The following is a 72089-nucleotide window of genomic DNA, read 5'->3' on the forward strand; positions in this document are numbered from 1 at the left end:
TCCGTCATAGGTTCTCAATACCGGAAAAAAACGCTTCCGTTTTGTCCCCATTCATTGTCAATGGGGACAAAACGTAACTGAACAGAACGGTGCGCTCCAAAATACATTCCGTTTCGTTCTCATACCAGAGAGAAAACCGCAGCATGCTGCAGTTTGCTTTCCGTCCTGGGATGCGGAGCAAAATGGATCCGTCATGACCCACAATGCAAGTCAATGGGAACGGATCCGTTTTCTCTGACACAATAGAAAACTGATCCGTCCCCCATTGACTTTCAATGGAGTTCATGACGGATGCAGACGGTTGTATTATCAGTAACGGAAGCGTTTTTTCTGAACCCTGCCAGATCCGGCAAAAACTCTACTATGAAAGTAGCCTAAGGCCTCATGCACATGACCCTTGTTCTGGTCCGCATCCGAGCCGCATTCACTTCCGTGTGCTGTACGGCATCTGTTGCTCCATTCCGTGGCCCCGCAAAAAAAATATAACATGTCCTATTCTTGTCCGTTTTGCGGACAAGAATAGGCATTTGTACAATGGGTCGTCCGTTCCGTTCCACAAATTGCGGAAGGCACACGGGCGGCTTCCGTGTTTTGAGGACCGCAAAAAATGGAACGGTCGTGTGCATGAGGCCTAAATCCATCAGCAAAATGCTATGGCTGACTGTGGTGGTAAGTGGTTAATGTTATGCATATGTGTACTGTGTTATTACTGAGTTCAGTATATAAATAGTATACAATAATCTCCCTCTAGTGGTGGCTGCTGGCAGCAAGAAGTTTACCATTTTATTCATGGTCTGTACAGAGGATTTGGAACTCTGTTTCATTACAATGGAGCTCCAACTGCTCAACAAATAATCAGTGTAGAATTTTGGGATATTTTGTGACCAGGTATCTTTTTTGTATGGAGGAGTCTGGAAGAATAGCTGTCAGGTGAACACTTATTTGGCCAACAGCTTGTCAAAGGCATATGGGCACCTTTCACAGCTTTTGATGCCTATATACACAAAAAAACAAAAAAAACAACTACATAAAGCTAAGGAGGTGTAGCTGGCTTATTCTATGTGTCATAAGTCAATGAGGTTGGTGACCTTCGGAAGCTGGTGATAGTAACTTATTCGATGGTCAGTGTATGCCTAGTGGTGGTATACAACTGTAGTACCCTAGACCTGGGGTAGGGTGTTTCATTTTGTAATAAAAAAAATTAAATCAAATATTTTTGCAGACTTTGCTAACGCCCTAACTCTCCGTGATGTAAAAGATATATATGCCACATTTCAAGAAGATTGGATAATATTTAGAGGTTGCACACTTTGATCAGTTTTGTAAAAGTAGGCAAAACATACGATTTTTCAATATTAATTACTTTTATTGGGAAAACTAGAAATCACAAACTTAAAATAATATTAAAACTAGACACTAAGATTAATAGGTAGTGTGATAGGCAAAACATGTGTTATATTAATCAACTTTGAACAATGCAATCCCTTTTTTTGTTCGCTTGGTGACGACTTTTCTGTGATGCTCGACTACCCTCAACAAGAATCGTTTTTGTTGTTTGTCCCTGACCGATTCGTTAAACTTTTTTATCAGAGCAATTCCTCTTTCTGCGGTATCATTGACCACCTTAAGAGCGGTCACATGGCTTCTTAGAGAATCACTGCAGTATTCTGTCACGTGGTGGATCCCAAACAATTCAAAGAACGTCTTTGTTTTATTAGTAACGAAATGGCTCAGGTCTTTTCATTTTTCTTTGCAGGTTTGGTTTCTAAATTTTTAGTCCTATTTTCCTTAACAGTCTGAGTGATACACTCGTCCAAAAACGCCATTCCTACGTTTGTTTCTGACAGATACCAAAGGTGTCTCTTAGCAACTGTGAGAGCACATTTTTTTACGTCTGCATCTGGGTAAGTGCTCAGAAGCTGTAGCATATCCAAATAATTCTTTGGAGCCCATCGACTTACAATTGCCTCGTGCAAAAAGCGAACATATATGAGGCTGACAAAATGTGCAACCCGTTTCATTCCTTTCAATTCTCGTTGAGGAATATTCAACTGTCTAGTGAAGAGGACAATTTTAAGTGCATATATTGCCTTTGCCATCCACCTTGCTTGATGCAGAGCCCCTGGGATCCTGAAACTGAAGTTGTTTTTGACCAACCTCCTAGGTACAGGAGTGAGAGTAGTAATAAAAGTGATCAATGCGTGCAACCCCTAAATATTATCCAATCTTCTTGAAATTTGGCATATATATCTTTTACATCACTGAGACTCTGGGAGTAGGCAAAGGCATATGAAAATCACATCTTTGGAAAAATGAAACTCTCCAACCTGGGGGCACTACAATTTGTGCATTGTAATATAATGTATTTAATTGTTTCCTTTGTTCTGTAGTTCCCTGCAAGGAATGGTTGGCAGGAATAGGGTTAACCACCATGTTTCTCCACTCTTGGTAGGAGTGAGCTGGTCCTGCTCCCTGCCAAGAGGGGGAATTCCTGTCCAGAGACAGAGACGATAGGAAGCTGACTTCAGAGATCCGGCTCCTGTTACAGATTATCCAGAGAGAACTACACCAATTTTCCTTGAGACTTCAGAATTAAAGACACTACTGTAAGGTGAGGGATTACAGCCAAGCCACCCATCACCAAACAACCACTAGGCCAGCATCACCTAAGTGCTGAATTGCCACCAACCAACCAACCTACCTCCAGATTCCTTGCTGGTGCAGGAGAAGATTCGCACTTAGTCTTCTGCTACTGAATGTATTTGAAGTTCTACGCTGCACTTAGCAAAAAAGACTTTATTACATTGAACTCTGGCCTCATTCTTCAGTTCTATATTTCCACTGCACCGATCCCCGCGGGGCAATGGCCTGAGGAATCCACCATGACACAACACTTCATCAGGGACACTACTACTCCTATCCTCTACTCCGGCTCCTCAGGGGGTCGCTGCAACACTAATTGGTGAATTTATCATTGATAATTTCATATTATAAAATCAATGTTTTTATCCCTGGCCAGTTCACTGACAGGTGGAGGAAGCACAAAGACATTTGGCACCTTATGGTCCTGTGAGCATCACCATACACTACATATGGAGGGGACTGTGCAAACAGTATTTAAGATTAATTCCGAGGGAAGTCTTGTACTAAAATACCCAGATTGAAAGATGGCATCATACCCAATAGATATTTATACTTCACTGATGAACCATTCAGGACATTATGTCCTCTTTGTGTTTCTACACCCAAAACGCTTGACCATCAAACTGAGGCACGTCAACAGCTGCAATGGGTGCACGCATCTGTGGTAATTTCCTTTGGCTTTTTCAAAGTGGTGACACAATTATTTTTTTATGCAAAGACATGTCGCAATAATTTGTTGAAAACCCTAGAAGCAATGTTTTCAGAACAGTACATACATACATATGACCATTATCCGACTGGGCCAAAAAGATACCAGAAGAAAAATATGGCCAGATTTACACAGCTGGAGCCTATAGCCGTACATCTAGGAGCATCAATCAGAATATGTCACCATGATAGACAGCCAGGAACTTGTCACCAAGGCATGTGAGCATAAAGTAAGACATATTTCAGAATACCTCAAAGAACAGAAATTGTTAGAACTAAATCAACCCACAAATGGCCCTCCATCCATCATCCAAATAAGAGCTGGGGCCTACAGCCCTAAGAGCCTCAGTGGGAAGATGTCACTAGGACAGGCGGCCATAAACTAAGATGTATTTCAGAAGACCACTAAAGGCAAGAGGAACTTAAACTAACCTGTTTCTGATAAATGTACATGGCCAGAGAGTATGTTCTACCATATTGTCAGTCTTGGAGACCAGGAAATCCTATACCCTGCAATATTTAGTTAATTCCCCTCAAAGATGGAGAAAATCGAGAAGAAAAAATAACTTTTTGTAAAAGGGTTATCTCATCAAATGTTCTCAAATGTTAGGCATTTTCGAGACCCTTGAGAACTTTATGTCATTACTCCATGTACATTTTTGTATTGAAATTGATGTTTTCCCTCAAAAAATACTAAAGCTTCAGGATGCCAAAGTCCTAAAATACTAAGAAAAATAATCATACGGTAAACATACACCAGTCCAGAACCGTCTCTTTTAAGCAATTTGATACATTTTATTAAAAATTCCCACATTCTGGGTTTCTCAGTTGAAAATTTGGATATGATAATACTTTTTGTTATTATAGTGAAATTTGGACCCGTTCTCTCACTCCTTATTCTATGGTATAGTAGCATGTTGCTTGTCGCTAAATCACAAGCCAGCCAAATAAAAAAATAATTACTATAATATTAATATTTACAATTGAATGTTATCTTCTCCTAAGAGAGTTTTGGAGTCTTTCGTACCAAAAGATTGGGTAAGAGCACATCCATGGAGTGGATGGGTTAGATGTATGAATCTCAATGATGGAAGTGCTTCCTCCCATTGTACATTTTGTGCAGAACCTCTCCACTGAACTGATATGTCAACTTCTTCTTGACCTTCTTCACTTCTCCAGTCTTGCCGTAGTTACGCAACGCCCTGGCCATCTTCTGATAGGTCATCTTCTTGCGGTTGCCTTTTTGAATGCCCCAGCGGTGAGCAAGGGCTTCTTTGTGTTTGGAGGAGAACTGGAAGGTTCCTTTGTCTTTATCTACCCACCAAATGCTCTCTTTCATGTCTCCACTATGCAGTAGCTCTAGAAGGAATTGGTAAAGTCGAATCTTCTTCTTACTTCCTGTGAAAGAGAGGATGAAAGGTTTTGAGAAAATGCCTTAGGGAGATTTATAGTTGGACATTTGCAAATTACTTAAAACATTGATGTCTAGATATTTTTTAGGAGAGACAGCTTTCTGACCTGATTCTGCAAGAAGCATCCCATAATCAGGGTCTCGTGGATCCGTCTCTCCATCTGACACTTCCAAAGGGGGGCTGCGCCTTTCGTGGTCACCTTCCTCAGAGCTGAGTGGTGCAGGAGATGGGTATGACACACAGACGCGAGGGAGATATGAAACCTTAGAAAAGAATACCAGTGATATATAATTGATCATACGTCAAAAAAATGCGTTAACAAACACATCATACAGGTCAGATCGGTGGGTTTTTCTGTTGAGGAATGACCAAAACTAGCTTGATATCTGTTTAAGGAGGTGTCCCCCACACTGTTGTCCTACCTCAGTCTATTTGGCACTGAAATTTCGCACATGAGACATCAATCAACACCAATAATTTTTTGAATATTTGCTAAAAATAAGGTTTCTCAGCAATAACACTTTTCCGATGACCAACCAGCTGTTTGAAGAGGTCATGGCATTCCGGTGACTGCAGTGGTCTCTTCCTAGGACAGTGATGTCACGTGGCTTAGGTGCAGCTCAGTCCCACTCGAGTGAATTGGGCTGAGCTGCAATACCAAGCACAGCCACTACAAAAAGTATGGTGCTAGGCTTAGTAAGTTGCGAGGAAGCCGCAGCACTCACCTGAGCGCCGCAGCCTCTTCAAACGTTGATCATTGAGAAGCTGGACCTCCTATGTTTAGATATTGATGACCTATCCCTAGGATAGGCCATCTATAATGTACTCAATACTGTACACTTTAAATTGCGGCTGGGAGGTCCCCCACTCAGATCGTCCTGGTCATAGCGTCTCACCATTCCTATTTAAAATCCTATTAAAGCCTATTTTCTAAATTGTGAACACATAATGTAACGATGATGACTTTGACATTAGGCTCCAGCATCCATTATAGATTCAGTCATACGGATTGCAGTTTTGCTTTAGTCAGAACCAATTGTTTTTGGTACCATAGGCGCATTATTGATGGCGATAAATAAAAAAATAAAACATAGTTGCCTTTTTCTAAAAACAGTGCCACACATGTCCCCAGGTTGAATGTGGTATTGCAACTTAGACCTAATCGCTTTAAAAAAAAACTGAGCTAAAATATCAGACACAACACGTGAACCGGTGTGGCACTGCTTCTGGAAGAAAGTAGCTATGTTTCTCTAAATCTGTACAACCCCTAATTAAAGGCCTCATGCACACAACCGTAGCAGGTCCGTGCCCGTATTGCGGCCCGCAAACAGCTCTTGAATAGATCGGCAATCCGGAAGATACTGTGGGGTGCGGAACGGAAGCACGCATTGGAAACCCACAGAAGCACCACGGAGTGCTTCTATTAGTTTTCTGTCCGTACCTCTGGATCACAAAAAAGTACTGCATGCACTACTTTTTCGGACTGTCGGATGCGGATCGCATCAGTGCCCATGCATTGTGGACCACAATTTGCGGTCCACAGCAAGACAGCAAGACAGCACACAGTTGTCCTCTCACACGCTGTAAATCCATGTGTATGGAGCCTGTGGTTGTGCGCATGAGGTCTAAGACTCTTCCGAAGCCTGAATGTTATCGGGTGCAGTATAATTGAATCAATGTGGAGGCAGCCGATCCATATACAGTAATTAAAGTTGGAAGCAATTTAGTAGAATCCTAGGACTTGCGTACCTGGTGGGTGAGTGGTAGGTGCGGATGCGACGCGGTCATTCCAGAATCTATGACATGCATTTGCTCTAGCTCCATGTGTCTGTACAATTGTTGCAGCTGTGGGGGCTGTACACTTTGCAGTTCTGTAAGCTGAGAATCGGGGAACCCATCAAGATCTCCATGTAGGTGTGGGGTATATTCCCAGTAATGTTCTAGGAGGGAAGCTACGGCAGGATTAGCAACCGGTCATTTATTGTGCTCTTTCTTTAGACTTTCTACCAAATTTATATTAAAAAGTCCAGGACAGCGCCACACCTGGTTGTGTTTGATATACCAGCTGAGCTCCATTGAAGTGAATGGGACTGGGCTGCAATACCACACACAACCTGTGGACTGGCGTGATGTTATTTTTTGTGCAATCCCTTTCAATATATCAAAAGCTACAATTACAATATAATGATAAATTCAACCCTAAATACTGCATTCCTCTATGACATCATTGATCCTTGCTATACTTGACAGGTCAGGATCCATACCTAAATTTTACCACCATTCTTCTTCAAGCTTAGATGCATATGGCCCAACCAAAGGTGTGCCATAATGGTATGTCCACAAAATGGAAATTTCACATGGATTTCAGAACGTAGCCTGTGCCAACATCCATGTGAACCCCGCAAACAAATGCCCTTCCATTGATTTTGATGGAAAATCCACGTCACTAGTGTTGGGCAAGCATGCTCGGGCGAACACCGCATGTGCTCGAGCGAGATGCTTGAGTCTCCTCCCCGCACGTTTGTTGGCTGCTACGCAGCCAATAAACGTGCTGAGAAGTAGTGGCACTCCATGTAATGCCGTAGCCATGTTGGTTACTGGCATTACAGTCATTGGCTGGCCGGAACGCTATATAGCACCTGATGACACGTGGTTCGGCTCAGTCTTAGTCAGAGGGACAGATATTGTAGGGACAGGATTTTTTTTTTTTTCAGGCAGGGTTTACTGTTGAAAGGTGTTAGAGACCCAAAGGACTATTGTTTTATCTGGCTGCAATATATATTATTAGCGCAAACTGCGCTAAATTGCGGGCAATTGTTTGGCCACTGCTGACAGTGACACAACCTCTGCTACATCTGTTGTGTTACATTTGCGCATCCTAAATATCTGGGACATTCAGTGTAATTTTTTCTTAGCCGCTGGTAACAGCGACATTACCTGCGCTACATCTCCTGTATAACGTTTGCGCATCCTAAATATCTGTGACATTCAGTGTACAGTAATTTATTTGCACATACACTTACAAAACCTGCGCTACTGTACATGTGACATACTTGCAAGCATATATACCATTTTATATGCTCAAGGTGAGCAGTAAGGGACGGGAAAATGGCCGTGCTGCTGATGGTGCCCTCTGAGGCCGTGGCAAAACTGTGCCTGCTGCCAGAGCACAAGAAACACACTCATCCACGATACCTAGCTTCAATTCCCAGTTTGCAGCGCAGAGCAGGACACCACTCTCGACGTAACACCGGTGCGACCAGGTGGTCGGTTGGATTGCAGCAGATAATGCTTCCAGTCGTTTAAGCCCCACCCTGTCTTCCACAAAGTCCAGTCTCAGTAGTCAAGAGTCTGGTCAACAGAATCCTCACCCTGATCCTCCTTCCTCCCACCATGGAAAGTCTTCGCAAACAAGTGATCCCACACTCGGATATTCCGAGGAGCTCTTTTCAGCGACATTCCTTGATTTGGGCCTCTCGCCAAGCCTGCTTGAAGACGGACATGAGGAGATCTTGTGCACTGATCCACAGTCAGAAGAAGATGATGGTGGGAAACGGCAAGTAGTGTTTCACAAGGTGGATGATGATTATGAGACACAGTTGCCAATAAGTCAACGGCAATTAGTGTCTCAAGAGGTTGAGGATGAGACACAGTTGTCAATAAGTGAGGTTCTTGTTAGGTCAATAAGTCAGGAGGATGACCAGAATGAGGAGGTGGTGGACGATGAAACCACTGACCCAACCTGGGAAGGTGGCAAGCCGAGCGAGGACAGCAGTACAGAGGGGGAGGGATCCGCAGCACTGCAACAGTCTGGAAGAGGCAGTGGGGTGGCAAAAGGGAGAAGGCAGGCCACATCAAACAGGCCCGCAACTGTTCCCCGGAGTACCCCCCTGTGGCAATCTCCCTTGCCAAGGGGTATGTGTTCCACAGTCTGACGCTTTTTTGAAGAAAGTGCAGATGATAAAAGAATTGTCATTTGCAACCTGTGCCATACAAAAATGAGTAGGGGTGTAAACACTAGAAACCTCACCACCACCAGCATAATCCACCACATGGCATCAAAGCACCCTAATAGGTGGGCTGAACGCCTGGGTCCACAATCAGTGTCTGCGGGTCACCCCACTGCCTCCTCTTCCCCTGTGTTACGTGCTGGCTTATCCCCTGTCCAAGACGCAGGCCCGGATGCCTCCCGCCCTGCACCTGGACCTTCACAAGCACCATCAGCTAGCACATCCACTTCTGTGTCCCAGCGCAACGTACAGACGTCCATACCCCAGGCTTTTGAACAAAAGCGCAAATACCCAGCCACCCACCCACAGGCCATAGCACTAAATGCGCACCTTTCCAAAATGCTGGCCCTGGAAATGTTGCTATTTAGACTTGTGGACACTGAGGCTTTTCACAGCCTGATCGCAGCGGCGGCCGTCCCTCGTTACTCAGTCCCCAGCCGCCAATATTTTTCCCGGTGTGCCATCCCCGCCTTACACCAGCATGTGTCCCATAACAACACCCGTGCCCTGACCAATGCAGTTTTTGAGAAGATCCACTTAATGACTGACACATGGACAAGTGCTTTTGTGGAGGCCGGGAGCGAGTCGTACCCTGGGGTGGCACAGGTGCTACCGACGCCAAGTATTGCGGCCCCTACTTCCATCAGGATTTCTGCCACCACCTACATTAGTGGCTGCAAACCCCCCCCCCCCTTCTCCGCCTCCTCCTCCACTTCCACCTCTGAATTCTCATCTTGCAGCTCCAGTCAGCCATCAGTCAGCAGCTGGAAGCAGTGTAGCACTGCAGTGGGGAAGCGGCAACAGGCCGTGCTGAAACTAATTTGCTTAGGTGACAAACAGCACACCGCCGCAGAGCTGTGGCAGGGGATAAGGGACCAGACTAAGTTGTGGCTCTCGCCACTCAACCTAGAACCAGGCATGGTTGTGTCTGATAATGGCAGTAACTTGGTGGCGGCTTTGGAGCTCGGCAAGCTCACACACATACCATGCCTAGCCCACGTGTTCAACTTAGTGGTTCAGCGGTTTCTCAAAACCTGCCCCAATTTGCCTGAGCTACTGGTGAAGGTGCGCCACGTGTGTTCCCATTTCCGAAAGTCATCTATAGCTGCCGCCGGTCTGGCAACGCTGCAGCAGCGCTTGTAATTGCCAGCTCACCGATTGTTGTGTGACGTGAGCACACGCTGGAACTCGACGTTCCACATGTTGGCCAGGCTTTGTGAGCAGCAGAGGGCAGTAATGGAATACCAGCTGCAACATGGTCGTCGCCTTTCCAGTCAGCTTCCGCTCTTCACAAGCGACGAATGGGCATTAATGTCTGACCTCTGTGAGGTTTTACGCAACTTTGAGGAATCAACACAGATGGTGAGCAGCGATGCCGCTATTATCAGCGTAACCATCCCACTTCTGTTTCTACTCAAATGCTCGCTCCTCACAATTTAGGCGGACGCTTTGCATGTGGAAGAGGTGGAAATGGGGGGAAGACAGTACACAGGGTGATAGCCAGACTACCCTCAGTTTGTCTTCTCAACACGAATTGGATGATGAGGAGGAGAAACAGGAGACGGTTGCCTCCGCTACAGAGGGTAGTACCCATAGCAGGTTTATTCCATCTGTTCAGCGTAGATGGGCCGAAGAGAAGGAAGAGGATGAGGAGATTTAGAGTCATCCTCCTGATGAGGACAGCGAAGTCTTGTCTGTTGGGACTCTGGCACACATGGCTGACTTTATGTTATGCTGCCTTTTCCGTTACCCTCGCGTTATACGCATTTTGGCCAACACTGATTACTGTTTGTTCACCCTTCCAGACCCCCACTACAAAGAGTACTTCTAATTTCTCATTCCTTTGGTGGAGAAGACGAGCAAAATGGTGCAATACCAGAAGGTCCTTGTGGAAACATTGCTCCAAAAATTTCCAGCTGACAACGCTTGCTGCAGAGTACGTAGTTCCTTGGGCAACCAAGGAGGGGAGACGAGGGGGAACACACAGCAGTTCCAACAGAGGCAGGGCAACACTCTCCAAGGCCTGGGACAGTTTCATGACACCCCGCCAGCACCCTCACCCTGATGCGCGGCCTAGAGTCACAAGGAGGGAAAAGTTTTGGAAGATGGTGAAGGAGTACATAGCAGACCGTGTCAGCATCCTCAATGATCGCTCTGTGCCTTACAACTATTGGGTGTCCAAGCTGGACACGTGGCACGAACTGGCGCTCTACGCCTTGGAGGTGCTGGCCTGCCCCTCCACCAACATTTTGTCAGAGCAGGTATTTAGTGCTGCTGGGGGCATAATAACTGATAAGCGCATCTGCCTGTCAACTGAAAATGCTGACAGGTTGACTCTTATAAAAATGAATAAGGCCTGGATTGCCCCTGACTTCTCTACTCCACCAGAGAAAAGCGGCTGAACATAAAGGCACTTTAAATGTGGCTTTTATGGTGTATTGAATACACTGTATTCCCATGCACCCCTTCCACCACAAAAAAGGGTGTATGGTTCAATCTTCCTTTTCTCGTCCTCCTCCTCCATCATATCAACATGCTTATTAGGCTGCCCTCGCTCCTAATGTTTTAGAGGGTCAGCTCAGCAGCAGACCCTCACCCCTAATGTTTTAGAGGGTCACCAGCAGGCCCTCGCCCATAATGTTTAAAATGTCATATCAGCAGCAGGCCCTCGCCCCTAATGTTTTAGATGGTCAGATCAGCAGCAGGCCCTCGCCCCTAATGTTTTAGAGGGTCAGCTCAGCAGCAGACCCTCACCCCTAATGTTTTAGATGGTCAGATCAGCAGCAGGCTCTCGCCCCTAATGTTTTAGATAGTCAGATCAGCAGCAAGCCTTTCACTTAGTGCAATCTCTTGCAACTTTGCATCAGATTTTTCCAATTCAAATTCCAGTATGTGAAAACAACCTAAATATGTGGAGGTCCCACCTATCGAGAGAACAACTCTCCAAGATGAGTGGGACAGATCCAAATGGTGAATGAATGGAGAGATAGGAAGCTTGCATGGCTGCTTTATTATCTCTCATAGGCTTCAATAGAGAGAGCCACGTACATATACGTGACCACCTCTCTGTTCAGTCCTTGTGGTTACACTTACCGCCAGCCACATTGCCTTGTAGAACATGTCCCTACATGAAGGAATGACATTGGTGGGACACCAACTATTCCACAGTATTATGCTATTAGGCTCCATGTTAAGCGTTATGATTGGCATACTTTACCATATTGAAGAATTTAACTAGCAGATTACACAGTCGAGTCACATTATTATGACCATTTCCTACTTTCAACATTGGCAGCAGGTAGCTCATGAAGGAAGTCATGTGTCAGGAGAGGAACATCAGAGAATAAACCCCTTGTAAGTAACCATTGCTTAAAGAACACAAGCTGGTGGTGGCAGCGTTATGGTCTGGGGAATGTCTTTGTGGCTTTCTCTGGGTCCACTCCTCCTTGAGGAAGGCACCCTCAACTGATTTGGGTATGAATCCATCCTTGCAGATCATGTACACCCATACATGCTTATTGCCTTCTCTGGGATCGATGGGATCTTCCCTTAAGACAATGTGACATGTCACATGGCTAGAAATGTCTGACATTGGTTGGAAGTGCATGATGAAGACTTCCAAGTACAACCCTGGCCCCCCATTCCCCAGACTTGATCCCAATTGAGCATCTGTGGGACCATCTTGATCGTTGTGTTTGCTCTATGGATCCTCCCCCACACCCCCTCCAGCATCTGTAGGATGCACTGCAGTCGGCATGGCTTTAGATACATGAGATAACCTACCACGACCTTAGAGAGTCACTCCCAGCCCATCTAGCTGCTGTCTGTGCTGCACACAAGGTTACTCTGAATATTAGCTGGTGGTCAGAATAATGTGACTCGACTGTATATCTGCATCACCATTACTATTGTTGTACTAAAGGAAATACATAGTACATTATAATTTTGCATAGTAACCATGATAATTCCCATTGCAGTACTGATAAAGTACTATTAATACTAGTTATTAGATATGAGCGAATCAATTCTAAAAGAATTGAACGCGACCCACATTTTGTAAAAATTTGAGTTGCATCCAAATCCAAATTTTGGGTTATTCGATTTGGGTGAATTATGAGAGAAAGAGAGAGAATCAGATAGAGAGTTGGAGAGTCCTATGAGACCTCAGAGAGTCATAAACAAATTTCCAGGCCAATTGGAGCACATTCTATTTGGGCAGAATCGATTCGGACCCAAATTAAATTTACTGACCGATTTGTTACAGTCAGACCTGAAATGAATTTTTATTAAATTTTCTGAAGTCTACTGTTAAGGTTAGTAATTACAAATAAGCAAATCAATTGTAAACAAATTAAATTTGATGCCAATTTTGCAACAATTTGAGTTGCACCCGAATCCAATTATTTTGCGATTTGATTCAGGCACATTTTGGAGAGAGAGAATGAGAGAGAGGTCAGAAAATCCTAGGAGACCTCAGAGTGTCCTGCACAAATGTTCAGGCCAATCGGAGAACATTTAATTTGGATAAAATCAATTCGGACTAGAATCAAATTTTTTGACCGATTCATTACAATCGGAAATTAATTTCAAGAGATTTGCTCATCTATACTATTAATGTTAGTATTTACAAATTAGCGAATCAACTCTAAATTAATCAAATTCCACCCAAATGTAAAAAAAAATTAATTGCATGCAAATCCCGATTTTTAGTGATATGATTCAGGCACATTCTGAAGAGAGAGAGAATGAGAGAGAGTCAGATAATTCTAGAAGACCTCAGAGTGTCATACACAAATTTTCAGGACAACTGGAGCACTTTCGATTTGGATAGAATCGATTTGGACCCGAAGTGAATCCGTTGACCGACTCAGCAGAATCGAATCTGAATGGAATTTTGTCCATGTCATATCTAGTGAACTCAACTACTGGCGTCCATAGACAGCGTGAGGATTTTTTATTTTTTTTAAATCCAACAAAGGGACCTATAGTCAAGTCACATAATGGGGGGGATACTTCTGCATGAGATTCAAGTTAGTGAAACATATGTAATAATTACCATGGCTTTCACTGTCACTGAGATACTGATAATATTCAGGAGGTGCTCGGTAGACCTCCGGCTCATAGGGAGCCAGCTCTTCTGGATGTGTCTGAAAGAGAACGATAAAATAACAAGAATCAGTCAAGGTCACCTATAGATGACAATAAATACAAAATCAGAAAATGCCGTTATCTTGGTCTTGAAATGTGGAACTTTTCAGCAAAGTTTCATACTTCTCTGTTGGAAGAAGATTGTTACCCAGTTGGGGTCAGTGATGCTAAAGGGTCTGAACCCCCATGTGTAAATTGATTTGAAGTTAACAATTGCTGATCTGGTAGAAAATCTGGATGGTTATGATTGCTGGTATAAATTTTTAAGTTCCCATAATGATTCAATATTTAATACTCACCAGTGTAGGCATCCAATGACACGACACTAATACTACATCAAATAATGCTAATATTTAAGGACAGCTACACTCTATTGGAGGAAAGACTGGATTGGTTGGATCTTACACATATACTGTATATTGTGGCTGATGTGTGCAAAGAGGAAAATTGTCTGCTTAATTTGGCTCATCATGCCATACATGTCTTTTCCACCATGGCAGATCACATTTTCAGCAGACCAAACAATTGTCCTCTAAAATGGCAAAACGCAAAACGCAACTTTTATGTGAATAGGCAGGAATATGGTTTTTGCCACCCTCTGGCAGATACATAACTCTACGATCTCTATATGCACATTAGGCTGAAGCTAACATGTATGTTTAGAAGGGTTTCCTCTACCCTAAGAGCCAATAAAAAAATGATGTACAGTGGTGGGACTAGGCAGGATCATAGGCAACCAACCATAAGAGCTAAATCCATGAACACAGTGGATGAGCATTGAGACAGCGTTCAGATAGCTTCTCTCCTGTACATGATAACCTTCAGATATGAGTTAAGGATACTCTGGAAGGCGGACAAAAATAGCCTAGTGGTTAAGGTCACATAGCTGGGTGATCAGGGGGCTGCAAAGACACTTTGGAGTCTAGATTTTGATGGTTCAAATAGGACATTTTATAAGTTTCAGTTGCAGAACATACAAAGACGTGAGGGGGTCTACACAGTAAGAATCAAAATGAAGACCATCTCCACCAGCCTCCATGGAGATGAATCTAGTAGTAATGACTCCCTCTTCCCATCTTTTATTGGACAGAAGGGCAGCATGAACTTTCACCTGACAACACCTGCCAAGTTTGTTAAGTTTTGGACTATAGAGAGCTTTAGCCCTGAACAGGTTAACAACACTAATAAGGAAAGGACTGGGACCAATCTGACCTTGGGTCACCTATCCACGGGCCCCACAGAGCCACATGAGCCCCCTCTGCTTACACATCCTTATCTATTTGGAATTATGTATGTACACAAGAGTAAGGGCTCATACACAGGAACGTATGTATTTTGAGGTGTGCAAAACACAGATCCGCAAAAAATACGGATGACAGCCATGTGAAATCCGTATTGCATCAGGTTTTTTTGTGGATCAATTGTAAAAATCGGACAAGACATAGGACATGTTCTATCTTTTTTGTGGAACGGCCATGTGGACATTTAGAAACGGAATGCACATGGAGTCATTTCCATTTTTTTGGGCGGACCCAGTGAAGTGAATGGTTCCGCATAAATACCGCAAAAAAAAAGAAAAAAGGAATGGACACGAAGAAAAAATAAGTTAGTGTGCATGAGCCCTTAACTAATACAATATTGCTAAGTGATAAAATACTTTTTATAATGTATCCTGTAACACATGAATTCAGGATATATTAATATATATTACCGCAAGATATACAGTATTATTACCATATATTACTACAAAATATAACATCATAACTATTTATTACTACAAGAAATATTAGAATTACTATCTATATTACAAGATATATTATACTATGTATTACTACGAGAATTATTATTATTATTATTATTATTATTATTAGCTTTAGGCGATACCCCCCTTTTATCCGACATGTGAAGATTAAATGGATTGCTCCCTTTGTTCCCTTGAAGAGCAAATCACAAAGGGACACATTTATTAAGACTGGCGATTTAGACTTTGGTCTTAATAAGCGCCTGCGTAAAGGAACCGGCCTCTCCATAACTTTGGTGCATCCAGCGCCAGTTCTAAATGTAAGACGGCTTTCTTGCTGTCTTACATTTAGACCATTTTCTACGCCTAAAACAGGCGTAGAAAATGATGAATGAGACGAGCCTGCCGGCCCGTCCCCTTCCACGCCTACTTTTTTAGACCTGGCGTCAGCAGGGAGGAGTCGCAGATTGTTATTCCTACAAGAGAATTTTGAATGAATTCCTAGCAGTCTGCAATAAAGGTCCAGATGGGTGTTACCAGTTAAGGGTATGTCCCTGCCCAGTCTGACACTGGCAGCACCGATTAGATTGTGTCAGACTGTGCATGGACACACCCTCAATTGGTAACAACCATCTGGACCTTCATTGCAGACTGCTAGCAATTCATTCATAACTTCTAGCAGGAATAATAAAGGAACGGCACAACATAGAGCCATAAGAATAGAGGCTCCAGAATTGTTATGACATGGGGAATGCAAGTAGTTACTAGAACAGATCTGCAAGGAGAGGGGAGAGGTCCTATTTACGGCTCGGGCTTAACTTTGTATTTGCTCTTGAAACAGCAATAAAGTTTGCTTATAAAATCGTACGTCTGAAAGCAAAATGTACTACGTTTATTGCATGTAAATTGCAATTTAATGTAAAAAAAAACACATTTTGTGATTCTACAGCCGGCTTGTATGTGGCTGACAGGTAATACTATATTGGTCCCTGCTGGGAAATGTATGGCCAGCTGCAGCCTACACCGCTGATAACAGCCGATCGAACCTAGTGCTGCATTTGCCCATAACAAGGAATCGGATTCCTAAAATAAAGGCTGCTTCCCGATCGATTGCTCTGGTCAGCTGCTCCACTTTGCCTTTGCACAAGGTTTGACAAATCTACAATGTTTGTCTTCACTGTCTAGGGTTAAAAAATATATATATTAAAAACAATGGTTTTCACGTCATCAGTTGAGTGGTTTTGCAAAATTTACGATATTCTAAAAAAAAAAACGTATCATTATGTTCAGTTACACATTTCCTCCGGCTGTAGCCTAATTTGGTCTTCTACAGTTTATGTGAATGATTTTCCAAACTTAAAGGGGTTTTCCGAGTGTTTACTATTGATGACCTGTCCTCAGGGTAGGTAGTCGGTATGTGATCAGTAAGGAGGGGTCTGACTCCCAGCACCCCTGCCGATCAGCAGTTTGAAGAGGCCGCCTCCTTGCAGCTTCCCAACAACAGCGCAATCCATTGTTTAGCGGCTGCGCTTGGTTTTGCAGCCCGCTTGAATGGGACTGAGCTGCAGATAGACCATGTGACCAATGGACTAGCAAGAGCCCACAGCTCTCCCCGGAGTACCGCAGCCTTTTCAAACAGCTGATTGGCGGGGGTGCTGTGGGAGTCAGAGCCCCCCCCCCCCGGATCAGATACTGATGACCGATCCTGAGGATAGTCCATTAGTAGCAAACACTCGGACAGCACTCAGTACTTTGGGTAGAAAAGCAGCAATCTTTGCAGCAAGTGCCGCTTTGTGACAAAATGTGCAACTTTCTAGCTTTTCCAAAAAGTTGGCAAGATGTGAGCAGGAGGAGGAGGGCTGCGAGCAGGATATCCATGGTCCGACTCATTTAACAGAAAAATAGCGCACATTACACCAGAAATCTACTGCCAGCTCCAAGAATAGATTTCAGTCCTGGTGCAAGGACAGCAGAAGATGCGACTAATTTATTAAGAGGCGTGCGCCTCGTAAATGTATTTGTCGGATCTTTTGCTAACGGCCTTTTTTTTAACTAAGTCCAGTGTGCAAAACGCCAGTCTTTAGTAAATGACCCAAAAAGGGTTTGTCAACTCGATCAATCCCTTTTTTTTAAGGGTCCTATAAAATAAGTTGATCACAGGGTGTTCTGCTGCAGGACCCCCTGTGATCTGTGGCACAACTAGGTAGCAGGTGTCCTACAGCGCCACCACACGCTATCGCACAGTGCCAACTAAATTCACTGGACTGTCAGTGTAATGAATGGATACGCCAGGTCCTCCAGTTAGACAATTTCTCTTTGTAAGGCTCTATGCACACGACCGTGTCTGTAATTTGCGGATGCGTTTCGTTGTGCTTCTGCATCCATTCCACATGTCTGCAAAAAAAGGCCATATTTTTTATGTATGCCATCTTTTTCTGTATTCTACAAAAAACGGAAAGAGGAAACTGTCACAATTTAGCCCCAACCCCTTGGTTACACCCCTAGGAAGGTCACATGATAGCACCAGCGCCATTTTCTACTGCTGTTACAGCTTAGAGAGCTCTGGCATTTTCTTCATGATCTCTGCTCTAGGTCTCATAGACGGACACTATGGTCTATGTCAAGATTCGGGAAGGTATAGAGAAAGCCGGACGAATCCTGGCCAAGCACAAGGGGAACACGCAAAGAGTTTTATCCCCATGCATTCTGAATGGAGAGAAATCCGTTCAGGATGCATCAGGATGTCATCAGTTCAGTCACTGAACAGCGTTTTGGAAGGAGGAAATACCGTAGCATGCTGCGGTATTCTCTCCGTGCAAAATTCCGGATCAGTTGCTGGAATGCCGGATCCAGCATTAATTTACATGGAAATGTATTAGTGCCGGATCCGGCATTAAAAATACCTCAATGCCGGATCCGTAAAAATTTGGAGAAAAAAATAGAAACGGATGCGTTTTGCAATGCATTTGTGAGACCGATCCGCATCCGGATCCATCTACAAATGCTGTCCGTTTGCATGCAGATTGCCTGGTGACGGAACTGCTTGCCAGATCACTGAAAGTAGCCTTAAATGATATATCAGACTGGCATAGAATCACCCAGCAAAAAAATAAAAATAACGTACTAACTATAATTCAATTATCTACCTTACTGGGGTTGTTTTTTTTAAATAAAAAGCAAGGGGTTATCCCACAAATTAAAAACTCTTTTTTTGACTCAAATATTTACTTTCGTCCCTTTTTGTAGATGGGCAGCAGCTCCCAGGATGCATCGTAATAGCCTCTTACTAATCCCTTGCCCCCCTGCATAGAACATAGTCCCTCACATACAGCCCCAGCTATACCTATGGTAGGTAACGCCCCCACAATTTCCTTCTCCACTGTATAGAGATAGATATAGCTATATACTTCTATAAATTTAGAAGTAGTGATTAATTTATTTATTTTATGCACTTATATAGCGCTACTATATTCCGCAGCGCTTTACAGACATTAGCATCACACTGTCCCCAATGGGCCTCACAATCTAAGGTCCCTATCTGTATGTCTTTGGAACGTGGGAGGAAACCAGAGAACCCGGAGGAAACCCACACAAACACAGGGAGAACATACAAACTCCATGCAGATGTTGTCCTTTCAAGTAAGAGTCAAACCCAGGACCCCAGCGCTGCAAGGCACTGGTGCTAACCACTGAGCCACCGTGCTGACTGAATGATAGAAGGCTGAGCGCCTTCACTATGAAAGGAGGGGAAGGGAGAAGGTGTCTACTGGGCATGTTAGTTCACCTCTGGACGCAGGAGAAAGTGGTCCAGAAGGAGATACAGCAGGGGGCGCTACCAGAGAGGAAAATGTAATGTGCAGAAAAAACAACCATTATATTTTTTTTGGTATGTATAATGCCCTATTGAAAGACTTTTCGTGGGATAACCCAAGACAGAAAAATATTATTTTTCTACATACAGAGAAGATCTCTCATCGTGAAAACCCTGGGACACTAAGGCTTGTGAGCGGAATATGTACTGAGGTCACAGGATCTTGTGACCGGTTTCCAGATGTATTGTTTGACTCACATTCGTGGTAAAGATACTTGCTTTAAATCATCATGAATTATCCAAATGATATCTTCTGCACCCATATTAATGATCACAGTGGGGGAGATTTTTCAAACTGGTGTAAAGTAGAACTGGCTGAGTTGCCCATAGCAACCAATCAGATTCCACCTGGAGCTATAAAAAATGGAGCTATAAAAAGGAGCTATAAAAAATGAAAGGTGGAATCTGATTGGTTGCCATGGGCAACTCAGCCAGTTCTACTTTACACCATTCTTAAAAATCTTCATTATAGAGTTTAGTGAACCGCTGGTTATATTGTGAGTTCCATTCACAAAATTTCATCTATCATGTCCATGGAAAGCAGTGACCTCTCAAGCACCAGGGCCTGGGTGCCGCTACTACATCTGCCCCTGCCCCCCATAGTTGCACCCTTAAGAGCCCTGTTCTCCTGTTGATGCCTTCACAACATCTCTCCCCTTTTAGCTGACATCATTCCTTTTGGAAATTAAACAATTCAGGAAATAAACAAATAAATGACATTCCCTTATGTTTAAGCAAGGTTGAATTGTAGTGTCCCATAACACCACACAGGAGAGATGACAGATCCTCTATACTACACCACACAGGAGAGCTGACAGATCCTCTATACTACACCACACAGGAGAGCTGACAGATCCTCTATACTACACCGCACAGGAGAGCTGACAGATCCTCTATACTACACCACACAGGAGAGCTGACAGATCCTCTATACTACACCACACAGGAGAGCTGACAGATCCTCTATACTACACCACACAGGAGAGCTGACAGATCCTCTATACTACACTACACAGGAGAGCCGACAGATCCTCTATACTACACCACACAGGAGAGCCGACAGATCCTCTATACTACACCACACAGGAGAGCCGACAGATCCTCTATACTACACCACACAGGAGAGCTGACAGATCCTCTATACTACACCACACAGGAGAGCCGACAGATCCTCTATACTACACCACACAGGAGAGCTGACAGATCCTCTATACTACACTACACAGGAGAGCCGACAGATCCTCTATACTACACCACACAGGAGAGCTGACAGATCCTCTATACTACACTACACAGGAGAGCCGACAGATCCTCTATACTACACCACACAGGAGAGCTGACAGATCCTCTACACTACACCACACAGGAGAGCCGACAGATCCTCTATACTACACCACACAGGAGAGCTGACAGATCCTCTATACTACACCACACAGGAGAGCCGACAGATCCTCTATACTACACCACACAGGAGAGCTGACAGATCCTCTACACTACACCACACAGGAGAGCTGACAGATCCTCTATACTACACTACACAGGAGAGCCGACAGATCCTCTATACTACACCACACAGGAGAGCTGACAGATCCTCTATACTACACCGCACAGGAGAGCCGACAGATCCTCTATACTACACCACACAGGAGAGCTGACAGATCCTCTATACTACACCGCACAGGAGAGCTGACAGATCCTCTATACTACACCACACGGGAGAGCTGACAGATCCTCTATACTACACCACACAGGAGAGCCGACAGATCCTCTATACTACACCACACAGGAGAGCCGACAGATCCTCTATACTACACCACACAGGGGAGCTGACAGATCCTCTATACTACACCACACAGGGGAGCTGACAGATCCTCTATACTACACCACACAGGAGAGCTGACAGATCCTCTATACTACACCACACAGGAGAGCTGACAGATCCTCTATACTACACCACACGGGAGAGCTGACAGATCCTCTATACTACACCACACGGGAGAGCCGACAGATCCTCTATACTACACCACACAGGAGAGCCGACAGATCCTCTATACTACACCACACAGGAGAGCTGACAGATCCTCTATACTACACCACACGGGAGAGCTGACAGATCCTCTATACTACACCACACAGGAGAGCTGACAGATCCTCTATACTACACCACACAGGAGAGCTGACAGATACTCTATACTACACCACACAGGAGAGCTGACAGATCCTCTATACTACACCACACAGGAGAGCTGACAGATCCTCTATACTACACCACACAGGAGAGCCGACAGATCCTCTATACTACACCACACAGGAGAGCCGACAGATCCTCTATACTACACCACACAGGAGAGCCGACAGATCCTCTATACTACACCACACAGGAGAGCTGACAGATCCTCTATACTACACCGCACAGGAGAGCTGACAGATCCTCTATACTACACCACACGGGAGAGCTGACAGATCCTCTATACTACACCACACAGGAGAGCCGACAGATCCTCTATACTACACCACACAGGAGAGCCGACAGATCCTCTATACTACACCACACAGGAGAGCCGACAGATCCTCTATACTACACCACACAGGAGAGCCGACAGATCCTCTATACTACACCACACAGGAGAGCTGACAGATCCTCTATACTACACCACACAGGAGAGCTGACAGATCCTCTATACTACACCACACAGAAGAGCTGACAGATCCTCTATACTACACCACACAGAAGAGCTGACAGATCCTCTATACTACACCACACAGCAGAGCTGACAGATCCTCTATACTACACCACACAGGAGAGCTGACAGATCCTCTATACTACATCACACAGGAGAGCTGACAGATCCTCTATACTACACCACACAGAAGAGCTGACAGATCCTCTATACTACACCACACAGAAGAGCTGACAGATCCTCTATACTACACCACACAGCAGAGCTGACAGATCCTCTATACTACACCACACAGGAGAGCTGACAGATCCTCTATACTACACCACACGGGAGAGCTGACAGATCCACTATACTATACCACACGGGAGAGCCGACAGATCCTCTATACTACACCACACAGGAGAGCTGACAGATCCACTATACTACACCACACAGGAGAGCCGACAGATCCTCTATACTACACCACACAGGAGAGGTGACAGATCCACTATACTACACCACACAGGAGAGGTGACAGATCCACTATACTACACCACACAAGAGAGCCGACAGATCCTCTATACTACACCACACAGGAGAGCCGACAGATCCTCTATACTACACCACACAGGAGCGCTGACAGATCCTCTATACTACACCACACAGGAGAACGGACAGATCCTCTATACTACACCACACAGGAGAGCCGACAGATCCTCTATACTACACCACACAGGAAAGCCGACAGATCCTCTATTCTACACCACACAGGAGAGCAAACAGATCTTCTATACTACACCACACAGGAGAGCTGACAGATCCTCTATGCTACACCACACAGGAGAGCTGACAGATCCTCTATACTACACCGCACAGGAGAGCTGATAGATCCTCTATACTACACCACACAGGAGAGATGACAGATCCTCTATACTACACCGCACAGAGCTGACAGATCCTCTATATTACACCACACAGGAGAGCGGACAGATCCTCTATGCTACACCACACAGGAGAGCTGACAGATCCTTTATACTATACCACACAGGAGAGCTGACAGATCCTGTATACTACACCACACAGGAGCGCTGACAGATCCTCTATATTACACCACACAGGAGAGCGGACAGATCCTCTATGCTACACCACACAGGAGAGCTGACAGATCCTCTATACTACACCACACAGGAGAGCTGACAGATCCTGTATACAACACCACACAGTAGAGCCAACAGAACACCACACAGGAGAGCTGACAGATCCTCTATACTACACCACACAGAAGAGCTGACAGGTCCTCTATACTACACCACATAGGACAGCCGACAGATCCTCTATACTACACCACACAGGAGAGCTGACAGATCCTCTATACTACACCACACAGGAGAGCCGACAGATCCTCTATATTACACCACACAGGAGAGCTGACAGATCCTCTATACTACACCACACAGAAGAGCTGACAGGTCCTCTATACTACACCACATAGGAGAGCCGACAGATCCTCTATACTACACCACACAGGAGAGCTGACAGATCCTCTATACTACACCACACAGGAGAGCCGACAGATCCTCTATATTACACCACACAGGAGAGCTGACAGATCCTCTATACTACACCACACAGGAGAGGTGACAGATCCACTATACTACACCACACAGGAGCGCTGACAGATCCTCTATACTACACCACACAGGAGAACGGACAGATCCTCTATACTACACCACACAGGAGCGCTGACAGATCCTCTATACTACACCACACAGGAGAACGGACAGATCCTCTATACTACACCACACAGGAGAGCCGACAGATCCTCTATACTACACCACACAGGAAAGCCAACAGATCCTCTATTCTACACCACACAGGAGAGCAAACAGATCTTCTATACTACACCACACAGGAGAGCTGACAGATCCTCTATGCTACACCACACAGGAGAGCTAACAGATCTTCTATACTACACCACACAGGAGAGCAAACAGATCTTCTATACTACACCACACAGGAGAGCTGACAGATCCTCTATGCTACACCACACAGGAGAGCTGACAGATCCTCTATACTACACCACACAGGAGAGCTGACAGATCCTCTATATTACAACACACAGGAGAGCGGACAGATCCTCTATATTACACCACACAGGAGAGCTGACAGATCCTTTATACTATACCACACAGGAGAGCTGACAGATCCTGTATACTACACCACACAGGAGCGCTGACAGATCCTCTATATTACAACACACAGGAGAGCGGACAGATCCTCTATACTACACCACACAGGAGAGCTGACAAATCCTCTATTCTGCAGCACACAGAAGAGCTGACAGGTCCTCTATACTACACCACATAGGAGAGCCGACAGATCCTCTATACTACACCACACAGGAGAGCTGACAGATCCTCTATACTACACCACACAGGAGAGCCGACAGATCCTCTATACTTTACTGCAAAAAAGTGTCACACATGTGGTATCGCCTTACTCAGAAGAAGTAGGGCAATGTGTTTTGGGGTGTATTTTTACATATACCCATGCTGGGTGAGAGAAATATCTCTGTAAATTGACAACTTTGTATAAAAAAAATTAAAAAGTTGTCATTTACAGAGATATTTCTCACACACAGTATGGGTATATGTAAAAATACACCCCAAAACACATTGCCCTACTTCTTCTGAGTACGGCGATACCCCATGTGTGACACTTTTTTGCAGCCTAGATGCGCAAAGGAGCCCAAATTCCAATAAGTACCTTTAGGATTTCACAGGGCATTTTTACGCATTTGGATTCCAAACTACTTCTCACGCTTTAGGGCCCCTAAAATGCCAGGGCAGTATAAATACCCCACAAGTGACCCCATTTTGGAAAGAAGACACCCCAAGGTATTCCGTGAGGGGTATGGTGAGTTCATGTAAGATTTTATTTTTTGTCAAAAGTTTGTGGAATATGAGACTTTGTAAGAAAAAACAAAAAAACTAATCAATTTCCGCTAACTTGTGCCAAAAAAAAAATCTTCTATGAAACTCGCCATGCCCCTCACGAAATACCTTGGGGTGTCTTCTTTCCAAAATGGGGTCACTTGTGGGGTATTTATACTGCCCTGGCATTTTAGGGGCCCTAAAGCGTGAGAAGTAGTTTGGAATTCAAATGCGTAAAAATGCCCTGTGAAATCCTAAAGGTACTCATTGGAATTTGGGCTCCTTTGCGCACCTAGGCTGCAAAAAAGTGTCACACATGTGGTATCGCCGTACTCAGAAGAAGTAGGGCAATGTGTTTTGGGGTGTATTTTTACATATACCCATACTGTGTGTGAGAAATAGCTCTGTAAATGACAACTTTTTCCATTTTTTTATACAAAGTTGTCAATTTACAGAGATATTTCTCTCACCCAGCATGGGTATATGTAAAAATACACCCCAAAACACATTGTCCTACTTCTCCTGAGTATGGGGATACTACATGAGTGACACTTTTTTGCAGCCAAGATGCGCAATGGGGCCCAAATTCCAATGAGTACCTTTAGGATTTCGCCAGAATCCTGTAGGCCTCTTCAGTGGAATACCCCTTTTTTGACATTTTGGGCTAACTAAATTTAGGGGGTATTCCTCTGAGACTACCCAGGAAAAAGAGCACACCTGCCTAGTAAAAAGGAGTGCTTGCGAAGTAAAGCTGCAAACGCTAATAAAGATCCAAAAAGCTCAAAAGTGATCTTTATAGCGCCGCAGCGATTTTACGGTATTTTTGCAGTGATCAGAAAAAAAAAATTCTGTCACTGCAGTGGGGCGGACTGAACGCAAGTGTGGGCACAAGATCAGGCCTGATCGGGCGAACACTGCGTTTTTTTGTAGAGCCTAACGTGACCCTAATGTACTGATATAGATCTGATTGCGATCAGTCTTGATCACTTACAGATACTATATAGTACTAGTGCTGATTAGCGACAGTGATGATGCTAATCAGCGACTAATCAGTGACTGCGGTGCAGTGGGCTGGGCGCTAACTACCTAACAAGTAGCTAACTAACTGGCGTGATAAGGGACCCTTACAGGGGGGTGATCGGTGACAGGGGGGTGATCAGGGAGTCTATATGGGGTGATCAGGGGTTAATAAGGGGTTAATAAGTGACAGGGGGGGTGTAATGTGTGTGTGGTGCTTGGTGCTACTTACAGAGCTGCCTGTGTCCTCTGGTGGTCGATCCAAGCAAAAGGGACCACCAGAGGCGCAGGTAGCAGGTATATCAGACGCTATTTACAAAATAGCGTCTGATATACCTATTTGATTGGTTCTTTTAAAAATCTACAGCCTGCCAGCCAATGATCAGCGCTGGCAGGCTGTAGTTAAACTTGAATACTGCGCAATCCTGTGAACGCGCGCTCCTGTGAGTGCGCGTTCACAGGAAATCTCAGGTCTCACGAGATGACGCCAATAGGCGTCACTGAGACCTGAGAGCGCTGCCGTCCGGACGCCTATCGGCGTTACCGTGACGGCAAGTGGTTAAAAGGAGACCCCAACAGCGGAGTGGAATGGTCGAGTGATCATGGCCTGGATGGGGGTGGACTGCAAGACTCTGACTCCAGGACAAGAGAAGGTGCTGGAAGACACCATTTGGGAATTTCGGGAGCTGTTCTCAAGACATGACGAGGATTTTGGGTGTGCGATGCTGCACCAATCAGGGAACGTTACTGGCAAATCCCGCCTAAAATGTACCAGGAAGTGAAGGACATGGTGGCCAGCATGTTGGAAAAACCAGGTGATCCAGGAGAGTCAAAGTCCTTGGGCTGCTGCAGTAGTCTTGGTGCAGAAGAAAGATGAGAGTCTCCGGTTCTGCATGGATTATCGGAAGCTGAATGCCCAGACCATCCGGGATGCCTACCCCCTTCCGCGAATTGAGGAGTCATTGTCTACCCTGAGTCATGCGAAGTTCTTCTCGACTCTTGACCTGGCCAGTGAGTATTGGCAGGTACCGGTGGCCAAGAAGGACAAAGTGAAGACGGCCTTTATCCTACCAATGGGACTCTACGAGTTCAACCGGATGTCATTCGGCCTTTCCAATGCCCCGGGAACATTCTGGCAGTTGATGGAGCATTGTCTAGGGGATCTCAACTTTGAGTCGGTATTAATGTACCTGGACGACATAGTAGAGTTTGGGGCCTCCTTTGAGGATCACCTCCAAAAGCTGCAACAGGTCCTAAGATGGCTGTGAGACCATAGGCTCAAGATCAAGCCCAAGAAGGGCCAACTGTTTCGACAGCAGATAAAGTATTTGGGACATTTGGTCACCCTGGAGGGGGTAAAGCCGGACCCCAGCAAGGTGGAGGCCGTCGAGAAGTGGCCCCAGCCGAGTACATTACGAGAGGTGCAGGCGTTCGTGGGACTGGCTGGCTATTACAGGAGGTTTGTACCTAAATCCCCTCATTTGGTGGACCCGTTAAACGAGTTATTAAGGGGCACTGCGGGGGCCCAAAGAATCGACCCATCGAGTGGGGACCCCGGCAACAAGAGGCCTTTGAAGCAGTGAAGGAGCCGCTGACCAGTGTCCCAATACTGGCTTCGACACCCCATTCCTGCTATAAACTGATGGAAGTCTACATGGTCTGGGGGTCGTGTTATCCCAAGTCCAGGATGGACGTGAGAGGGTCATTGCCTATGGTAGCCGGTCTCTGAGGGAGCCAGAGCACAACCCTGACAACTATAGCTCCTTTAAACTAGAACTACTGGCACTGGTGTGGGCCATGACCGAAAGGTTCGCGGAGTACCTGACAGGTGCAGAGGTGACCGTGATGACGGACAACAACCTGTTAGCTCATCTGGAGAATGCCAAGCTCGGTGCGCTTGAGCAAAGTTGGTTGGCTCAACTTTCTAAGTACCATTACCGCATCAAGTTCCGGTCAGGTAGGGAGAACGGCAATGCCAATGCACTCTCCCGAGTCCCTGTAGGGTTGTTGACTCACAGTGCCGATGAAGAGGTAAAGGACACTGAAATTCCTGACCTTGGTCGATTACCCATGTTCCAGGACGTGGCACATTCAAGTGGGGTTGCGTCCGGGATGTCCATGGTGTTGGGAAATATGTTGGCTGACTGGGAGAGAGTTCATAATGGCTGTCCGAACCTGTGGTAAGTGAAAGAATGGGTCCGGACTAAGATCTGGCCTCAGCCAAAAGAGCAGGCCGGTCTGACTTCAGAGGGCCAAAAGTTGTTGAGGCAGTGGGATAAGATGACTGTTACCTAGGGCCTCCTGTGTCGGACCATATACTTGCAATCAGAGTTGCAGTACCGGCAACAGACTGGAGGCTGCCCGGGAGGCCCATGAGAGGGGTGCTCATTTTGGGATAAAACATTTAACCCCTTAAGGACGTAGGACGTACCGGTACGCCCTATTTCCCGAGTCCTTAAGGACTCAGGACGTACCGGTACGTCCTAACTTTAAATTGCGATTGCGGCGCAGCGGGAGTTAATCGCAACAGGATGTCCGCTGAAATCATTTAGCGGGCATCCTGTCACAACGCCGGGGGGGGGGGGTCCTGTGACCCCCTCGTGTCAGCGATCGCCGCAAACCGCAGGTCAATTCAGACCTGCGGTTTGCGGCTTTTACCTTATCCGGCAGGCAGCGGGCGCATGGGGACCCGATGGCATGGAAGGCAGCGCGATGTCTAAGGAAGGCATCGCGCTGCCTTCCGGTGACGAGCCTGTGAGATCCAGCCCCCTGGATCTCACAGGCCGGAAGCTGTATGAGTAATACACACAGTATTACTCATACAGCCAATGCATTCCAATACAGAAGTATTGGAATGCATTGTAAAAGGGATTAGACCCCCAAAAGTTGAAGTCCCAAAGTGGGACAAAAAATTAAGTTAAAAAAAAGTTGAAAAAATAAAGTTTTCCCCCCCAAAAATTTAAAGTTTCAAGTAAAAATAAACAAAAACATCATTTTCCCCAAATAAAATTTAAAAAAATTGGTAAAAAAATAGGGAAAAAAACCCCCAGTATACATATTAGGTATCGCCGTGTCCGTATCGACCGACTCTATAAACATATCACATGACCTAACCCCTCAGATGAACACCATAAAAAAAAAAAAAACACTGTGCTAAATAAACAATTTTTTTGTCACCTTACATCACAAAAAGTACAACAGCAAGCGATCAAAAAGGCATTTGCCCACCAAAATAGTACCAATCTAACCGTCACCTCATCCCGCAAAAAATTAGCCCCTACCTGAGACAATCGCCCATAAAAAAAAAAACTATGGCTCAGAATATGGAGACACTAAAACATGATTTTTTTTTGTTTTTAAAAATGATATTGTGTAAAACTTACATAAATAAAAAAAAGTATACATATTAGGTATCGCCCAGCTCTATAAAAGTATCACATGATCTAACCCTCAGATAAACCGTAAAAAAATGAAAAATAAAAACTGTGCTAAATAAACCATTTTTTGTCACCTTACATCACAAAAAGTGTAATAGCAAGCGATCAAAAAGTCATATGCACCCCAAAATAGTGCCAATCAAACCGTCATCTCATCTCGCAAAAATCATACCCTACCCAAAGTAATCGCCCAAAAACTGAAAAAATGATGGGTCTCAGACTATGGAAACACTAAAACATGATTTTTTGGCTTCAGAAATGAAATCATTGTGTAAAACTTACATAAATAAAAAAAAGTATACATATTAGGTATCGCAGCGTCCGTAATCACTTGCTCTATAATAATATCCCTTGACCTAACCCTTTAGATGAATACCGTAAAAAAATAAAAATAAAAACGGTGTAAAAAAAGCAATTTTTTGTCACCTTACATCACAAAAAGTGTAATAGCAAGCGATCAAAAAGTCACACGCACCCCAAAATAGTGCCAATAAAACCGTCATCTCATCCGGCAAAAATCATACCCTACCCAAGGTAATCGTCCAAAAACTGAAAAAATTATGGCTCTCAGACTATGGAAACACTAAAACATTATTTTTTATGTTTCAAAAAAGAAATCATTGTGTAAAACTTACATAAATAAAAAAAAGTATACATATTAGGTATCGCCGTATCCGTGACAACCTGGTCTATAAAAATATCACATGATCTAACCTGTCAAATGAATGTTGTAAATAACAAAAAATAAAAACGGTGCCAAAACAGCTATTTCTTGTTACCTTGCCTCACAAAAAGTGTAATATAGAGCAACCAAAAATCATATGTACCCTAAACTAGTACCAACAAAACCACCACCCTATCCCGTAGTTTCTAAAATGGGGTCACTTTTTTGGAGTTTCTACTCTAGGGGAGTTTTGTTTGGCTGTTAACCCTTGCTTTGTTACTGGGAAAAATGGATTAAAATGGAAAATTTGCCCAAAAATTTAAATTCTGAAATTTCATCTCCATTTGCCAATAACTCTTGTGGAACACCTAAAGGGTTAATAACGTTTTTAAAACCTGTTTTGAATACCTTAAGGGGTGTAGTTTCTTAGATGGGGACACTTTTATGGAGTTTCTACTCTAGGGGTGCATCAGGGGGGCTTCAAATGGGACATGGTGTCAAAAAAAACAGTCCAGCAAAACCTGCCTTCCAAAAACCGTATGGCATTCCTTTCCTTCTGCGCCCTGCCGTGTGCCCGTACAGCGGTTTACGACCACATATGGGGTGTTTCTGTAAACTACAGAATCAGGGCCATAAATATTGAGTTTGGTTTGGCTGTTAACCCTTGCTTTGTAACTGGAAAAAAAATATTAAAATGGAAAATCTGCCAAAAAAGTGAAATTTTTTAATTGTATCTCTATTTTCCATTAATTCTTGTGGAACACCTAAAGGGTTAACGACGTTTGTAAAATCAGTTTTGAATACCTTGAGGGGTGTAGTTTCTAGAATGGGGTCATTTTTGGGTGGTTTATATTATGTAAGCCTCGCAAAGTGACTTCAGACCTGAACTGGTCCCTAAAAATTGGGTTTTTGAAAATTTCTGAAAAATTTCAAGATTTGCTTCTAAACTTCTAAGCCTTGTAACATCCCCCAAAAATAAAATATCATTCCCAAAATGATCCAAACAGGAAGTAGACATATGGGGAATGTAAAGTAATAACTATTTTTGGAGGTATTACTATGTATTATAAAAGTAGAGAAATTGAAACTTGGAAATTTGCAAACAAGTTTTTGGTAAATTTGGTATTTTTTTATAAATAAAAATGAATTTTTTTTGACTTCATTTTACCAGTGTCATGAAGTACAATATGTGACGAAAAAACTATCTCAGAATGGCCTGGATAAGTCAAAGCGTTTTAAAGTTATCAGCACTTAAAGTGACACTGGTCAGATTTGCAAAAAATGGCCAAGTCCTTAAGGTGAAATAGGGCTGAGTCCTTAAGGGGTTAAGTGGCTCCAACGGCTGGTATACTGTCTAGATTTGGCAGACATGGTGGCCGGGGCATGTCTTAAGTGTCGGCCCTGTGGGCTGAGTATGAGTACTAAACAGCGGGCTCCTGTCCGGGCTCCTGTGTCAGCGCCCCTAGAGCTCCTTATGTTCGATTATGTACAGATTGGGTACTCAACCTCTGGACACTCATACTGTTTAGTCATGACAGATCATTTCACACAGTATGCGGCGGCTGTGCCCACCAGAGACCAGGCGGCAGAGTCAGCCGCTAAAGTGGTCTGCAAACACTTTAAACAGGTGTTCGGGTGTCCACGGAGGATACATTCAGACCAGGGGGCATGTTTTCAGGGTACTCTCATGAATAAGCTATACCAGTTGTATGGGATCGAACGTTCCAGCACCACCCTGTATCACCCCTAGGGAAACGGGGCGTGCGAACGGTTCAACCGCACCTTGCTCCAGATGCTGCAGACTCTGGAAGACAGCCAAAAGGCTTGGTGGCCTGAGTACCTACCTGAACTGATGTGGGCCTATAACAACAGGGTACACAGTACCACCAGATACTGCTCGCATATGCTCATGTTTGGGAGAGCCGGATGGGAGATTGAGGATCTCCACATGCCCAATCCAATTGAGCTACCACCGAGAAATACCACCGCATGGGTGCAAGAGCACCACCGCCGGCTGAGAGCGATCCACAAGGTTATGGGGGAGCGCCTGGGACAAGTGGTACACCCTAACCCAAAACCAGTGAAGAGGGATGGGTATGCCCCGGGTGATCGAGTGATGGTCAAAGCCAAACGTCTGTCTGGGAAGTTGGATGGCTGCTGCGAGGCGGTCCCATAGACGGTGAAGAGGAGGGTAGACACTGCCATCCCTGTCTATGAGGTAGAGCCAATAGGGCCTGGGGGGCCCTCACGAAACTTGCACCGTAACACGTTGAGGCGTTGTAATTTTGATGTGCCAATGTGCGCAGAGGAGATCCCTCCTCCTGCTCATAGTACAGAGGAGATTCCCTTAGAGGAGGAGGAATGGTGGGTTGTCCCTGCCCCGGTACCCATAGAGGCTCCAGCCATGACAAGTTTGCCACCCAGGGAAAGTGTTGAGCGGTCAGCAGTTCCTCTCCCATTAAATGTGCCTGACGTCCCCAGTGCTTCTGAATCTGTCACTCTACGAAGGTCAATGAGGCCCAATTCTGGTGTGCCCCCACAGCGTTATGCCCAGGATGAGTTTGTATGGGGAGGGTTGCCGAGGATGACAACCTCTAGTGGGGTGGCATGTGAGATGGAAAACAGCTCTTATTGTTTGAACACTGTTTGTGTGGATTAAATTAAATGTTCTGACTGACATTCTGCTGTTTGGCCACAAGATGCCGCTGTTTTTTAAACACAGCTAACATACTGTAGATATTTGAATATTCAAAGGAGGTGAGGTTTGAGAACCTGCTAGAAAGGAGACAGCAGTCATCTTAGAAGCTGAGCTGAGACTGAGGAGCTGTTTGTGAGCAGAGAATCTGATGGATCCAGGAGTCAGAGGACCCCTCAGTGACCGCAGCTGAATGAAGCTGATCGTTGTTGGAACAAAAGCTGCATACCCTGCGGGACCTCATGTTTTCTGGAGAGACTGGTGGTTCGGTTTAAAGTCATCAGCTGATAAAGAGCAGACCAGGGTCGGTAAGATCGTGCACGCACCTCATTGCAGAGTTGGCGCCTAGAGATTGAGACCAGGCCTGTAGTTAGCTAGTTAGGGTCTCTGCTTTGTGTCAGGCCTAAAGTGTTGCTACTCTTACTACAAGGACTCCATTACATTGCATATTTGAGAGCTGATAAAGACCCCCACGAACTCCATCCAGTTTTGCTCAGAAGTAATAAACAGACATGTGCTACCGGACTAGTTATGGGAGGGGGAATACGAGCATGGTAAGATTTTAAACTGTTGTGTTGCATCGCAGGCTAACCTGTACTAAGCACCCAAACAATTGTTCGTGTTTGCTTCAAGGTAATAATAGGTACAGCGAGGCAGTTTTAGTTGTGCCCGCCAGTAGGAAAATTACTGCAAAATTTTCTCCGGCATCCATCAGAGGGTGCCGTGCTGTGCAACACAGGGGTCTCAGCCTTTGGGCTGGGTGTATGTAAATTTATTTTATGTTCTCAGCATTTGTGGTTATGTTTATTACCACATGTTAGTAAAATTCTGTTTTGGCAAAAGGTGGTGTTGGAGTTGTTTTCCTCGTTCGTTCGCTGTATCCTGGGGAGCCCACCCCGGTACACGGCTTACACTACACCACACAGGAGAGCTGACAGATCCTCTATACTACACCACACAGAAATGCTGACAGATCCTCTATACTACAACACACAGGAGAGCTGACAGAACCTCTATACTATACCACACAGGAGATCTGACAGATCCTCTATACTACATCACACAGGAGAGCTGACAGATCCTCTATACTACACCACACAGAAGAGCTGACAGATCCTCTATACTACACCACACGGGAGAGCTGACAGATCCTCTATACTACACCACACGGGAGAGCCGACAGATCCTCTATACTACAACACACAGGAGAGCCGACAGATCCTCTATACTACACCACACGGGAGAGCCGACAGATCCTCTATACTACACCACACAGAAGAGCCGACAGATCCTCTATACTACAACACACAGGAGAGCCGACAGATCCTCTATACTACACCACACGGGAGAGCCGACAGATCCTCTATACTACAACACACAGGAGAGCCGACAGATCCTCTATACTACACCACACGGGAGAGCCGACAGATCCTCTATACTACACCACACAGAAGAGCCGACAGATCCTCTATACTACAACACACAGGAGAGCTGACAGATCCTCTATACTACACCACACAGGAGAGCCGACAGATCCTCTATACTACACCACACAGGAGAGCTGACAGGTCCTCTATACTACACCGCACAGGAGAGCTGACAGATCCTCTATACTACACCACACAGGAGAGCTGACAGATCCTCTATACTACACCACACAGGAGAGCTAACAGATCTTCTATACTACACTACACAGGAGAGCCGACAGATCCTCTATACTACACCACACAGGAGAGCTAACAGATCTTCTATACTACACCACACAGGAGAGCTGACAGATCCTCTATACTACACCACACGGGAGAGCTGACAGATCCTCTATACTATACCACACAGGAGAGCTGACAGATCCTCTATACTACACCACACAGGAGAGCTGACAGATCCTCTATACTACACCACACAGGAGAGCTGACAGATCCTCTATACTACACCACACAGCAGAGCTGACAGATCCTCTATACTACACCACACAGGAGAGCTGACAGATCCTCTATACTACACCGCAGAGCTGACAGATCCTCTATACTACACCACACAGGAGAGCCGACAGATCCTCTATACTACACCACACAGGAGAGCTGACAGATCCTCTATACTACACCACACAGGAGAGCTGACAGATCCTCTATACTACACCACACAGGAGAGCCGACAGATCCTCTATACTACACCACACAGGAGAGCTGACAGATCTTCTATACTACACCACACAGGAGAGCCGACAGATCCTCTATACTACACCACACAGGAGAGCCGACAGATCCTCTATACTACACCACACAGAAGAGCCGACAGATCCTCTATACTACACCACACAGGAGAGACGACAGATCCTCTATACTACACCACACAGGAGAGCTGCCAGATCCTCTATACTACACCACATAGGAGAGCTGACAGATCCTCTATACTACACCGCACAGGAGAGCTGCCAGATCCTCTATACTACACCACACAGGAGAGCCGACAGATCCTCTATACTACACCACACAGGAGAGCCGACAGATCCTCTATACTACACCACACAGGAGAGCCGACAGATCCTCTATACTACACCACACAGGAGAGCTGACAGATCCTCTATACTACACCACACAGGAGAGCTGACAGATCCTCTATACTACACCACACAGTAGAGCTGACAGATCCTCTATACTACACCACACAGGAGAGCTGACAGATCCTCTATACTACACCACACAGGAGAGCCGACAGATCCTCTATACTACACCACACAGGAGAGCCGACAGATCCTCTATACTACACCACACAGGAGAGGTGACAGATCCTCTATACTACACCACACAGGAGAGCTAACAGATCCTCTATACTACACCGCACAGAAGAGCTGACAGATCCTCTATACTACACCACACAGGAGAGCTGACAGATCCTCTATACTACACTACACAGGAGAGCCGACAGATCCTCTATACTACACCGCACAGGAGAGCCGACAGATCCTCTATACTACACCACACAGCAGAGCTGACAGATCTTCTATACTACACCACACAGCAGAGCCGACAGATCCTCTATACTACACCACACAGGAGAGCTGACAGATCCTCTATACTACACCACACGGGAGAGCTGACAGATCCTCTATACTACACCACACAGGAGAGCTGACAGATCCTCTATACTACACCACACAGGAGAGCCGACAGATCCTCTATACTACACCGCACAGGAGAGCCGACAGATCCTCTATACTACACCACACAGGAGAGCTGACAGATCCTCTATACTACACCACACAGGAGAGCTGACAGATCCTCTATACTACACCACACAGGAGAGCTGACAGATCCTCTATACTACACCGCACAGGAGAGCTGACAGATCCTCTATACTACACCACACAGGAGAGCTGACAGATCCTCTATACTACACCACACGGGAGAGCCGACAGATCCTCTATACTACACCACACAGGAGAGGTGACAGATCCTCTATACTACACCACACAGGAGAGGTGACAGATCCTCTATACTACACCACACAGGAGAGCCGACAGATCCTCTATACTACACCACACAGGAGAGGTAGCAGGTATTATTTAATGATGCTCTGTATATTTAAAGTCATTATAATAAAGACACCAACATCTTCAAAGAGCCTTGGAACCAATTTGCACAATTTTTTTGTGCAACGCAGATTACATATTGTTCACCTGTATATAGCAAAGATCTCAACCTGCAGCTATCCAGCTGTTACAAAACTACAACTCTCAACATGCTCTGACAGCCCTACATTTCAGTTCCAACTTCTGGACAAGTGTTTTTATTAAAGTGACACTCCACAAATCTGTATACAGTGTAATGCTCTGCTATGAGTCTGTTATAATATCATGATAAATGGCTGGTTACCATTAAGAGCACATTCTTGTTGATGATGGTGCGTTGATACTTGAGATGAGTGAAATTGCAGAAATTTGCTTTGTCTGCATTTTTTAAACAGGCATGGTCTGAATTAGGGATGTGCAGTAATGGCACTAATAAAAGGAAATTCTCTTGCATGGTGCAACAGGACAGGTCACAGGACCAATGGGGGTGACAACATAGGTTGTGACAGGACATCAATGAGGGCATTTTGATAATGGATGCATATGGCAAAAAGGCCTGTGCTCCATATATTGCACAAAAGAGGGCGAAATATACTATTGACAGACCGAGGTAAAAATGCTATAATAGTACATCTATAGTCAGTAAAAAAAAATGGACAAACTTGTGTATTACATCTAAATGCCAGGAGGAAGCAGATGGTTAGCAGATAATTATATAATACAGCTGCAGGCACTGTTATTGCAAGCATTGCCATATGTTCTGATCTGGTTTCCGTGTAACTAAAGTGACTAGCCTGTACTCAGCCTCACCGGTGGGTCCGGTCGTATCACACATGTACTACAAATACACCTTTACAAATGAACCCAAATGTCTGTATATAGACTTAATATAATATGATGTGTGACTGTATTGTCCTAAAGCTATAAGTATGGAGAGTGCAAAGGAAGGCACTAAGTGTCCCTGATGCCCATGTGTTATATGTATTCTGCCATGTTATTACTTTATATTTTGGACAATATGGAAATATGACAGTCACGATGACAATGACAATGACAGCGGCAATTTGTGCTCTAGCTTTTATAGTGCTTAAAATATTTGTACATTTATGTCCGAGAAATAAAGCTACATTTTAGGTCTATAAATATGAGAGATAGATAGATAGATAGATAGATAGATAAGAATACAGATAGATATAAGTTGATATAAAGATATATAGAAAGATAGATAGATATGAGATATATTCGATTTGAATAAAACAGAATAGAAAACAGATAGATATAAGTTGATAGATAAATAGATATGAGATAGATAGATATTTATTAGATAGTTATTAGATAGATTGATAGATAGATAGATAGATATTAGATAGATAGATAGGAGATACTGTAGATATATATGAGATAGATTAGAATAAAACAGAATAGAATACAGATAGATATAAGTTGATATAAAGATATATAGATATGAGATAGATAGATATGAGAGAGATTAGATAGATAGATAGATAGATAGATAGATATTTTTATTTATTTAAACATATATAGCAAATGTGCCTAGACTGACAGAAATAATTGACAGTTTCTTCCAAATACAGTTTTCAGAATCACTGGATGTTGTATTTTGTAGAATTGTATCTGTATCTATTTGTTGCACTTTGGAAGCAGCTACATTCTAACATACCCTTGAACACAAGGTATATTTACATTTTCTAATTTGTTCTTGTGGTTATAATTTGAATTTAGGGATGTATATAAATCTTTACACATCAAATGGATCTTAATATTTCTTTGTACATGTGCGGCATATATTGTAGTAATATGGCTCTATATCATCTATCCATAGATTATTACTGTAGGGGCTCCTCCACGAATCCCCTTACTCCATATCTCCATTCTAATGACATGACTGGACACAGATCAAATTATTTCCACCTCAAGCAAAGTAACAAATCGTATTCCATGACTAATTCATCTCATAACCAAGTCTTTTGCTGACTTCTCATGATGTCTCTATCCCTTGACTTTCAATGGGACATTCTTGGTCTACTGACCATAAATGATGCAGTTTTGGACAAGTGAAACCAATGAAGGATATTACGCCAAACTTTTATGATTCACAACTACAGTATATTAGCTGAGGAACAAACTCCAGCACAGTATCCAATAGGAAATGTCTTGAAATTGTGCCTTAGGATTGTAAGCTTGATAGAACAAGGTGCTAGACACCACAAAGTTCTCGTATCTATAGAATATAAATAGTTTGTCTTTATGAAGATAAGTTATAGAGTACCCATGCTAACAGAATATGCAAAACCTCAAAGATTCAACTTTTACAATTACTGACATTTTTTTTATGCGATTAGGAACAGAATAAATAAAATACCTTTAGCAATGGCTTGATAGCCCCTCAAGTCTACTAACGAAGACTATAGAAACCAATGATTATCTAAGAGCCTCGTTAATTCCATACTGAGGGGGCTGACAAACATTTCTGCTCTCCGTCTCTTTACTTGGCATCTAGATATAGATATAATCCCTCAAACACTGGTATCTTCTGGAGAACCAGACCCAAGTACAGGCCACCAAGCTCTCTAGAAAGAGGTCAACTTACCGTGATAATGGTATACCCATCCATTCTGCTAGCTGGCACCATCCACAGATCTGGATGCCAGGTCCTTTTCGACTCAAATGCCCTTTAAATTGACTCCCGATAACTTTGAGAGCAACACAGTGGGCAATGGAGACGTTTGGTCTTGGTGCCCCCCCCCCCCCTCCTATGTGTGTGACCAGTGGAGAATGCACGCCACCACTGATAATGAAGTTTTTCTTTCTTTCTCAATCCAAGTTCCTGATTTGAAGTGTAGAAGGCTTAGAGAGGGTCATATATGCGTAACACTTCAATGCATAAATCTTCTTGGGACGTCACAGGAAATTTGTCCTTTGTTTGTGGGCAACCAAACCTTCCTCCAGATCCTGGCTATAAAAAGACAAAATCCTGGCCTCAACATCTTAAGATGTACTTCACTTATGTAGATAATGCATAGACATTCAATACAAGTTGTGAGGGCCACACCAAGACAATGCGGATTGTAATATAGAGCGGTTCAAAAATTTAGAGTATGTACAATTTTTTGATGACTTTTCATTCAATTTTTTGGGGGGACCAGATCACCCCAAAAATTTAAAATTGTGGATTCTTATTTTTTTCGTTATGATATTGACCGCGCAGGAAAATTTTATATTTTAATATTTTGGACATTTTCAGATCATTAGGCGGCTTGACCATGCATTCTTTTGATTGCTTGTCCCAGAGACTGCAAAATAAAACTGTTGCAGTCTATGTGATTCTGACAGACTGCTTGAGAAGCCGTGCATTGGGCATGGCTTTTAAGGCAGTTAGCCATGACAGGCCTGGGAACCTTGACAAGTCCCAGGCTGTTAAAGCAGCTGATCAGTATCCCATGATTTTAGGGGGGTTCCGAATGGACAAATGGAGCCCGCTCTCTCTGTCTAACCCCACAGATGACAGTGGCATCTAAGGGGTTAAATTTCCAGGATCGGCATCATATACAGCCTGATTGTATACCAGCCCGTTTGTAGATTTTTTTAAATTCTTTTTCCTGAACATGATTATGGAGTCGACCATCTTGCCTGAGCTGTTGTTAACAGAATTTAGAAATATGCTACGGGAAAAGACCCCATTAAATTCTATGGGGGAGTTTTCTAGACTTGCGCTGTGACCTGTGCAGAGGTCAAGAGGGAGCAGATAAGCTGTTATCTATACAAAAGTGATATCTGTCATTGTAACACTTCCTTTGATGATAATGAGATGACTGCTGAAAAGTGATCTGCACAGACCATGAAGTGGTGCCTATTACTAGGTCTAGTAGCCACAGATACTTACGGTATGTACAGGTGAAACTCGAAAAATTAGAATATCGTGCAAAGTTAATTTATTTCAGTAATGCAACTTAAAAGGTGAAACTAACACATGAGACTCATTACATGCAAAGCGAGATATTTCAAGCCTTTATTTGTTATAATTTGGATGATTATGGCTTACAGCTTATGAAACCCCAAAGTCACAATCTCAGGTCCCCTTTGCTCAGGGGGTATGGATTAATTATCTGACTAGAGTGTGACACTTTGAGCCTAGAATATTGAACCTTTTCACAAAATTCTAATTTTAAGCTGCATTAATGCAATTCCTTTTAATTTGCATTACTGAAATAAATGGAGTTTTGCACGATATTCAAATTTTTCGAGTTTCACCTGTCTATGAATGTTATTACTACAGAAGCTTATGTATAATAGTATCTATTAACGGGATTACAGTGGATAACAAAAGGTTAAATAAAACAAAGAGTATTAACAAAATCACAAAAAACATAAATCAGAGTAAAATAATGACCACAATAGGTTTTTTAAAATTAACCCCTTAAGTACCAGCCCAACTTTTTAGTTTTTTAATTATAATTTTTTGGGGAGGGTGAATTGCTTGTGGGGTGAAATTGAAAAAAACACAATTCCACCATGTTTTTTTTGAAGCCCCTTCCCTCTATCTAATCCCTGAGATGCTATGGTTGCTGTTGACTGCTGCATCTGAAGGGTTAAATGACCGGAGTCAGAGTCATCTCTGATCCCTGTCACTGCCAGCAGGTGTCAGCTGTATTATACAGCCAGCACCCGCTCACCATCCCCTTAATTAATGCAAATGATAAACAGTACTGTGCAAAGGTTTTGGGCAGATGTGGAAAAAAGACTGCAAAGAAGAATGCTTTCAAAAATAGAAGCGTTAATAGTTTAAATTTAAATGTTTTCTGCAGCAGGACAATTATCCCCAATGATCAGCCAACATCATCCGTTTGAAGGGGCTCACAAGCGGCCCTGAACGCAGCCCTAATGCATTCTCAGTGGAGGCGGATCCACTGAGAATGCATCCGCCTGCCAGCGTTCAGCCTCCGCTCCGCTCAGTGAGCGGACACCTGAACGCTGCTTGCAGCGTTTGGGTGTCCGCTTGGCCGTGCGGAGGCGAGCGGATCCGTCCAGACTTATAATGGAAGTCAATGGGGGCGGATCCGCTTGAAGATGACACCATATGGCTCAATCTTCAAGCGGATCCGTCCCCCATTGACTTTCAATGTAAAGTCTGAACGGATCCGTCTGAACTACTTTCACACTTAGAAATTTTTCTAAGTTATAATGCAGACGGATCCGTTCTGAACAGATGCAAACGTCTGCATTATCGGAGAGGATCCATGTTTCATCAGACGGACCCGCTCCGAACGCTAGTGTGAAAGTAGCCTAAAGAGGACCTTTCATGGGTCCAGACATTATGAAATAAGTAGGGGGTTGTGTAGGGCATAATTCATGGATGTAATATCGCTTACTAGTGTGTCTGTCTGCCACTCCGTTCCCCAGCTGTGGCCCCCGTTTACTTTGCCCGCCTGATATGCTAATGAATAGCATCGGTACAGGGAGGAGGAGACTGTCCTGTTTCTCAATGGGCGTCTCCTTCTCCCTGGCAGTGAGCTGTCCAATAGCAGCAGAGAGAGTCACAGCCAGGGAGAAGGGGAGGTTTTTTTCTCCCTGGCTGTGACGCTCTCCGCTGCGATTGGACAGCTCACTGCCAGGGAGAAGGAGACGCCCATTGAGAAACAGGACAGTCTCCTCCTCCCTGTACCGATGCTATTCATTAGCATATCAGGCGGGCAAAGTGAACGGGGGCCACAGCGGGGGAACGGAGCGGCAGACAGACACACTAGTAAGCGATATTACATCCCTGCACTATGCCCTACTTAACCCCCTACTTATTTCATAATGTCTGGACCCATGAAAGGTCCTCTTAAGAACTATTTTCAGTGGAAAGAAGATCAAGGAGTCCTGGAAGTCATGATATGGCCACCATGGAGCCCTGGTCTCAACATCCTGGAGTCTGTCTAAGATTAGATGAAACGACAGAAGGATCTGAGCAAGCCTACATCCACAGAAGATCTGTGGTTACTTCTCCAAGATGTTTAGAACAACGTCCCCACTGAATTCCTTCAAAAACTGCATGCAAGTATACCTAGAGGAACTGACGCTGAAGCCAAAGGACAGTCACACCAAATATCGACTGGATCTGTATATCAGGGCTGGTTAAAACCAAATTGACATAGTGTAATAGTGCAGAACCCCAAACAACCAGACAGAGTTTAAACAATGGTGGATTTATTAGATGACGGCAGTACAGTCCAGACCAGAAATCATATGCAGGTAATCAATCCAAATAATAACTTGTGCAGGAAAACTCACAAGGGACAGCCAGACCAGGCCAGAGTTCATATGCACAGAAATAGTCCGTGTAACGTAGCACCTAGGGACGAGACATTTCCAGGGTCCGATCCGAGGTCCAACACGAGACAAACTGTTCCGCATAGAAGTTTCCCACAGGCAGTCTCTAGAGATGGATTGAGGAAGTCAGAGGTCAGAGGTCAGGCACAGGTAGTCTGGAAGAATGTGAACAGCAACAGGTAGTCAAAACAACAGTGGGCACTGACCAGCCAGGGAGATCACCTCTTAAACACCTGCTAGCCAATCACAGAGTGCCATGTGTCTATTCCTCATAGGCCATATGATTATCCTAATCCCTGACACTTGTGCGGCCATTGCTGGTCATTGATCACGTAACCCATGCCTGCCCTCTAATCTACTAGAGTTTATGTACAGGTATATTCCCCGTCAGCGGCCGGCGTAGCAAATAAGATGCGCATACGTTCGGCCGCGTAACCCTTTGTGAACCTCCTCTCAAGAGCGCACGCGGACGCTCAAGCGGCCCAGCATGGATACGCGATCACGTTGGCACGGACGCCGGAACCTCGTCCGCCCGCAAAGGAGTCGGAACTGAAGATTCCGCAGGCACATGTGTGACCTGTCCCGCTACTCCAATGGGGTCCCTCGCAGGCCGAGCCCCACGAGAATTCCTGGGGGCCCCAGTGGACCGCGAAACAGGAGAGACACAAAGTGACTAGAGGATTGGCTCTGTGTTAATTTCCATGCTATTCAGTGACCTAACTTGTCAGATGCCATATAATGGTGTCCTCCTATGTGGCATAGGAACCTATACCATGTCAGGGCCAGGGTGTTACTGCTACCACCCTGGTTCTGTCCCTGGTGCTAATTATGCATTTTGTGGCTTCCATTTACAATATCCAGCTCCTTTAGCAGAAGCCATCACAGAATGCTCCAGTCTGGAAGAGAAACTACAAAGCGCCGTCAGAGACGGATACAGGAAGCTGCAGACAACAGCCAGGAATTAGGTGATCATACCTAACTTCCCATCAACATGGAGCACGTAGGGGGGGCATGCAAAAGGGGTGGCCTTGCTGTGACTACTGGGAGGAAGGAATGATCCGATAAGAGTCCTGCTGAGGAAGGGGAGATGTCCTGCTGTGATCACTAGTGGACTGCTATGACTACTGGGAAAGTGAAGGAACTGCCCTATTGGGGAGCAAAGGGGGTGCATTCTGTGACTACTGGAGTAGTGTGGGACCTGCTGTGACTACTGGTGAGTTGGGGGGTTGTCATGATGACTGGGGAGGTGGGGTGCTACTGGGCATTTGTTCTGTTCAGAGTCACCAGCGGATGCAGAGCAGACCTGGGTCGGTAAGATTGTGCACGCACCTCATCACAGTGTTGGCGCCTAGAGACTGAGACCAGGCCTGTAGTTAGTTACTTAGTTGGGGTCTCTGTGTCAGGCCACAAGTGTTGCTACTGTCCATTGCAAGGACTCCATAACTTAAAGTGACATTTCACACTAGGGAGCTGATAAACTTCCCACAAACTGGCGTTTTGCCCAGAAGGAACACTCAGGCACGTGCTACAAGACCAGTTATGGGAGGGGAAATACTGTAGATCTGTGTAAGATTGTAAGCCGCTGTGCTGCACTGCAGGCTAGCCTGTACCACACACCCAAACAGTTAGTCTTGTTTTTTTAGGGTAATAACAGGTAAGGTGTGGCAGTTCCGTTATGTGTGGCAGTTTAGTCATGCCCGCCAGTAGGTAAATTACCACACTTTCCTCCTGCATCCATCGGATGGCGGCAAGCTGTGCAGCACAAGGGTCTCAGCCTTCGGGCTGGGTGTATGTAAATTTATTGTATGTTCCCAGCGTTTGTGGTTGTGTTCATTACCACGTTAAGTAAAATTCTGTTTTGCCAAAAGCTGGTGGTGGAGTTGTTTTGCTCGTTCGTGACTTCATTGTATCCTGGGGAGCCCACCCCGGTACACGGCTTACACAGGCACGACCTGTAAGTGGTTTTACCCCTCCTAAAAGAGGATCTCTCACCTCTCCTGACATGTCTACTTTAGTAACTACTTGCATTTCCCACGTAATAATAATTCTGGGGCATCTATTCTTATGATTCGATGTTGTGCCATTCCTCTATTATTCCTACTAGATTTTTATGAATGAATTGCCAGCAGTTTTCAGTGAAGGTACAGAAGGGTGTTAGTAGTTTCGGGTGGTCCCCTGTACAGTCTGACACTGGTAACACTGATTGGATAGTGTCAGATCATGCAGGGACACCCCCCCCCCCCCCCCAACTTGTAACACCCAGCTGGACCTTCACTACAAACTGCTGGCAATTCAATCATAAACTTTCAGTAGATATAATAGAGGAGTGGAATGGCACAACAAAGAATCATAAAAATAGATGATCCAGAATTGTTAAAGGACTCCATAATGACAATGTCAGTTCCACAGGATTGGTGCTTAGTAAATGTGGTCCTAATAGTCAGTATTGGGCCCCAATGACATGGAAAAGGACCTAGGAATTTTAGTGAACAGCAAACTTAACTGTAGAAACCAGTGTCAGGCAGCTGCTGCAAAGGCCAATAAGATAATAGTTGCATTAAAATGGGCATAGATGCTGGTGATGAGAACATAGTCCTGCCATTTTGCAAATCACTAGTCAGACCACATATGGAGTACTGTGTACAGTTTTGGGCTCCTGTGAACAAGGCAGACATAGCAGAGCTGGAGAGGGTTCAGAGGAGGGCAACTAAACTAATAACTGGAATGGGTGGACTACAGTACCCAGAAAGATTATCAAAATTAGGGTTATTCAGTTTAGAAAAAAAAGATGACTGAGGGGAGATCTAATAACTATGTATAAAGATATCCGTGGTAACGGAATCCATAACACAATTCTGCTTTTACCACCAAACGAAGCGTGAACAAATTCAAAATATGAAATTCGCTCATCTCCAGTCAGGAGAAAGGACGGGTCCTCTTTAAGTATTGAAAATATATTAATTAAAAATAAATAAAGACTTAATTTTGAAAAAAAGTATTGAGAATATATGACCTTTCTCCTCTTTCTGGTAGAACACACATCCATGCCACAGGAAACGAAAGGCGCTTACACTACACAACAGACAATGCTTTTAGCAAAATCTTTAATTGAATTAGACAATGAATTTAGTCACGGGACTTTGGAGTCATGAAACAGTTGGACAATGGATGCATTCCTGGTGCATCAGCTTTAGGGTCCATTCACACGTCCATAAGTGTTTTGGGGTCCTCCAATTGCGCAAAACACAGATACCGGCCGTGTGCGTTCCGCATTTTGCAGACCGGCACATGGCCGGCCCTATGATAGAAATGCCTGTTCTTGTCCACGATTGCGGGCAAGAATAGGACGTGCTCTATCTTCTCCGCGGAACTATGGATGCGTACTGCACACGGTGTACTGTCCGCATCTTTTGCGGCCCCATTCAAATGCATGGGTCCACACCCATTCCTAAAAATTGAGGAACGGATGCGGACCCATAATTACGGATGTGTGAATGGATCCTAAGAAGCACATACCGAACACAATATGGAGGATGGGGAGCAAACAATGACCCAAAGTTTGCCAAACTTTTCCCACTTTGTCCACTAAAAACTGGCCCAATTATCTGTCCATGTAATAGCGCCCTCGTTCAGTACGACAGTTCCATCATACAATGTGAGTTGCAAACCCCTTACTGACTGGGATGAAAGTCTAGCCGTGGCCTGAAGATAGCTTCCAAATGCATGATCGCCCTTTTATTACAGTGCGAGATTTTATGTTATTATCCAGGACAGGGGCAGATTAGATTCGGAGGAGGACCACGCGCTAAAAATCCCTACTTCTAGGACCTGGACCCCAACTGACCCTCCAAAGCAGCCACAATGCCACGCTTGTACACGGCCCAAAATCTATGGAAGTGGATAGGATCATTGAAAAGCCATAAGGAAATCTCCATTTTACTAAAAGGAGGGGTTCCCAGAGGTGAAAAGTGCATACACTACCCATATAGTATATATACGCCAGAGGCGTAACAAAAAAATGATAGGTGGGGTGGATCGGAATAAGCAGCCTGGGTATGTAGGGTGGGTGGTTGAGGCCCCCCAAATCCTCAAGGTGATTAAGGCCCCATGGCACGGCGCACAGAAGCTCCTGCAAACAGCTGATTGCTGGGGGGTACGGAAGTTGTAAACCCTTTGATCTTCTGTAGATGACCTATCCTAAAGATAGATCAAGACAGTGGAGTAACTAGAACTGGTTGGGCCCCACAGAATATTTTTGAACAGGCCCCCACCCCCTCCCAGCAACTTCTTCGCAAACCCCCAATTCATGTGCAACCCCCACTCCCATGGCTAGTCAAGATCACTCTCTCAGACGAGGTCTTGCAGCTGCTCCATCCATTTCCTCGACTATTAAGCCCACCGGGGTGCCTTTTCCCCAGGGGAGACTATTAAGCCCACTGGGGTGCCTTCCCCCCAGGGGCGACTATTAAGACCACTGGGGTGCTTTCCCCCCAGAGGCGACTATTTAGCCCACCGTGGTGCCTTTCCCCCAGGGGCGACTATTAAGCCCACCGGGGTGCCTTCCCCCCAGGAGCGACTATTAAGCCCACCGGGGTGCCTTCCCCGCAGGAGCGACTATTAAGCTCACCGGGGTGCCTTCCCCGCAGGAGCGACTATTAGGACCACTGGGGTGCCTTCCCCCCCAGGGACGACTATTAGGCCCACCGGGGTGCCTTTTCCCCAGGGGAGACTATTAAGCCCACTGGGGTGCCTTCCCCCCAGGGGCGACTATTAAGACCACTGGGGTGCTTTCCCCCCAGAGGCGACTATTTAGCCCACCGTGGTGCCTTTCCCCCAGGGGCGACTATTAAGCCCACCAGGGTGCCTTCCCCCCAGGAGCGACTATTAAGCCCACCGGGGTGCCTTCCCCGCAGGAGCGACTATTAAGCTCACCGGGGTGCCTTCCCCGCAGGAGCGACTATTAGGACCACTGGGGTGCCTTCCCCCCCAGGGACGACTATTAGGCCCACCGGGGTGCCTTCCCCCCAGTAGCGACTATTAAGCCCACCGGGGTGCCTTCCCCCCAGGAGCAACTATTAAGCTCACCGGGGGTGCCTTCTCCGCAGGAGCGACTATTAAGCTCACCGGCGGTGCCGTCCCCGCAGGAGCGGCTATTAAACTCACCGGGGGTGCCTTCCCCGCAGGAGCGACTATTAGGCCCACCGGGGTGCCTTCCCCAAGGGGGCGACAGCGTTGATCCTGCTGAATAAAATGATATCTGTCTTGTGAATATCGGTTGGGGCATTCCTGAGAAAAATTACTTTTATTATTTTATGCAAATGAGGGCTTCAGTGCACGTAGGGGTACGGTCAGTACCAAAAAGCTGAGGAGCTGAGGTGCACCGAGCTAAGGTGCAAGCACCCCTTCCTTCATTGGTGCACTGAAGCCATAATTTGCTTAAAAGTATTTTTTCCCTGGAAGGCCGGAGCCGATGTTCACAAGACAGGTGTCATATTAAACAGCAGGATCAACCCTAGCATACACTAGGCCTGGATTAATAGGCCTAATCCTGCTGACGGGCGCTTTTTGAGTACTTGCACTTTGCAATGTAGGAAATCACCTCCAACTGCAACATAAGTGGTGTAGGAATGGGTTAAATACATATTTTATTTCTTTGTGTATTTCAGTTTTTGTTACTGGACGATGTGATCACCATTCTGTCTTTTTTTTTTTGCGTGAATTTTTTGTGAATATTTCTGCAATATTCAGAGTTGTTCAACATTTTGTCTGAATCTTATAATTTTGATATAACCCAAAAATTAAACTGTATTGAGCGAATAGATAATTGGATACATTTATTAAAAGTTTTTCTATAAGCCATATTTGGTAAATTCTTTTACTGCACTCAGGGGTGTAGCTAAAGGCTCTTGGGCCCTGGTGCAAGAGTCCAGCTTGGGCCCCCCTTCCCTCAGTGTTTCGTGGCCAGGGGCAGGGAAGCACATAGCCTTCCTGCTGCCTAAGGCAAAAATGTAACCCCCCCATGCCAAATTTTTGACCCAACCCCTTCCCTCCAGCCAGAGGTGTAACTTGGCCAGCATTCACTTTCTAGAATACCGATGTCTTCTTATGTGGCACAAAGGTCCTGGGCCCGGTAGTGACTGCTACCTTTGCACCCCCTATAGCTACGCCCCTTACTGTCCTGATTGTTGCCCCCCTGCAGAGTAATGCAGTGGGAGAAGGGAAGTGTGGTCCCCCAGCACGCCTGCCACTGTCTCGGAAAGGGCACCCCTCCCCCTCATGAACCTGCATCCCAGGTCAGGTGGGCCACGCTGACTGAACAGTGGCGAGGGGAGGTGGTCCCTTCCAGGCCATGGTAAGCTCCCCTTTAACTGCAGAGTTCCCCTTTAACCACCGAGCGCCCCAACCCTCCAACCCTTACCCCTGGCTATTCGGGCAGACTCTTTTAGCCTAGGACCCCCGCTGGCCCTTTAAACTCGCCTTGTATCTGGAAGCCCGCTCATGGTCTGACGGGCTCTTGTTGGGAGGCCATGTTGCTGTGCGTTTCTATCTCTCAGCTCTGATCCCCTGCGGAGTAATGCAGTGTCCTTCTGTATGTCAAGTTAATAGGAGTGGGGGAAGGGAAGCGACAACTGCTGTAAACATATTTGTGCCTTAGTAAAGTTGTTTTAAGGTCTTTATTTATCTTACTTTTAGCCTGATTGTCTGTCAGCTGAAGCTTTAACTAGTATCATTTTATCAGATCCCTCTACAGCAGCGGTGCCGGACCTGTGGCCCTCAACACCATTCTGTGCGGCCCCCCAACCATCTGGTAACAGATATGCATGTCTATGTCTTGGGGCTGCTCACATGTATTTTCCATATATTCTCACATTAGATGGGAGTCCCGGAAGTGTAACCAGACATTTATGATCTATACTGTATTTTTGATATGCCAATAAATAGACTATTTCAGTTGGCTATACCCCTTTTCGGCCCTTGGGTTTGGCTTGTGGCCGCCAACCAGAAAAGGTTGTGCTCCCCTGCTCCCCAGCGGAGCTCTGAGTTTGCTATGACCTCACAGTTCCTTAGGCCACGGGTGGCACACACTTCTGACAGATCTGCATCCACAAATATCAAGGCTGAGATCTAGTCGAACTGAGGTTCATAGGGCTCACCAGAGGAAAGTATTCTCGGGGCCCAACCCCCATATCATCAATAAAGTCTAATAGGTTTTGACTCAAATAAATAGTGTTTTTTTTTTCCTGGACCTTTGGAGCCCACGATAGTATCATAGCCTGGGCCCACCAGAGGATCCTCTGGTACTCTAGTGGGCCAGTCCAATGCTGTTGAGACCTCTCAGCATTCCCTATCAGCCGAATTCTGCAAGGAGCCAGTGGCGTAACTACAAATGACTGGGCCCCACAGCAAATTTTTTAACGAGCCCCCTCCCCCCCAGCAATTTTTTTGCAACCCCCACTCCCATGGCTAGTCAAGATTGCTCTCTCTCAGACAAAGCCCAGCAGACGCTCCATCTGTTTCCCACACTTATATACTGTATGTCATGTCACTGTATATAATGTCATTGTATAATACTGTTGAGTCCTCCAACTGGGTGGGCCCCTTTTGATTTTGGGCCCCAAAGCAGCCGCTCCCCCTGCTTCCCCTATAGCTATGCCACTGCAAGGAGTTATACGTCCCTTGCATTTTGACCAATATGTATCTCAGCAAGAAGAATTTTGAATGGACTATCTTACAGCATCAGTGCGAGATAAGTCAGTACTTCAATAGGTATTCAGCTTTTTATGCAGATGAATTCAAGACAGAGACGGTAAAGTGCCTTAATAAAGGGAGTTTACAATAGAACTTTGTAACCATATATTTTCATTATTGCTACAAAGCATCTAACATAAAAACAAATATTGACATGTTGCAAAAAGTCTTGATTAAAAATATCCTACCATTTGATGTCTTCATTTCCTATTCAAAGCAATGCGTCTACAATACATGGTTACAGACTAGAAACAAACCCTTTGTAGCTGTTCAAAAATGTGACTTTGCTTTATAGGACGGGGGGTTGTCTCATCGCAGAAAGTAATGGTATATCATCTCCACGACTGCTTGGACACCCAAAATCCTCAAAATGAAAAGGCCACACAGTGCTAGTTAAAAGAGGTTGTCCCTTCTGGGACATTTATGGCATAGCTATAGGATATGGCCATTAAAGGGGTATTCCCATCTTGGACATTGGGGGCATATCGCTAAGATATGCTTCCAGTGTCTGATTGATGATCCTTGGAACGGAGCCTGCAAAGTGATGGAGGACACATCGCGTGTACGCGGCTGCTTTCTATATGAGAGACGAAAAAACCCAGGAAGCGCACCGCACAAGTGCGGCCACCGCTCCATTCGCTTCTATGGGGCTTACAGAAATAGCTGAGCCAGCTCTTGCACTGAATGGAGGGCGGCTGCGCATGTGTGGTTTGCGGGCTCGGTCCTAAGGATGCGTGCAGGTCCCCGAGGTGGGACCCACACCTATTAGGAATTAGGGGTATATCTTAATTATATGCCCCCAACGTCCAAGATGGGACAACCCCTTTAATGTCTGATGTGTGGGTCCTACCTCTTGGATCCGCTCCTATCTCAGTGTACGGAGGGCACATAGGGCATGCGTGGCGACCTCTCCATTCACTGCCATATACAGGACTTTCAAAAATAGCAGAATGAGCACGCTCAGATAGTTTTGAAGGCCTAAAACAGTGTATGGAGGGTGGTCTTGCATGCACGGCCACCTTTCCATTTACCTCAGAGTCCAGTATTTGAGATAGGAGCAGGTCCCAGAGTTGGGACTATCAGACATGTATGGCATATCCTAGCCCCATTAAGTGCTGCAGATGCTTCAGAGATTTTTCCTACACAGCGACAATCTTATGAAAAACTGAAGGTTCCTTAGTCTCTTAATTCTCCAGATTGGTGGGGGGACCCAGAGGTTGGACCTCTTTCAATCATAATGCTATGGCATATCCAAGCCATATACTGTGCCACAGTGTTCTAAGATGGAAATTCCCCTTAAAAGCCTGAGTCCCATGGTCATATGTAGACACTCATTTCAGAATACTGTCCCATGTATAGGTGTGGGACGCTGGTGTCTGGTTGGAACAGTTCCTTATTTTCGTACCATTTGTGTCCTCAACTTCTCATTTTCCTTTTCTCACCTTTAGTGAAATCAGAACAAGGAACACAGGTAGCGCCCCACTTTTTCACACTTCCCATTTGACACAAAACAAGAACAATTATAGGAACAAACACCAAGCATGTGGAACCAGATGTTTCTCCAGATCTCCCCCCCCCCCCGGGTGAAGCAGGTCATGCCGTGCAGTAGTGTATCGGAGGATCATCATAGATAGGTTCCTTCATAGGTACATTAGGGTCAGGTTTCTGCACAGGGCCACCCTTAGGCTATTTTCACACTTGCGTTGTTGATTCTGGTTTTGAGATACGGCAGAGGATCCCAGTACAGGAATGAAACGGATCCGTTTTTTGATTTTGCACATCAGGAGGCATCCGTTCCGTTAGGATGCGGTTGTGTGAAATCAAACCGGAAAAAAAAACAAATCGTCACTAAATACATTAAAAGTCAATGGGTGACGGATCCAACATTTTAGGCTCCTAAAAAAAAAAAGGATCCGTCACCATTGACTTACATTGCTTTCAGTGACAGATCAGTTTTTTTTCTATTTTTATGACTTGCAGCGGTTTTGTGTCCAGTCGCAAAACGGAACTGAAGACATCCTGATGCAATCCTGAACGGATCTTTTTCCATTCAGAATGCATGAGGACTAAACGGAAACGTTTTTTTTCCGGTATTGAGATCCTATGCCGGAAAACAACCCCACAAGTGTGAAACAGGCCTTATTAGGTTAAGTGCTGTTTTATTCAGGGCATTTAGGTTTAACCCCTTCCTGACAGATGGAATCCATAATTCTTCCCCCCCCCCCCCCCCCCATTCCTATAGCTGTATGAGTGCTTGTTTAAAGAGGACCTTTCACCGATTCTTACCCTATGAACTAAGTATACAGACATGGAGAGCGGCGCCCGGGGATCTCACTGCACTTACTATTATCCCCGGGCGCCGCTCCGTTCTCCTGCTATGCCCTCCGGTATCTCCGTTCCCTAAGTTATAGTAGGCGGAGTCTGCCCTAGCGCTGGCCAATCGCATTGCAGATCTCACAGCCTGGGAGAAAATAACCTCCCAGGCTGTGAGCTCTGCGCTGCGATTGGCCAGCGCTAGGGCAGACTCCGCCTACCATAACTTAGGGACTGGTATCTCCGCCTACTATAACTTAGTGAGCGGAGATACCGGAGGGCATAGCGGGAGAACGGAGCGGCGCCCGGGGATAATAGTAAGTGCAGTGAGATCCCCGGGCGCCGCTCCACATATCTGTATAGTTAGTTCATAGGGTAAGAATCGGTGAAAGGTCCTCTTTAAGTTAAATTTTCTTATGGCACCATTTAATATTGCATACAATGTAGTGGGAAGCTGGCAAAAAAATCCAAATGGGGTGGAATTGGGGGAAAAAAACACACAATTCTGCCAAAGTTTTCTGTGTTTTTACGGTGTTCCCTTTGTGGTAAAACTGACCAGTATGACAGGTCAGTATGATTACAGCAATAGCACACTTTTATAATTTCTCTTGGGTTTTAATAAAAATAAAATCTTTGGATCTCTTTCCATTGCCATATTCTGACCCCATAACTTTATTATATTTATGCCTTAGCTGTGTGAGGAATCATTTTTTTGTGGGGTGCTCTGTATTTTTTATTGATACCATTTTGGGGTGTGTGTGGTTTTTTGATCTTTTTTTGTATACAATTTAGTTGGGAGGTGAATCATCCATTTAGATTTTTTCCTTTATGCCATTCACTGTTAAGTATTTTTATATTTTGAGAGTATTGAGACACAGCAATGCTAATAATGTTTATTTTTTTATTGTGTGTTTTTAATACGAGGAAAGGGGAGTGATTCTAATTATATTTTTTAATATTTTATATTTATATATATTTTTTTTGCATTTTTTAAAAAGTAAACTTTTTTTTTTACACTTTTTAAAGCCCCCCCTTCCCCAAGGGTTTTTTAAAATGCAATTGTCTAATTACTTCTCCCATAGACATTGCAGCCTAGAGGAGATTTACTATGTTCCTATGGAGCCCTGCCATAAGCCTTCAGATGGCACGAGGCTATCATAGCAACAAAATGGCTCCTGCTAAAATGCTGTGGTTGTAACTTACTAGGAACTCTGTGAGGTTAAAAGCCCATGATCAGCATTATTGCCAATTATTGACTCTGCGTCCGGGTGTCTGCTGTGTAAAACAGCTGGCAGCCTCTCAGCTCCTGAGCAGGTGCCATCTTTAAAGATCAGACATCCAACGTACATGTTTGGCGGATGTCGGGAAGGGGTTAAATGTAGGATGAATTATCTCTATCTCTACTTCATTGTATGCATCAGCTGTTAGTCAAATGTCGAAAGAAGGTTTATAGGCACCATAAAGCAGTGGCAGATACCTCACAGAAAAGCTAACTATATATGCTTGATTCTCATAATCTTGGAGACTCTTTATCTAGCAGGATTCTTGCCCACCTTAACCCCACCTTATCCCTACTATGGTGACAATCTCTCACGTCACTTTGTGTGGGACTTCCCTTACCCTAAGTTACCTAGGAAGTGTAGATGATGAACATCATCAAGAGAGCTCTATTACCATATATTACAGGTCAGTGTTTGATTGTATGGACATTCCCTTTGCAATATAGAAACTTTTTGGGCCATCAGTGGGTTTGTCAGAAGGGTTTCCAAAAGATTCATATTTTTGGCAAAACTGACAAATCGAGTTCCTCTTGTTCTTCTCTTTGTTTTTAAGGTTGCGAGGAAACGTCAACTTTTTCCATTCCAACTGCTCCTTGACATTATTACCCCGTCAAACATAATTATCTTATGTGGTTCTGAGTCACTTTTTGGTTGCTTCAAAATAATATCTGGAAACTTGGAATGACCACTATCATCTAGGCCTACGAAACTTTAAAGGGTTTGCCCATCCAATCTATTATTTTCTTAAAGGGTTAGCATAGCTTAAAGAAATAAAAGAAAATAATAATAATCTCATCTCTCCGATCTCCTGCTACTCCAGTTCCTGGGTTGTCCATTGTTCTCTACTTTCTGATCCCTCTTGACATGGCTATGTGACTACTCAGTCAATCACTGGCTGAAGCAGGCTAGTGATTACTTCCTGTGTCAAGAGGGACCAGAAAGTAGAAATCTGAAGACCACCCCATATTTCTCCATCCATTCATTCTCTTATTTACGCTTTCTCAGGGTCAGACTTGCCCAACAGAGTACCAGAGCATCTTCCACTGGGCCCAGGTTTTGGCATAATAATGGCCCCCAAAGGTCAACCCAATTTGAATCTGATTTGGACCCAATCTGATTTACTAACAATATATTAGAATTTATTGATGGTATGTCCTGTGTGTACAATGATCATACTTTATGATGTGTTCATGTTCTGTATAGATTAATGGAAGGTCCACCAAATCATTTCCTACATTAGATTATTGGTCAGTGCCTGGAGTAATAATGACACTTGAAAGGATGCAAGTTATTGATAGGAAATGCCGAGAGATTTATAGGCTATGTACACCTTTAGGGGCTTTTTATGATTGCATTTTACTAATTTTGGGCTAAAAAGCATTTTTTCAATTGGTCTTTATTAAAAATGTTTATCCATTTCTGAGATACAGGGGTTAGAAATCTGTCTATTTGCAAGCTGTCACTGTTTTCTTTGAATCCTGTGATCTGACAGCTCATGTGTAGCTGTTATCTCTGATCTCCTGACCTCATAAACACTTATTTAATCCATATTCTTATTAGTTTGATAAGAATTGAGCTATAATGAGTGTTTATGAGGTCAGGAGATCAGAGATAAAAGCTACACATGAATTTTCAGATGACTAAAAAACAGAAAGTGACAGCTTGCAAAGAGACTGATTTTTAACCCCTGCATCTAAGCTAAACATTTTTAATAAAGACCAATAGATTTTTTTTTTTGCCCAATATGAGTAGAATGCAATAATAAAAAAGGTGTTCATAGCCTTTAAGCCTTGAAGTCTCCACAATTGTGGTTTCAACAGTTCAGCACAATACATGTTCATACTCAGGATGAGTAAAGCACCACCTAAAAGTCCAGCAAGAAATGGTCTTCTATAAGGGTGGTCCTTTCAAAGAAGAAGCCAATATGCACTGGCCTGGCCTTTGATCTGTGCAGTACCTTCTATTGAAGCCTCTTTCTCTTTGGTGTACCATGTGGTGCCCAAATTACGTTGTCTTAACGTGCCACAATGACACTGCCAGACAGCTTTTTATGCAACAATGCTTAATCAGTAACGTACGTCTAACTGCCTTTCGGGTTCCCTATGCAAAATAAATCTTAGGAAATGTGTAATTTTGAATAAAGGAAAGAATTGCAATCATCCCCAAAGTGATATTCCCAAAATGTGATACAGGCAACTGTCCAATTATAAGGGATGCATTCCAAGCCAACATTCAATTTTTCGTGCAAACTCCACTACAGAATAAGCCATGTAAGGGCATGGAATTAAAGCTGGCCATTGACATGAGATATTTATCTGCAGATCATGGGTGGATCCAGTTTCGTTCGATAGCATCTTGGGCACAGACATCAAATTGTTGCAGATCTCCCCAAATTTAGCTGGATCTTCCAATGGTCTGCAGGTAAGTATCTCATGTCTATGGCTGACACATATTGGTTCAGATCAGTGATAAATGTCTAACACAAAATATACAGTGACACCTTGACTTAGACCAGTGATAGGCAAACTGCGGCTCTCCAGCGGTTGCAGAACTACAACTCCAAGCATGCAAAGACTGCCTACAGCTTTCAGCCTACAGCAGGGCATGGTGGGAGTTGTAGTTTTGCAACAGCTGGAGAGCCGCAGTTTGCCTATCACTGACTTAGACAGTTGTCGAGCGGATGCTCCTATCTCTCTCGACCACACCATGGGGAGAGGGGAGTAAGACACCATTAGACACCTCTGGTTGTGGCTAATCTTCCATGAGAGCAAATGGATCCTCCTCCCATCCGTTACTGGGGGAGAGTCAGGAGGCCCTCATAAACACTAGATGATCGGCTAGTCTTGGCAAAATCAAAAGGTCCGGGCAACATTTATCTAATATGTATGGCCAGATGCAATTATTACAGACCTAGTAAAATCCTCTAATTTAGCAAATTAACCGACTACGTGCAAATGTTTAGGGTTTATGGAAGAGGCTTCTGTGGAATGAGATGTGATCTTTCACAAGAACAACCCACGCAGATAGCCATGCAGACAAGGCAGACACAGGATATTTTGTCAGATTATGACACATGCTAAAAATAATAAGTGTGAACATCACCATGACTAGTGGGACCATTGTAATCATAGGAGTCAGAGTGAAGCCTTGCTATGCATAAAATGCAAATATTTAGGGTACGGCCACAGGGTCAGGTTTAATAATGCAGTTTTGGAAGCCCAAATCAGGAGTGGATCATAAAAGGTGAGAAAGTATGAAGGACAGATACGATGTCTGCTCTTTTGTGAATTCACTCCTGGTTTTGGCTTCCAAAGCTGCCTCAGGAAACCATGTGGCCACAACCTAAAAGAGAGGCCATTAGGTATAGTCAACGTAGAAGACGATGGGTCAAGATGAATTTGAACCCAATATCAAGACCTAGGTATGAGTTGTGTTAGTGGGCTCCAATGCCAAATCTGTAACCGGACCCTCAGCTATCACACATATTGTAGTACAGGTCTACTAATATGGAACAAAGGGACCTTGTGGGCCATCTTAGGCTCCAGTGCAACCGTAAACTGTGCACTCCCCTTTTCTCCATCTGATATTCTGAAGTTGGAATCATTCACTAGTTTTCTAGAATAGATTGAGCTTCTTATAATGACATAACCGCTGCAGAAAATTGAGATATCGGTGACCTTACCTTACAGGATACAACATTCCAGGGGCCATTCATCCTATCACCAGCACCTGGTAAGCAGCTATACATTCACTTGCCGTCCAGCCTCTACGTAAAGATCAATGGGCCCTGACCGGTACTCCAGCTACATGTCGGGGACAAGCGATAAACTCTTTCATTTGATTTAAAGGGGGAAGTGTGCTGACTTCCTTTATACTGTACTACAGAACCTAATTCACTTCTCCATGCTGTTAGTTCTGCTAACCTATGCTAATACAAAAGGAAGAAACCCCATGCCAAGTCCCTATGCTATAGCTCCCTAGTGTGATATAATAGGCGGCTCATATCCACTAAGGTAAGGATATGCAATACCCACCATTAATTCATAAACTCTGTGTATATCATCGGTATATGGATAGAGATTCTGTGACAAGTTTGTGCAGTGACGAGGAAACAGTGGTTAAAGGGCTTCTGTCACCCCACTAAAGTCATTTTTTTTTTTGGGCTACTTAAATTCCTTATACTGTGATATATATCAATATATAATGCTCTTACTGATTTTGGTTCTATAGTTTCTTCAAAAAACGGACTTTTATAATATGTAAATTACCTCTCTAGCAGCAAGTAGGGCGGCTACTTGCTGGTAGCAGCCGCATCCTCCTTTCATAATGACGCCCCCTTCTTGATTGACAGGGCCAGCAAACACACTCGTCCTCTGGCTGGCCCTGTCTGCGTTTTAAATTTCGCGCCTTCGCCGTACCGGTCTTCAGTCGGCGCAGGCGCACTGATAGGAGGACACTCGCTTGGCCGCTCCTTCCTCAGTGCGCCTGCGCCGGGTGTAGATGTGACGTCATCGGTGCAGGCGCACTGAGGAAGGAGCGGCCGAGCGAGCGTCCTCCTCTCAGTGCGCCTGCGCCGACTGAAGACCGGTATGGCGCAGGTGCGAAATTTTGAACGCAGACAGGCCCAGTCAGAGGACGAGCGCGTTCGCTGGCCCTGTCAATCAACATGAGGAGGGGGCGTCATTATGAAAGGAGGATGCGGCTGCTAGCAGCAAGTAGCCGCCCTACCTGCTGGTAGAGAGGTAATTTACATATTATAAAAGTCAGTTTTTTGAAGAAACTACAGAACGAAAATCAGTAAGAGCATTATATATTGATATATCGCAGTATAAGGAATTTAAGTAGCCAAAAAAATAAATATGACTTTAGTGGGGTGACAGAAGCCCTTTAATGATAAAAGGCTTTGTGTAAAGATCTTGTGATAGCAGCATACCCCTCCAACTGATTACAGAATGCATGAAGAGCCACAGTGATGGTGTCATTTTGATAGCCTGCCTTGAAGGGGTTGTCCAGGGTTTAAATATGGATGACCTGATAGGTCATCAATATCTGATTGGTGGGGTCAGACTCCCCACAACTCTGAAGATGTTTGAAGGATCCAAGCTATGTGACCTATTCATGCGATATTGGCTGTGCTTGGTATTGGAATTCTACCCCATTCTCTTGAATGGACATAGCTGCACAAAGGCCATGTGACTGATGGACGGACCCCAACTGAGGACATGTTATCATTTTGCAGGTCTTCTTTCAGGCCATTTTGTCTGTTCCATCAAGTCCAACCTATAATCCTACTGTATCTGTGCTGATCTAGAGGAAGGCAACTCCTTCCCTCATTAGGTGGATTCCAAATACCCTATAGTAGGGTTCAAATTACAGTATTTTTTGTACTATAAGACTTACTACAAAAAAAAAGACTACAAAAGTGTTTGTGTCCTATAGTCCACAGTCAGAGGGGCGCAGCAGTGCCAGACCCCCATGACTGCTTCCTTAATGATCCGCGATTTGCTGGATCAACGAGAGAGCGGTGTTCCCCCGCACTTCTCTCTCTACCTGCCTAACACCGATCAGCGTGAACAGTGCATACAGGACAGGGTGAGTAATCATTCAGCTCATGGAGGAGGACTGTGAGAGACAAGGCCCTCCCCGTGCCAAAGATCCCCAGGCAGTAGGTAAAGCTCTGACTTAGTGTGACTAAAGGACCTTTGATATCACCAGTGGGAGTCAGACCAGTAAGAAGACTACAACAGTGGGTTTTGTGGCTTCTGTTTGTACTGAACGCTGTAACTTTGTGATACTCCAATAATGTGACCACTTGCTTCATTGCTGTTTGTTTTAATGGTCAAAAGAGGACACACTAGGATTAACAGGAGCTTGACCGTAAACTATTATCCCCATCTACCCTAGACTATTAAAGTTAATGATATTGACCCCTCTACTTTATTAAACAAGCAGGGAAGTTTTAATTAGCAGAAAATACTTATTTTTTAATTTCCTGTAGTCTAAACCTGGGAAGGGACGTCTTATGGTCAGGTATATCTCTAGTTTGAAAAAATACAGTACTTCTCAACTCCAGAATAAATCCCTGGATCAATATCTCATCTCTAATCTAGTCCATATGACTTGTGATATCACTTTGAATAAAAACATCCAGGCCCTTATTATAAAGGGACTTAAAAATCAGTTACCTATCCTTAGTATGAGTGTCAGGAGATGGACCCTCACTGAGGATAGGTAGTCAATTTTTAAGTCCTCTTTAATCATTCCAAAACGGAAACAGTAAAGGGGCAACCTGACCTAAATGCTGTATTAGACCAGCCAATTCTGCAGGCGATTGTCTGAATGGAAACGTTCCTTTCCGGCAATTGCCGCCTCGCTAGTGGAGGAGACCACTGCTATTACATGCAACGATCTCTACCACAGTATGGGGAGGAGCAATCGTTATGCTATCGCTCATCCCCATGCTGTCTAGTTGTTTGGCAGCATTATCTGCCGCCGGAAAACGCAAATTTTTAAGCATGCTGATAGATTCTAATTGCCTGATGAACTCACATTTGCTTGTTCATTGGGTAATCGGCACTAGTATTAGACTGCCAGATCATCGCGAACGAGCGTTCCTGGGGGTTTTGCCTTCCTCTGGATCCACAGTAGGATTATACATTTTCCACAGACTATAGCCTGAAAGAAGACCTGCAAAATGGTAATCTTTGATATTATTCACAAGCACCCTAAAAGTATGACCTGGTGATATTCTTGCTCCTTCACTTTCTCCCAAGATCTCAGTTTTGTGGACATTGTGGCGCTAACCTTTCACAATCTTGGGGAAATGGTGACCATTTTGGGATAAGAACAAGGGTAACTGGGGGGGGTGTAACATGAGATCCCAGTTTTCTTTGCTATGGGTCCCTCTCTCCTCTTTGCGTGCCATTCAATGATAGTGTAGCCAATAAGGTAGAAAAATCTTATGGAGAACCAAGGAGCTTATTGAACCTATTTTATAACCACTGCTGTGACAAGTAGGCAACAGTCATGGTCACCCGTTATACATGGGCTCCTAATATGCTACATCTTCACCCTTTAGTGCCCTTTAGCCTTCCATTGGAGGAAGGTCCAATCCTGGGGTGTAGTGGGAACTTAAAGTGGCCCTGGAAAAAAATCCTAAGAGTGGACCCATGTTGTAGGGGGGTCCAAATTGACAGAAGGCGGGGCAGCACAAATAGGCCGGGTCAGCAATACCATAGCGCTAAATATTGCACCAAAATCTGTCCCTCTGTGGTGGCCATCAATAGCTCCCATTTTCTGTCCTCCTCCTCCAGTTCCCTATGATTAAGATGTGAAACATGGGTTTAAGAGGTGCAATGTGGGCCAGGGCAGTTGAATTCAGGAGGCCATATGCGGTCTCTGGCCAGATACTTTATTCTAACAGAGTTAATTACCGCTAAGACCTCATTATGTACCCTGCCAGTGGCGGACAAGGGGGCTTGGGTGGCCCTCTGGGCATCGGCCCATCGGTAAATTTCCCTGTAATGTCTATGGCCAATCCACCTCTGGTCCAATCTCATTCTGAGGACCCCAGAATGGTACAAGACAAAGAAGAAGAGGTAGGAAACCTATACAAAGTTAGGGGAGATACATTTTAGAAATTTTGGAACCCTGGTTAATGCCTTGTTCCCCTATACACAATGATGGTGTAGGGTCATGTATTTGTCATGGATTGTATTGTGCTGTGATAAGGAATAGATTCCAGGCCTTGTGGTTCTGGTGGTTTTATGAACAGACAAAGGAGTTGGAGCAGATCCTTGCATGTCTTATCTTATTTAGACAGCTTCCTTAGCTAACCCGACCACAGTAACCACAGTTATTCTCAGCCACACATTCATGGGTAAAAGTGTGTAATACACCTGCTGCCCGACCGTGCTCTGCCCCCGCTAAGCATGCCGACACATGTGCAATGCACCCCCAAAGCATAGCAGAAATAATTCTGTTTTAGTTGAGTTGCGCAGCTCAGTTAACATAGTGTTTGGTTGATATTAGGATTGGAGAGCATGAGCTTTATAGGCAATGGGCTCCACGTTTGATTATGTGAGTGTGACTCTGTAGCCCATAACAATCGCCTACAACTTAAAGGATCTGTCCAGGAACTTTAATAACCTTGGAGAACTTAGGAAATGTGAAAAAAATAAAATATTACCCAGAAAAAGAAAACATCACAGTACAGCCGCTCCAGTGTTCTTCCAACGGTTTTTGTATCATGTGATGGAAAAATGAATAAATTCCAGCAAAGGAAGCAATATGGATAATCACAATACATTAGTGCCTTGTATTAACTTTCTTTACATGATAAATGCCATTTGCTAAAGTGAGAAAACCCCCTTTAACACAGGCACTTATATGCACAAATGATATGCAGGAATGACCCGTCCTGACCGTGGGTTTAGTGATTCAGACTCACATTATAGTCATATATGCCTGTAATACACTCGTGTGAGACTGGCCTTACCATGGTTTAGTAAGCCCCTTAGGCCCCCATCCACGTGTTCAGAGTTAGATGAGGATTTAGGAACAGATTCCATGCCAAAATCCTCATCACATCTGCTAATGCTCCGCATCCAAGTGAATATGTTATTTTATAGCTGATTCACTTGGTCCAGAAAAATACTGTGTGGGTTCTGTCTTTTCTGTGTGAGGGACAAAATCTTCAGCCTGTCACATAGGAAAGTAGTTTGTGGGAAATCAGAGGGGAATGCGGAGCAGTCTATGAGAGACAGAAGAGCACGGAGACCAGTCTGTAAGAGATAGAAGGGTGTGGGGAACAGTCTGTGAGAGATAGAAGGGCATGGAGAGGAGTCTGTAAGAGACAGGAGGGTATGGAGAGCAGTCTGTAAGAGATAGGAGGGTATGGAGAGCAGTCTGTAAGAGACAGGAGGGTATGGAGAGCAGTCTGTGAGATACAGGAGGGTATGGAGAACAGTCTGTAAGAGGCAGGAGGGTATGGAGAGCAGTCTGTGAGATACAGGGGGGTATGGAGAGCAGTCTGTAAGAGACAGGAGGGTATGGAGAGCAGTCTGTAAGAGACAGGAGGGTATGGAGAGCAGTCTGTGAGAGGGGCATGGGGAGCAGTTTGTGAGAGACAGAAGGGTATGGACAGGATTCTGTGAGAAATAAAAGGGCATGGAGAGCAGTCTGTGAGAGGGGCATGGGGAACAGTCTGTGAGAGACAGAATGGCATGAAAAGCAGTCTGTGAGAGACAGAAGGGCATGGGAGCAGTATTTGAGAGATAGAAGGGCATGGGGAACAGTCTGTGAGAGACAGAAGGGCATTGGGAGCAGTCTGTGAGAGATAGAAGGTCATGGGGAGCAGTCTGTGAGAGGGGCATGGGGAGCAGTCTGTGAGAGACAGAAGGGCATGGAGAGCAGTCTGTGAGAGATAGAAGGGTGTGGGGAACAGTCTGTGAGAGATAGAAGGGCATGGAGAGGAGTCTGTAAGAGACAGGAGGGTATGGAGAGCAGTCTGTGAGATACAGGAGGGTATGGAGAACAGTCTGTAAGAGGCAGGAGGGTATGGAGAGCAGTCTGTGAGATACAGGGGGGTATGGAGAGCAGTCTGTAAGAGACAGGAGGGTATGGAGAGCAGTCTGTAAGAGACAGGAGGGTATGGAGAGCAGTCTGTGAGAGGGCCATGGGGAGCAGTTTGTGAGAGACAGAAGGGTATGGACAGGATTCTGTGAGAAATAAAAGGGCATGGAGAGCAGTCTGTGAGAGGGGCATGGGGAACAGTCTGTGAGAGACAGAATGGCATGAAAAGCAGTCTGTGAGAGACAGAAGGGCATGGGAGCAGTATTTGAGAGATAGAAGGGCATGGGGAACAGTCTGTGAGAGACAGAAGGGCATTGGGAGCAGTCTGTGAGAGATAGAAGGTCATGGGGAGCAGTCTGTGAGAGGGGCATGGGGAGCAGTCTGTGAGAGACAGAAGGGCATGGAGAGCAGTCTGTGAGAGATAGAAGGGTGTGGGGAACAGTCTTTGAGAGATAGAAGGGCATGGAGAGGAGTCTGTAAGAGACAGGAGGGTATGGAGAGCAGTCTGTAAGAGACAGGAGGGTATGGAGAGCAGTCTGTAAGAGACAGGAGGGTATGGAGAGCAGTCTGTGAGATACAGGAGGGTATGGAGAACAGTCTGTAAGAGGCAGGAGGGTATGGAGAGCAGTCTGTGAGATACAGGGGGGTATGGAGAGCAGTCTGTAAGAGACAGGAGGGTATGGAGAGCAGTCTGTAAGAGACAGGAGGGTATGGAGAGCAGTCTGTGAGAGGGGCATGGGGAGCAGTTTGTGAGAGACAAAAGGGTATGGACAGGATTCTGTGAGAAATAAAAGGGCATGGAGAGCAGTCTGTGAGAGGGGCATGGGGAACAGTCTGTGAGAGACAGAATGGCATGAAAAGCAGTCTGTGAGAGACAGAAGGGCATGGGAGCAGTATTTGAGAGATAGAAGGGCACGGGGAACAGTCTGTGAGAGACAGAATGGCATGAAAAGCAGTCTGTGAGAGATAGAAGGGCATGGGGAGCAGTATTTGAGAGATAGAAGGGCATGGGGAACAGTCTGTGAGAGACAGAAGGGCATTGGGAGCAGTCTGTGAGAGATAGAAGGTCATGGGGAGCAGTCTGTGAGAGGGGCATGGGGAGCAGTCTGTGAGAGACAGAAGGGCATGGAGAGCAGTCTGTGAGAGATAGAAGGTCATGGGGAGCAGTCTGTGAGAGGGGAATGGCGAGCAGTCTGTGAGAGACAGAAGGGCATGGAGAGCAGTCTGTGAGAGACAGAAGGGCATGGGGAGCAGTCTGTGAGAGAGGCATCGGGAGCAATCTGTGTTACTCCTATTAATGTTGCATACTTACTAACATTTTACTTGGTAAAATTGGGGCATGTAAGCCCTGCCCAGGAAACACCCCAAACCCACCATATGGACAGGGCTAACATAAGAACTGTCCATATTTAGCCTGGGACAGCCAGAATTTGCTGGGAGTGTCTCTGAAAATTAGGGACAGTCTCTGCAAATTTAGCACTGTTGGCAACTATGCCTGGTGTGCCTTCTCTAATAAGGAGCGTGTGCATGAGGCCAACTTTGTGGGAACAGTTTGTTCCAACATGACTGTGCCCCATTGCACAATGCAAGGTCCATAAAGGCATGGCTGGGTGTGGATGACATAAAAATAAAGATTGTAAGATTGTCTGACCTCACAAATGTTCTTCTGGATGAGTGGGCAAAAAAAAACACAGACACCCTCCAACATCTTGCAGAAAGCCTTCCCCCAAAAGAGAAAAGGGGGAACAACTCCATACCTTTGCCTAAGTATTTAGAATGGGATGTCATAAAAGCTCCTGTAGGTGGAATGTGTAGGTGTCCCAATACTTTTGTCCATACAGTGTATATATGCATCTATTTTTAAGCTGTTTATGTGATGAGTAAGAATAAAATTCCATGGCTTCATCTCTTCCAACCTTTCTGCACTGTGACAAAAGATCAGTTCCTCTTTTGACAAAGGCCCGATTGCATAACTGGGTAGCAAGATGAGTCAGAAAGCCTCAATTCCCCCCCCCCCACCCCCAATGAGTTCCCCCCTTCTTATCCCCTCAAGCTATTCACAGAACGTTGTTTTTGAATGCACTGCCAGCAAGAAAAAAGTTGATTTCATATAAATCAGCAAACTTGATTTTGGGTAATGTGTTCCCAGAAGTAAAGAACTAAACTGTACATTGAGAAAATAGACCTTTATTGAATGAGCAAGCAGCAGCAATATTCTTAATAAAAACCTGATCCAGAGTGCTCTGGACCTCGGACTGGACCAAAGGTTCACCTTCTAACAAGACAATGACCCTAAGCACACAGTCAAGACAACACAGTAGCTTAGGAACAACTCTGTGAATGTCCTTGAGTGGCCAGGGAGACCTGACTTGAACCCAATCCAGTATCTCTGGAGAGACCCGAAAATGGCTGTCCACCGACGGTCCCCATCCAACCCGACAGAACTAAAGAGGATCTGAAGAGAAGAATGGCAGAAAATCACCAAATCCAGATGTGCAAACCTTGTGGCATCATCCCCAAGAAGACTGGAGGCTGGAATCACTGCCAAAGGGGCTTCAACTAAGTCCAAGTAAAAGGGCTGAAGACTTATGTCAATTAGCAAAGATTTCAAACATTCTGTTTTCACTTTGTCATGGGATAATGAGTGCAGAATGATGGGGAAACTTGATTTTATTATTTTAACACAAGGTGACGACATTATTAGTATGATTTATTAAAGCATCATTTATTCCATGGCGCTGTACATATGAAAAGGTGTACACATATATAATGTAAAACAATTGCAATAATCATTAACAAGTTACAAACTGCTACGGAAGGAGGACCCTGCCCACAAGGGCTTACAGTCAACAAGGGATGGAGGAAGCATTGGGTGGGTAAGGGTTGAAGCTGTTCATATGGCAGTATAGAGGCAGCAGGTTCACTGTAGGTTGTAGACTTGTCTGAAGAGGTGTTTTTTTTAGGTTTCTTTTGAAGGTTTCCTCTGTAGGTGAGAGTCTGATATGTTGGAGTAGAGAGTTCCAGAGTACGGGGGATCACCAGAGAAATCTTGGGGGCGATTGTTGGAAGAGGTGGAGGTTTTGTGATGATCGGAGATTGTGTGTGGGAAGGTATCGGGGGAATTAGGTCACAGATGTATGCAGGGGACCGGTCGTGGACAGCTTTGTATGTCATAGTAAGCGATTTGTACTAGATTCTCTGGGCAATGGGGAGCCAGTGAAGGGATTGGCAGAGAGAAGAGAGAGAAGAGTAATGAGGGGAGAGGTGGATTAGTTGGGCAGCAGAATTGAGGATAGATTAGAGGGGTGCAAGAGTGCTAGATGGGAGTAAACCGAGGAGGATGTTACAGTAGTCTAAGCGGGAGATGATGAGGGCAGACTCCATTTAGGTTCCTGGTTGAGGAATGTGTGGAAAGATATCCAAGAGTTATTTTTGAGTTGGAGGCATAATGAGAAAAAAATTAAAGGGTCTGAAGACTTTCCTAATGCAGTGTACGCTGAGCCAAGGAGCCATGTGCTTTCCAACCACCACTGCTACAGCCAAGATTGGACATTAATAGCAAAACCTAATGGTCAACTGATCTCAGCGGGTTCATCAGCTGATTGTGGCCACATTCTTCTCCTGCAGTGGCCAGAAATGTGGTATTGCATGATGCTTACTGACATTCATTAGCACGGCAGGTCTTCCCTTTGGCTAAGGGCTAATTCACACAACCGTGCTCGGTCTGGAAACACGGTCCATGTGTCGGCCGCAATAGTACAATAGACCCGCAATCACATACGAACTGACTGTATCACATAACACTTTGATGCAGTCAGTTCTGGTCAGGGGAGCAGCGGTCAGTCTGGGAGATGTTTCCAGGACCGAGCACAGGCGTATGAATCAGTCCTAGTAAAGTGAGGTCTTCCCTCTGTGACATCCGAATACCCTATGGCCATGTCATGCCTGAACAACCCCATGCAGTTACCAGAATAACCATGCCAACTCACACACAAAATGGGAGCAATGCAATAGCAGAACATTATGTGCACCTACAACATTAAGTGCAACATTATGTTTTCTTGCCTGGATTTCGCTATGATGTTGTCAACCGTCCATACAATTGTCTTTCAGTTTTATATATGGTACAAAAATATCATTTAGTTTCTGTGTCTCTGGCTTGGAGAAGTGAACCTGAAGCTGTGGTCGGGTTTATAGTCAGTATAAATATATAATTATCACGTTAAGAGCAGATTCATAGGGGAATTCCAGTAAGGTACATTCATCAGCAAAGGATCCTTTGGTTTCCAGAATGGAATTTCACAGTCAGACATTATGTCAATTTATATATAAAGTATGGTGTGTAGAATATATGTATATACACTACAGTGCAAAGGTTTGTATGCAGGGCTGCCAAGTTCTATGCCCTCCAAACAAGCGGGTCTAACGCAACACCCCACCCCACAGGTGCCCAACCCTTCCCTACACATCCCTGATACAGGAGAATACAGCACTACAGCACTCTTACATCAAGTTCTATTCTTCTCTAATGTAGACATTATCTTTCCTTATCTTCTCCATTCAGACCAGACCACCATGATGACTTCTTTCAGCCACTCTGCAGAGTTTGTTACACAGACATTTTGGATTTCTCACTTTTCCATCATCCTCCCCACCTTCTCAACACAAGCTCCCCATCCTGTTCCCCAACAGTGTCATCTTGGTACCACTCCAACACTGCGCCTGCTCCCCAACACCCCTAAATATCAGGCCCCCCTTTAGCTTAGGATTCTTACCAAGCCCCTGACAGGAGTGCTACTGGTACTACCCTGATGGCATCCCTGTTTATATGTAATGTTGACTTTTAAAGGTACCATGAAAAACTCAAACAGTATGTTATATGACATGGTGGTCATTCTAATGAATCAGCAACAGCCTCTGCTGCTTAAGAGCTCATGCACACGGCCGTCGGATGTTTTGCGATCTGCAAAACACGGTTACCAGCCCTGTGCAGTCCACATTGTGCGGAGCGGCCGGCCCCTAATAGAACAGTCCTATCCTTGTCCATAATGCGGACAATAATAATAATAATTATAACATGTTCTATTTTTTTGTGGAACAGACATACAGTAATTTCCATTTTTAGCAGCCCCATTGAAGTTGAATGGTTCCGTATACAGGGCGCAAAAAAAAAAATGGAATGGACTTGGAACAAAAATACATTTGTGTGGTCTGGTTCATAGAGGTAGGTTCCCTTAATATGAGAGGTGGCTCCAATGATCACTAGCAAAGAGCTGATTTTGTCCAAATTAGGTTTCCGCTATCCTCTGGATAGGTCATCAGTATCTGATCAGTAGGGGTCCAACAGCATCTAGAAATAGGGATGCAACACTTCTCACTTTCTCTATGCAATTCAACCATGGGGAGACCCCTTCCTTTGTTTGATTGTCCAGCCCTGTTAAGCAAGGGGGAGGTGGGAGGGCCTGGATCAGAGAGATGTTACAAAAGCAGTGCTCCAAGGGCCCTGGCCGGCCCCTTGGTGCCTAAATAATTCATTTGCATAGTTCTACAAATACATAAATCTTGTCAATGGTTCTACCTAAAGATATAACAAAGGTATCATTTTAATCAGCATGATCAACCCTACCAGGCAGGATGCCCAGTATTATATAGTTGATCATGGTGATAGATGCTTTTTAATTTTCCTGAACAAGTTCACTGTGGAATCTATAAGCTTTGTTTTAGACAGGTTATCTCCACAGAGCTTCTGCACGCACCTCCTCTCAACACTGGTATGCGCATCAAATGGATTACTCTTTTCTCAACTTTAGTTTGGTTTTAAGTTTTCTTTCTCTGGTTGACACACTATCCAGGGCAGTTACTCCTTCAACTTCACTGTTTAGACACTGACTCATTACTCGAACCTAACTCCTTCTCCGTATGGGGAGGGTGGAAAAAGACCCACCTAGTGGTGACAATTAACACATGTTAACTCCTAACTGCTTATTACACTGGATAATGCATAATTAGAACAAAGCACATTTGGAATCCCCTTTAGCAGTGTACCACTGTCGTAGGAACATGACTAGGCTGAGCGTCAATCAATAATACAGCAATTCAGTCGGTGCTTGATACTATCTTGATAGGCTTAATTTAAAGTGAGCAAGGATAGGGGGATAACCATTAGATCGGTGGCGGTCCTACTGCTAGGACCCCCAATGATCATGAGAAAAAGGGCACCGTACCCCCTGCAGCCCCCCTGAAATGACCGGAGTGGCTGGTCGCACATGCGCGCGACCTCTCCATTCATCTCTATGGGAATTCCAGAAATACTGTAGGTGAGTGCTGTAAAATGCTATCTCCAGAACTGCCATAGAAATTAATGTAGCGGCAGAGGGTAAGGGGCATCCGTTCTCGTGATCGTCGGGGTTCCTAGGGGATAACTTGAAACAACCGAAATACCCCTTTAATTTCATGACTTTCACTGTTTCATTCACAAGATTCGGATCTAGAATTACGGTTTTGTCTAGAGCCGGCTATGCAGCTTGAAACGCGTAAGCGATGTGTAGGATGGATTTTACTATCAGAAAATAAAGCTTATCATTTTCTTTTTTATGTATTTTGGACACTGGAGCTCTTCCTCTCTTTAGATGTTCACAATACAGGTCTGCACCTCAGAGCACACCTTCGGCTTATATGGTGAGATAGAACTTTTGTTCTAAATTGTTGCTAAATCTGAAACACACTGCATAGGGTAGAGATACCTGCATCCCGCCTGCATGGTTCTTCACTGTTAACATTGCCCAAACTATAAAGATCTGGATTACAGTAAACATAAATTTATATGCCCTATTGTCTTATAGGCTGGGACCCGCACCTATATCGGGAACGGAGCCCCGCAAGGTGGTGGCTGGAGGACTCCGGTCCGGCCACCACTAAGCACGCTCCCATAGAAGTGAATGGGAGCGCACCACGCAAGACCGGCCGCTGCTCCCATTCCCTTCTATGGACCCGACAGAAATAGCCAAGCCAGCGCTTAGCTATTTTCGGCGGCCCTATAGAAAATAAATTGAGGGCGGCTGTGCATGCACAGTGCGCCCTCCAGCACTTTCGGGGATTTGTTCTCGATATAGGTGCGGGTCCCAGCTCTGTGAACCGCACCTATAAGACAATGGGGGCTTATCCTAGCATTATGCCCCCATCATCTGTGATGAGACAACCCCTTTCAGCTCTTGGAAAGTGGAGTATATATTTGCTGTGTGACCCGAAGATTTCTTTGTATGCCCCTGGCCCCAGTAGGCAGTAAAGTGTGGTAGGGTGGTAGGGTGTGCAGTCCAGACACGCTGTTATGTGTTACACTAGAGACCAGCAACCTCTGGCACTGCAGATGTTATGAAACTACAACTCCTAGCATGATCCATTCACCTCTATGCAAATGTTCATGCTGGAAGTTGTAGTTTCACCACAGCTGGTCCGACCCCTTCGTTACACTTTTCCATCATTTTGCAAGACGAGGGGCAGGGGGAGTAGGGTAACAGCAGAATCAGACTACACACAATGTTTGTAGTCTGTAACCATGGATTTTACAGAAAATGGTGCATTACAATGGTAAACGCAATTGACAATATATGGCTAAACCCTCACACTCGTCAAAGTAGTAGATTTCTGTGTAAAATGGCGGCGGTGCTCGCAGTGCCAGGCCCCATCCTGAGGGCCCCCTTGGTAGCCCAAAAAATTTATGAAAAACCGCAGCACTCCCAGTCTTGAATCCAATTTTGTGTTTATTAACACTGAAAAAAATAGCAACGTTTCGACAGCAAAGTCTTTTGAAAAAGACTTTGCTGTCGAAACGTTTGCTATTTTTTTCGGTGTTAATAAACACAAAATTGAATTCAAGACTGGGAGTGCTGCGGTTTTCAGCTATTTTTCATCTATTTTTTGGGCTAAACCCTCACACTGATATTAAAATGAGACTTTCACCAATATATTCTTATATCAAGAACATACCGGAGCCCGCGCACCCCGTCAAGGTATCTAAAAGTGGCACGGGACCTAACGCTAACCTACCTATGCCGTATGGGCAATTACAGATGGGGGCATAAAGTCCGACACACAGCAAACAGCTCCCAGTTACCTCCAGCGTGAAATCACAGCCTCCTCCCTCCTCCCATTGTATGTGTGATTTGACGCTGGAGGTAACTGGGAGTTGTTGGCTGTGTGTCGGACTCTATGCCCCTATCTGTAATTGCCCATACGACACAGGTAGGTTAGTGTTAGGTCCCGTGCCACTTTGAGATACCTTGACGGGGTGTGCGGGCTCTGGTATGTTCTTGATATAAGAATATATTGGCG

The 72089-nt window shown here is 44.8% G+C and overlaps 1 protein-coding gene across 4 annotated transcripts; it reads right to left on the reverse strand.

Annotated features, from left to right (window-relative positions):
- Nucleotides 1-2190: 2190 nt before the first annotated feature.
- Nucleotides 2191-58033, reverse strand: SPI1 (Spi-1 proto-oncogene). 4 transcript variants are annotated; one of them, XM_040409209.1, is made up of 6 exons: nucleotides 57868-58033; nucleotides 13830-13920; nucleotides 6513-6703; nucleotides 4870-5026; nucleotides 4416-4749; nucleotides 2191-4382 (listed from the first exon to the last, which is right to left on the reverse strand). In XM_040409209.1, exons 1-5 carry the CDS (start codon nucleotides 57931-57933, stop codon nucleotides 4433-4435), a joined length of 822 nt encoding a protein of 273 aa, XP_040265143.1. In that variant the 5' UTR covers nucleotides 57934-58033; the 3' UTR covers nucleotides 2191-4382; nucleotides 4416-4432. The 4 variants fall into 4 exon arrangements, with proteins under 4 accessions (XP_040265143.1, XP_040265142.1, XP_040265145.1 ...); XM_040409208.1 differs by having other exon boundaries at nucleotides 6513-6715; nucleotides 57868-58032; XM_040409211.1 differs by lacking the exon at nucleotides 57868-58033 and adding an exon at nucleotides 39122-39363.
- Between the last annotated feature and the right edge of the window lie 14056 nt (nucleotides 58034-72089).

Source organism: Bufo bufo, chromosome 10, assembly GCF_905171765.1.
Source record: "Bufo bufo chromosome 10, aBufBuf1.1, whole genome shotgun sequence".
Taxonomy (NCBI): domain Eukaryota; kingdom Metazoa; phylum Chordata; class Amphibia; order Anura; family Bufonidae; genus Bufo; species Bufo bufo.

Bases quoted from the DNA above. Each gene is read 5' to 3' on its own strand.
- SPI1 (XM_040409208.1), bottom strand. From the start codon at position 57,933: ATGTATAGCTGCTTACCAGGTGCTGGTGATAGGATGAATGGCCCCTGG. The intron at 6,716-13,829 runs GTAATTATTACA...ATCCTGCCGTAG, and splicing joins CAGTGACAGTGAAAGCCATG to CTTCCCTCCTAGAACATTAC. The intron at 5,027-6,512 runs GTACGCAAGTCC...TTCTTTTCTAAG, and splicing joins ACCTACCACTCACCCACCAG to GTTTCATATCTCCCTCGCGT.